Genomic DNA, 55,394 nt, shown 5'->3' with positions numbered 1-55,394 from the left:
CACTGCAACAAACCAAGTAGATTCGATAAATTAAGCAAAATGTTTTGATAGTTTTCGAGAAATCATTCAGATCCACAGAAGGCCCACCAAATTAAAGCCTCAGAGATAAGGCCTGCCATCGCGACACAAGAAGTTGCTAAGGGAAACGAATGAATTTTTGGTATGAAATTGATCTGTCGTAAAAAGCCCCTTTGCTGTCTGCATTCTTTCTACTGGAAATTTGTGATATTCTAACGTCTTGCTAAAAATTGAGCCTAGCAATTTCACAATTTACCCTACTACTAAAAAAGTTTTATCTCTTTATCTGTATCCTAAGAGTTTTCAATGCTTCATTAGCGCTTGAAGTGTAGAATTGTGAAAAGAAAGAAAATTACCGAAATTGTTAGTGTTGTAAATTTGCATAAATACACTGACTGATTTTATTGTAATACATTAGCATTTCACATTATAAGGCCAGTCACAGGTGATCGCTTGTTCGTTGAAGTACAGTTCGGTTGGACAATTGAAGGAATATTTGGTACCGGCGTAGCATCGGTAATATTTGTTGCAATCATATGGATCCCGGAAGTAACCATCGCGTGTGCAAACGAAAGTACCAGAGCCTGAAGTTACAGCTTTGGTGGATGTTGTTGTGGTTGGTTTAGTAGTTGCTGTGGTTAGTTTAGTAGTGGTTGTGGTCTTCGTTGTGGCTACTTGAGTAGTTGCAATGGTAGTGGTAACGGGTGCAGGACCATTATTGTTCACACATCCATTTAAGGCGTTTAGTAACGTAAACTTGGGACCACATGTGCCCTTGAAGTCATCCGTTTCGATGGACCATACCATGCCTCCACCAAGTCCATACTTGGCAATCAGGTTGCACTTTCGACTGATGCTTTCCACTGTATCATAACTGACCCACTCCCCGTTGCCTGAAGCGAAAGCCGCACCCTGTACCGAGTCGAACTGCTTCTTAGAAAATGAAGATTCACATATTTCGTTGTACCCCAAGAAGCCGGGTTGTTGAGTGTATGGACCTTTAGTACCAACACCACTGGTAGGCGCACCGACACCGTCCACTCCAGGATTCGCCAGTTTAAATGTGTGTCCATAGAAGGGAACTCCCAAAGTCAACTTGTTTGCCGATGCACCCTTGCTCAGCCAATACCTTATGACAGCATCCACATTGAGCTGCCGCTTGAAATCCGTATCATCAACCGATCCTTGGAAGATTGCGGCATGATGTCTTGTAACGCCGTAGTCGCCATCCATGTCGTACGTCATCAGGTTTATGTAGTTGACAATGCGCGAGATGGCGGGAATGTCGTACGATTCGTTAGCTCTCCACTCTGGAGCTCCCACCGCCACCGTAAGCAGATAGTTGTACGGTGCGAAAGCTTTAGCAAGTTCCTGGAGAAACAGCACAAAGTTTGCCTTGTCTTCGGCATCGGGATATTCCCAATCGATGTCCATACCGTCGAATCGATATTGCTGCAGGAATGATACGGCGTTCCTTGCGAACGTGGTACGCCGTTGGGAATCGCCGGCTACCGCTTTAAAGTTAGCTGTTCCAGCATTCCACCCACCGATGGCGGCAATTGTCTTTAGGGCGGGATTTTTCTGCTTCAGATTATTAAACTTGGCGATCGTGTTGAGACCGGACGGAAGGTCGAGATACGGATCTATTATCCTGATTGTGCCGTTCGAATTGATGTCGAAGAAGGCATAATTTAGCTGGGTGCATAACAATGGGTTGACGTCATCTACGGTGAACTTTCCGTTTCCCTGCCGATAAGTGGCCCACGTACCGTAGTAACATACAACTTCCTCTGTAAGTGGACATTTGAACGGTTAAAGTGCTTAAAGATTTGATTTGCGAAATTCTGTACGAAATTCTGTACGAAATTCTGTAATTGTACTTACTGCTTTGAACCGCTCCCATAAGCGAGCCCATGGTCACAAGTACCAAGCTCCACAAAGATATGGATTGAAGCATTTTAATAAAACTTACTGCACCAATTCGCACCCAGTGAATGCTCCTTTTCTTGATACCAATTGTACTGTGGTAATGGATCGAGATGAAGGCCTGTTTTATACTTCTCCGACAAGTGAAAAATTTCAACATTTCAGGAACACATATGGTATATTCGACACACCAAGTGTACCAACTGTACAAACGTTCATTTTACCCAATGCGTGTCTCTGGACACATGCGTCAGTTGCGTAGTGTAATAGGAAGTTAGAGAGCACAACAGAACTGATACAGATGAGTTAAATTGGAAATAGACAAGAAAATATGATATATCTATACAGATATGTTCATCTACGTGACAATACATTAACCATCCAACCAATACATCGTAAATAAGGGCAGGTGTAAGAAGCACATTGACATTGTACCACATTGTTGGTACAATTACATTTTCAGATAAGAGTGTAGTACCCAGAAGCATCCAGAGCAGTGTGAGCCTACATGAACTGCGTCTGTTTTTTTCGTATATCTGAAGACAATTATCTATGCCAGAGGGGTTTGCTACAAGGTGCTAACAAGATAAATTGCTAATTTAATTCTACGTTGCTTCAATTGGAAATTCTGGTCGAGCACTCCAGGGATAAGATGACCTTTCACTGTTTGGGAAGAAAATGTCTTCAAAAGAATGTGAATTGTATCTTAGATTATGCGATCTTTAGTTATAAGCAATATGGCCTGGCCTTTCTTCTTGAATAAAAAAAGGAATTCTACTTATTTGTATTTTCCCATGTTTAGAATTACGTCCTTTTTTCCCCGAATCGGATTAATCCCACTCCGAGACATGCCGGAGTCGAATCCGGAGTTACTCCGAAATACTTCATACTCGAGGGCTCGAGCGGAGCGTGGGGATTGAATCCGGATTCGCCTCAAAAACATCATCACAAGCGCTTTAGTTCACATTATTATTACACTGTACACAATACTTTTGCTTCACTTTACTTTCTCCGAGCCAATTTAGTTTCTACTGCATTTGCCCTGGTTGAAAAAATACCATTTTCGCTGTGGACATTCAGCAATGTGGCTTCCTTAATCTTTAGATTTTTTTCATTTAAATATAAATTTAGTGCTGTCTATGCATTTTTGCTCGGATTGCCTTTTTCTGTTTCCGTTTTTGTAGATCGTTTGAATACGTTCCAAAAGTTCAGGAGTCGATTTTTTCTGGAGTTGAATCCGGTTTTTTTGGCGTCGAGATCGGAGTGGATTCATGAATCCACGTCGGAGTACACATCACTGGTTTGGAGCTAATATTGCTTCGAGAAATCAAGAATTATACCTAATGTAAGTATTTAATAACTTATCTTAGAATCCCTTTTTGTGCACTCATTTTAGGCGCTTTTATTTTTGATTTTAAAGTTGTATTGAGTATTGCTACAGACATTTACATAGCATGATAATATATGATTTATAATTGAATAATGCTCAAAGTATACTTTTTGTAATGCAATTTTGTGTTAATCGGCAGCTCTTACGCAAATAATAAAAACCTCCTTCGTGTCATTTTTCGTTCATATTGTCGCAAATTATGTAAAAAAAACCTTATGTAAGATATATGTCTTTTTCATCTGAATCAACAGGACAAACATATGTAGTAAAGTGTCAACTACGAGGACTCTAGAATGTTCCATTGCCATTTTGCACATACATGGCAAATTATTTTTTACTGTTCCCATACTTCAAACATCTGTATATACCAACTGTGTTCCAATTAGAAGTGCACAAACATTTTGACTAGCAACGGATAAAATATGTTACGGTACTTGTGATCAAATCTGCATGCACAATTTGGGGTGTTAATGACCTACCTTTGCTTTCAAGGTGAAGCATGTGCTTAAGTATTGTTAGAAGTATTGGCGATGCGCGAATATTACTAACACAATGAAGATAGTAATAAAGTATAAGCTAGTTTGTGCGAAGCCGTCAAACGAGTAGGTTCAGTTTTTCCTTTCTTCCTCGCTATCAACAGATAACTTCACTTGATTTAACCAACAAGTGTAACGTCGCGAACACGTTATCGTAATTATTTTATTTCCAAACACCTGGAAATCTTTCAACACTTGCATATCATATTACCCATATTATTAAGGATAGATTCGTTATAGTTGTGATTATCATGATTTTATAGTCTTTTAAAACCTAATCTATCAATTGATATTTGTTAGTACTACAATTAGTAGCAATCAGACATTCGACTCGGCAACAACGATCGCACATCACAAGCAGGCCAAGCATCACAAGATGACGATGATCGTGATGTCCACCGGAATGATCATCGCAGCTTAATCATCTACTCCCTGGATCTGTGTTGGATTATCCTCGTCCTCGATATTCGTCAATAGTGCCGTTCCTGCAGTGGAGGTCCCTTCTGTCCCTTCTCGAAATGTAGTTATGATACATGTATAATAGCCCACCGTGTATACGTTATTATCAATCGACTGATTGATTGGATCACTAGTTTGTTCTGAATCTTGTTCTACTCAAAACAGATCGAATGTCCGAATCATATCCAAATCCGACAGGAAAGAAGCTCAGCAATGTGAAGCAATACCATTATGCTTCACAGCGCCATTTTGTCTTGTAGAAGATCGTGTACATTACTCTATTCTGCATGTGTGAATGGTTGGATGGTTTTGCGCACGGAAGTGGAAGTGCGTGCAGAGTGAAGACGAGTGTGACAGATATTTTTACATTCGCATGATTGCACGTATCAGCTGTAGAAAGATCGAGAACCGAACTTTTTTATTATACCATTTGAAAGCAATTTAACTCGACGGCGAATCCATGCTGCCCCGGAGTTCCAGTCTGTGGGAAAGCAAACGCATCGAGTTTTGTTTTATGATCAGAGCTCCAATCAATGCGTCGATATGCAACATTGCTTTGAATGCATTTCTTTCATTCGATATGCACTTGCAACAAACGAACCATACCATCTGTTGTGTAAATTATTACGCTTTGGATCGGTCATTGTAAACGCATACGTCAAACTCGTCGATCGCATGACGTAAACGGGTTTAGAGCCAAAGGGCTAACAGTTACAGGAAAAATAAAGGATCAGTTGCGAACAATCCAGAAGACCACGAGGTTTAAACTTTCTTCAAACATAGTGCTAGTTGAGAAAACCCGTGTTCTACACTACATTTGGTCCTTCGAACCGGATTTAGGCAACCATGAAGACGCTTTTATTGAAACGCGTGTTGTTAGACGAACGGGTGCAGCAGATAAAAGAAGCAACACAAGTACTAACAGCGACCGAGTACGACGGTGTGAAAGTGAGCGTCAACCTACAAAGGGTGGATGACCTCTGGGAGCGATATGAGCAGCTGCAGGAGCAGATCGTAGAAAAGTGTGCTACGGAAGATGAACGGAGCGATTTAATTTCGCACCAAGCGACGTTTGAAGAAACGATTGTGGCGGTAAAAACAGCTTTACTAACTGTTCAAAATCGTTTTAGCTCACCGCTACATGGTGCTCCAAACGGCGTACAAAATGGTGCGGACGCCATTCAATTATTGGCTGAGCAGCAAGCTGAGTTTTTACGCGTGGTTTCCACCACATTTCAACCACACGCAGAATCGACTTCTGTCGGCAACAGTCTTCCACGGATCGATTTAAAGCTGCCTCGAATGAACCTTCCGACGTTTGATGGAGATATACTGAAATGGGCTTCATTTCATGATCTGTTCGACAGTGCGATTCATCGAAACGTATCGCTACAAGATAGCCAGAAACTATACTTCCTCAAGACGAATTTATCAGGAGAAGCAGCTGCATTGATATCACACCTTAAGATCGAAGATGGTAATTACGAGCCTGCTTTAGAAAAGCTGAAACAACGGTATAATAAGCCACTGGAAGCTGCTGCTAAACATATCGATCGCTTCTTAAACCAGACGCCAATGAATAGACCATCCGCAGACGGCTTACGGCTGTTACATGATGTATCGGATGAGGTGATACGCGCATTGGGTGCATTGCAACAGGACAGTCGAGACATTTGGCTGATACACATACTAGTGAGCAAATTAGATTCGGAAACGAAGCAACTGTGGTGTCAAAAGCGAGCTGAGTGCAATGAGGATGAATTGACGCTAGTAAGATTTTTGAAATTCATCGATGATCAAAGCTCTGCTTTGTTAATGGCAAAGAGGGACCGTACTAATTCCCGATTTGAGAAGGAAGCACCAAGATCTAAAGGAGTAGCTCTTGTTACCAATGTGCACAACAATCTAGCCCGACGATGTGACATCTGTCAGGAAGCACATACCGTTTCTAACTGTGTTAAATTTGGATCTATGACCGTAGCAGATCGGGTTAATGTGGTGAAGTCGTTAGGTTTGTGCTTTAATTGTTTGTTGAAAGGACATCGCTTGTCAGACTGTAAGTCGATGTATAATTGCCGGTCATGTCGGAAAAGACACCATTCACTCTTGCATAAACCTGTTACTGATCCAATATCAACATTGATAACTGATACAGAACACCACGACATGTATATAGAAACAAAACCCCAAAGTGAGCTCAACCACACTAGTGGAATCGAGAAAGCGACTCTGCATGCATCTCAATCTGCTAATAATGTTAGGAATCAAGTGCTATTGTCTACTGCAATAGTCAAGATATGCGACAAAAACGGTAACTCGTATTTAAGTAGAGCGCTCTTAGATTCGGGATCACAGATGAGTTTCATGACAACGCGGTTAGCTGATCTCATGAGTCAACAGAGACAAAATGTCGATTTTGTTGTGAGTGGCTTTAACGGAACGCAAGTTAAGATTAACCAAGCAATGGACGTGAAGATAGCTTCTTGTGTTAAAAATTATGAGTTTGATGTCAACGTACTGATCACTCCAAAGATTTCTACCGACTTACCACAGAGTACATTTGATGTCACGAATTGGCACATTCCAGAGAATATCGAATTAGCGGATGCGACATTCAACATCAGAGGAAAGATAGATTTGCTGATCGGAGCGGAATGGTTTTGGCAGTTGATTGAACAAGATCAGTTGAAATTGGGAGACAATCTGCCAATGTTGACAAAAACTATGTTGGGGTGGACAGCAGGAGGAGTTATCAGCACTGGTGTCCAAGTAATTGCGAAGACATTTTGTGAAACTAATGATGATATACTAGCTGATTTACTATCGAAGTTTTACAAGATAGAAGCGTGTGATGCAGAGGTTCCAACACGAGATGACGATGAAACTATGGCCCATTTTCAAAGTACACACTATCGAGATACTGATGGTAGATTTTTGGTACATCTTCCATTTAAACCCAATCGTGAAACGTTAGGCGATTCAAAAGAGATGGCCACGAAGCGGCTAAACACCACAGAAAGACGCCTAACAAGACACCCAGAATTATACGATCAGTACTCCAGATTCATGCGTGAATACATTCAATTGGGTCATATGAGAAAAATTCCGCATTTGGAAGAAGATAACGGAAAGGAATCATACTACATACCACATCATTGTGTCTTGAAACCATCTAGCACAACCACCAAGCTACGAGTAGTGTTCGACGGATCAGCACCTACATCGAATGGCATAGCACTCAACGATATTTTACGAAAGGGTCCAACAGTACAACGTGAACTGTTTTCAATATTGTTAGACTCCAGAAGCTATAGATATGCCATCACTGCTGATATTCCAAAGATGTATCGCCAAATTCGAGTTGCACCATCAGACACACAATTTCAGAAGATTTTGTGGCGTTTTTCAACGGAATATCCGATCGACGTGTATGAGTTGCAAACGGTGACTTATGGTTTAACGTCTTCACCATTCCTTGCAACTGTATCGTTGATGCAAACCGCAATGGACCATAAGGATGAATTTCCGCAAGCAGCACATGTTCTTCAATATAATACCTACGTCGATGATATCATCACGGGCGCTAATGAGTTAGTGGAAGCCTGCAAATTACAAGCTGACATCCAAAAAATATTGAAAAGGGCTTGCTTTGGTGCGCACAAGTGGTGCTCGAACAACAGTGAAGTGTTAAAAAACATTCCGGAAAGGGATCGAGGTTGTGAATTAGACGTTAGTGATAAGACCATTGCAACAACGGTGAAATTACTTGGAGTAATTTGGAATCCTAGTCAGGATTGGTACTCGTTTTCGGTTTGTCCAAGTGATGAAGAAGTGAATACTCGACGGAAGCTAGTGAGTGAGGTTGCCAAACTGTACGACTTGCTTGGACTGGTTGGTCCAGTCATAACGTGTGCGAAAATAATATTGAGAGAGGTCAATGAACTAAAGGGAGGTTGGGATGATACAGTGCCAGCAGAGATAAGTAAAAAATGGAAACGTTTCAAAGGTGAACTTGCGTGCCTCAATAAGTTACAAATACCCAGATGGATTTTCACATCAGATGCTTACATCGTGGAGTTGCACGGATTTTCAGACGCTTCTGATGACGCATATGGCGCATGCATGTACAGTCGTTGTATTAGTGAAACAGGAAGTATAACAGTGAATCTCATATGCAGCAAATCGCGAATCCTTCCAAGCAAATCGGGAAAGAAAAAAGCAATTACTACTCCTCGTGCAGAATTGCTTGCAGCACGTCTTTTAGCTAGACTCACGGACAAGGTGGTGAGCGCAATAGATTGTCAGTTCAATCGTGTATGTCTATGGACTGATTCTCAGATTGTAGAGTGCTGGATACGCCGTTCACCCGAACAATTGCAATTGTATGTAGCAAATCGAGTTCGTGAAATACAAACGTTGACCCATGGATATATATGGCGATATATATCCACAAAGGAGAATCCAGCAGACATAATTTCACGAGGTGAAATACCGAAACGTCTTCTGCTAAATCAATTATGGTGGAGTGGGCCAGACTTCTTACGAAACAGTAGCGAAGAGGAAATTAGTGTTGTGTCATATGAAGAAGTGGACATTCCAGAACTGAAGATTGGAACAATGTTATCTGTGGTGAAAGGTGTGAAATTAGATTTTTCATCGATAAGCGACTTTAATAAGTTGGTAAGAGTGATGAGCTACGTAGCGCGTTTTGCAAAATTCGTTATATCTAAAAGGACAGTGATTGCGAAAGGACAATTATCGGTGAATGAGTTAGATGTTGGTTTGAAATTGGTAATACGGCACATTCAACAAGAGTCATTTCCTGACATTTTCAAAGCCGTAGATGAAGTATCCTCTAAACATAAATTGGCTAATTTAAAACCGTTTGTTGATTCTGTTGATGGTATAATAAGAGTCGGTGGCAGAATTAAAAGAGCGTGCATTCCGTATGATAGTCGCCATCAAATTTTGTTGCCAGCACATCATCCTGTGGTCGAAATGCTTGTGAGATATTTGCATAACACCAATTTGCATCTCGGACAAAGAGGACTTTTGGCAGTGATAAGACAGCGTTACTGGCCATTGAGAGTGAAATCAACAATTCGTAAGGTGATAGCTAAGTGTGTTACGTGTTTTAGAGCGAATCCAGTCAGCACTGCACAATTGATGGGTGATTTGCCATCATATCGGGTGCAACCTGCACCAACCTTTCATCACACTGGTATTGATTTTGCTGGGCCATTTGGGGTGAAATCATACACATCTGCAAGGAAACCGTTGATTACGAAGGCATATGTTAGCTTGTTTGTGTGCATGAGTACTCGTGCAATCCACATCGAACTCGTGTCCGATCTATCTACAGATGCATTTTTAGCGGCGTTGCGCCGATTCATCAGTCGAAGAGGGTTACCTGTTAGAATATTTTCAGATAACGCCACAAATTTTGTTGGAGCCAGGAACGAGTTGGAAGACTTGGCCAATATGTTTACCAATGAAGCCAACGCACAGGTGATCATCAACGAATGTAACAACCATGGGATCCAGTGGTCATTCATTCCTCCGAGGAGTCCTCATTTCGGTGGAATTTGGGAGGCAGGTGTCAAACAAGTGAAGCATCACTTGATTCGAGTTGTCGGTGGACATCAACTGTCTTACGAAGAACTGTACACCACTCTTACGCAGATTGAAGCGGTGCTTAATTCGAGACCTCTAGTACCGTGTTCAGATGACCCTAATGATTTCTCAACTATCACTCCAGCGCATTTTTTAATTGGTAGAGAAATACGTTCTATAGCAGAACCTTCGTTCTTAAATTTGAAATTATCCACGTTGTCTAGATGGCAGTTAGTTCAAAGTATGTTACAACAATTTTGGAAACAGTGGTCGTCAGAATATTTACCAGAACTTCAAAATAGATCAAAGTGGAACGGTAAAACCCAAATCAATGAAGGAGCATTGGTCTTAGTAAGAGAACAGAACTGCCCACCATTTCAATGGCCGTTAGGTAGAATTGTGCAAAAACACCCTGGGCAAGATAGAATTACCAGAGTAGTTACCGTCAGAACAAAGCGAGGAGAGTACAAACGAGCTATCTCAGAAATTTGTTTATTACCTATATCGTAAAAATTGAAATGATCATTTCAACGCGGGGAATATGTTGTGTAAATTATTACGCTTTGGATCGGTCATTGTAAACGCATACGTCAAACTCGTCGATCGCATGACGTAAACGGGTTTAGAGCCAAAGGGCTAACAGTTACAGGAAAAATAAAGGATCAGTTGCGAACAATCCAGAAGACCACGAGGTTTAAACTTTCTTCAAACATAGTGCTAGTTGAGAAAACCCGTGTTCTACACTACACCATCCTTATTGGGTTCAAAATGCAAAGGTAAAAGACTTAGTCCGATGCCTATTTTCTGTTATGGCAGGTGCTGTTGTATGCGTTCATATTGCAACTAACATTTACGCACAGCTGATTGGAGCATATACAGTATTGCAGTTCGGGAGTAAAAGTAATAACCAAATGACTTGCATCAGATGTTGCAAATACCTTGCACGATTTTGACTCGGCGTCGAAGGTGTTAACTTAAAATCGAGTATGTACTTGAAATATGCCAATTATTTTGTCTTGTTATTGTTCAAATTTTGTATAAAAAAATCCTCTTCTTATTCTTGGCGATGCGAAGAAACATCATTGAATGCATAATTAGATTGTCTTCATGCAGTTAGTTGCTGCATTTACATTATGTTGCAAAAAAGTAATATATTGATGATGGATGGAGATTACTGTTAAAACATAATTGAGGAAAGAGAGACTACTGTACTTTTAGCTCGTTCTTGCACTTTTGCTCCAAATGATAATGGACGACCGATCAGGTTGAAAATGTCATGTAATTTCACGAAAATAAAATAAGATGCTCGCAGCAATTTTCGTACCTATTAATCGCTATACATAGATCGTAGATCGTAGAGTATGTATGCATGTAATGTATGGGCATATACACGCATACACACGAAGATAACGGCACCGCATAAGCACACGGTACAATGTGGTACAGTACCGTACAAAATAGGTAAAAATGTCACATAGAGGAATTGTTCAGTAATACGATTAAGGTTATAATATTCGGTTGCCGATCAAAATTGCCAATATTGCTTTCATAGCGGCTAGTAGTGTTAAGGCAGTTAGTAATCGTTTGCTGTTCATAAGGTGTTGTGAAGCATAATAGTGAAGCTATAATTCATTCGATTGACATTAACGCACACGGGCATGCACGGTGGGCGGAGTAAGCGACCGCCTAGAGCCTCGTAGAAAATTTTGAGAATAAACTTGAAACAGACACTGTACGTGTTCACTCCTGAACGTTCCGTTTATTGCAATTTCAATATGTGTACCTCTCTGACAGATCACAGTGTCACACAGCTAGCTCCCACTGGTCATGCATAATGACACTTCTGATGTTGTACATGCCAACACTCCTCCTCAACATCAGTTACTTATTTTTCCAATCCACTTAGCTTTCTAAGATACTCAATGCGAATGCGCGCAATTGGTTTGGTAAGCATATCCGCCAACATATCTTCTGATGGACAATATTCGTACTTGATGCTTCCTTTTCTGTATAAATCTTTAACAAAGTTGTACTTTGTGTCTATATGCTTCGTTCTATTGCTGAATTTTTCCGCATTTAACATTTTCAAACACGATTGATTATCTTCTTTAAGCTTTATAACCTTAACATTCTCTCCTAAATCCGTAAACAAACGTTGAAGCCAAATTGCTTCTTGAGTAGCTTCTGCTAACGCTATAAACTCAGCCTCTGCTGTTGATAAGGAGACACATGTTTGTTTCCGACATGCCCATGATATTTTACCACCACAAAACTTGAATAGAAATCCGCTATTTGACTTACGATTCGCTGTACATTCAGCCCAATCAGCATCTGCATATCCTACTAATCCTGATTTGTCCAAACGATTACTTATTCTCAGTTTAAGATCTACCGAACCTTTCAAATAACGAACAATTCTTCGCAATTCATTCCAATCTCGCTGTGTAGGATTGACGAGTTTACGACTCAAAATTGATACTGATGCCGCAATATCAGGTCTACTATTACATGCAACATATAATAATTTTCCAATGAGCTTCTGATATTCGAAATTATTTGGAAGTGGTTTATCTTCTTCAGTTGGCTTCAAATATCCCACATCGATAGGAACTTGTGATATTTTCGCATCTTGTAATCCTGTTGATTTCAATATGTCCTCAATATATCTTCGTTGAGAAATATGATAATCTCCATTTCCATCACATTCTACTTCTATACCAACATAAGTTTTAACTTCCCCAAAGTTAACCACCTCAAAATGTCTATTTAGTGTCTTGCTATTATTAAATCATCTACATAGATTAATACATAGCACCATTTGCCATTTTCTTGCCTTCTGTATAAGCATTGATCCGCTTCGCACCTTTTGAACCTATCACCTTCCAAAACTTGATGCAATTTGATATTCCAAGAGCGAGCACTTTGTTTCAAACCATAGATGCTTCGTTTTAAACGACAGACCTTGTTTTCTTGATTCTTTATAATATAACCTGGCGGCTGTTTCATATATAACTCCTCCTCAAGGTCTCCGTTTAAAAATGCCGTCTTTATGTCATATTGTCGCACAATCATTTTATGTTTAGCTGCTACAGACATAAGTGCCCTAAACGTCGTTTGACGAACGACCGGTGCATATATTTCCTCATATTCAATGCCATATTTCTGATTAAATCCTTGAGCTACGAGACGAGCCTTGTACCTATAAATCTTATCTTTTGACGTTTTCTTTAATGAATACACCCATTTACAACCCAATACCTTCTTACCTTTTGGGACATCCACTAGTTCCCAGGTATCGTTACGTGTCATGGCCTCGAGCTCTTCTTGCATTGCCTTTCTCCAGTTGCAGCTATCAGGACTCGCCAGCGCTTCTGCTAGATTTTTCGGCTCCTCCTGAAGCGTAGTTTCAGCTAGACAGACATACCGCATCGGTAGTTTTCCTTGGGTAGCACGCGTTGATCTTCTCAGCATTTCCTCATCTGCTACAGGAGCATCTTCCCAATCGTCTTGATCATTAGTGTCTGTTGTTGCAGTATCTATTGACACATCAGTTGGATCTACATCTGAATCGACAGTTTGCTCTTCGTCTGTTGTTGACTCGAACAACGGGATGGAAATCTCGTTATCTTCCGACATTGCATTTGTATTATTATGCAGTTGTGTCTTTTCGTTGCGCTGCAAAAATTGTACATCTCGACTAATCGTTATTTTTGATGTCAACACGTCGATCAAGCGGTAGGCCTTAGAATTTTCACTGTATCCCATAAGCTTGAGTTTTCTTGCCTTTTGATCAAGCTTACCACGTTTTTCAGCTGGGATATGGCAATACACATCAGCACCGAAAGGATGTATATGACTCATATTTGGCTTAACTCCATGCCAAAGCTCATATGGTGTTGCAGATATAGTTCGAGATGGAAGACGATTTTGCAAATAATTTGCAGTAACTACGGCTTCACCCCAATATTCATCCTTTAATCCTGCCTGGAACAACATACAGCGAGCCATTTCAACCAAATATCTATTCTTTCGCTCCGCTGTCCCGTTCTGTTGCGGCGAATACGGTGCAGTGAATTGTCCAACAATGCCGTTCTGTTTCAGAAAATGTTTGAAATTTTCTCCAGTATACTCTCCTCCATTGTCGGATCTGAACACTTTCGGCTTCTTTCCAAATTTGGTTTTAACCATTTCGACATACTCTCGAAATTTATCTAGTACTTCCGATTTACGATGAATTACATGAACTACTGTGTACTTTGAAAAATCGTCTATAAACGTCAAGAAGTATCTTTTTCCTCCTAATGTCTCCGTACGCATGGGACCGCAGACATCCGAATGAATCAGTTCCATTACTTCTGTTGTCTTGCTGTTCGACACCTTTGGAAATGTCACGCGATGCATTTTTCCACGTATACACACTTCACATACATCTGAACATTTACATGGTCTGATGTTCATTCCCGGAACCGTAAAGTTCTTTAACGCAGCAATATCTCTATGACCAAGTTTGCGGTGCCAATCATGAATACATTCGGTAACAGCATATGATATACACTCATGCAGCTTCAATACAAACAGATTATTAATAGGTTGTGCAATCACACCAATCGCCCCATCTCGACCGATAGTTGCACCTTCCGAATTAAAATTAACTTCGTATCCTTTCGCTACTAACTGCCGTACCGATAGCAAATTCGCTCTCATTTCAGGAATTAGGTACACATTATCAATTGTTATCGTATGAAACTTATTGTTCTTATCGATTGCAATAAATTTGCCCGATCCTCTTCCAATTGAAGTTACTTTTCCACCATCCGCAACACAAATCACTTCCTTCACACTGCTGTCAAAAGTTTCGAGAAATTCTCTTCTGTTCGTTATATGACACGTTGCACCAGAATCCAAGATCCATACACCAGAACCTATTTCGTCTGTAGTAGTGAACGCCCAATTAGACTCTGTACCATGAACAGCACTATTCACTTTGTGATCGGATTTGCTGCTTTTCGTTTCTTGGCCATTATCTTTCCACTTTTTCCATTTCACACAATTTGCCTTTTTGTGTCCAGGACGCTTGCAAAAATAACATTTTTCATCCTTGCTTGGCTTTGATGCAGCATGTAAAGCAGTTTCCATTTTCACTTCTTGTCGGTTCGAGTGCTTTAACCACTCATCGATCAATTTCCCCGAAACCAGATCTATTGTTAAGTCCGCGTCGGGTCTCACTTCTAAAGCCGTTACCAACGTTTCGTATTCTTCCGTTAGGCTGTTAAACAAAATGGCGACGAGCCATTGTTCGTCAAGCACGGCGTTACCTTGCACATTGTTCAACTTTGCCACCAAGTCAGTCAGATTTGCAATGTGTGTTTCCATATTACCGTTTTGCCCTAACCTAGTCTGACATATTTTTCGCATTAGCGACACCTTTGTATTCAAAGTACGTTTCACATGCACTTTTTCCAAATTGTTCCATGCCTCTTTCGCTGAAGCAGCGTTTCTAATATACGATAGTTGGCTATCTTCAACCAATAAACCGATCGTGGCCATTGCTATTTGGTCTTTCTTTGTCCATTTTTCAGGTGCCCCCTCTGGCTTTGCTTCACTGATCACTTCCCAACAACCATCCTTTATGAGGAGCAGTTTCACCTTGAAACTCCAATTATCGTAGTTGGTAGCATTCAGTTTCACAATTTTGTGCTCTATTTTTTCACTCATTTTGACGATATTAAACAAAACTGTTTCCTGGAACCACTGCTGGGCCCATAACCTTTTGAGAATAAACTTGAAACAGACACTGTACGTGTTCACTCCTGAACGTTCCGTTTATTTCAATTTCAATATGTGTACCTCTCTGACAGATCACAGTGTCACACAGCTAGCTCCCACTGGTCATGCATAATGACACTTCTGATGTTGTACATGCCAACAGAAAATTGCTATGCTGGAAAGAGTATGTCCCTGTGGGCCAGATTGTACGAATAGGCTAGCTGTCAAAAAGATCAGCCTATGCTTTCCTTTTGTAGATATGTGCGTGGTCGCGAGCGTGTTTGTCATTCAGCTCGTCATCGTACATCGTATCGTAGGTACAATTTAGCACATGCCCCAAACGTTAAAAATCTGGAGATTGGGAACGATTTGCAATCGTTTTTGGTCCTCCCAAAGGAGGCCCTGAATTGTTCCACTTATTAGCAGCTTTTGGCCAACGATGAACAAAAATTTCATGGACTGATCATCCAATGAACAATTTTTGGGACTTCGCACCCAAATTTGGGAGCTGTGAGTGTTTCGGTTGGACCAGCACCTCTTAACATCTTCGCTTCCAAGTCGGAAAATATTTCCTTCGGAAAGTGGAGACGCCTGGTAGTTTACGCTTCGAAGCAATGTAGGAGCGTAGTACAAGATGTGCCGCTTGGAAAATCGATCGAATTCAAACAAAATTTACACACGAAGGTATGATTGATTGCAATACATTTATTTGTACACTATTTCTATACGCATAGCTTCATATTTACATTTAATACATAGTTTAAATCTTCATCTCGCCTATCCATAACCGTTTCCAGCACAGTAGGGCGATAAACCCATGTTGAGCACTCGGAGAGTTGGTAGAGAGTAACTCTTAATCATACTGTAACTTGTAGGTTTGACACCCTGGATTAATAACACATAACTATTTAAAGTAGCTAAAACACATTGTAATAAAGCCACAAGAAGTTTAGAACATCCTAGACACGAACTATTTATGATCAAGGCGAATTAATGCAGTCAGCATTACAACGAGATACCTTATGAGACAGCATGCGAAGTGGCGTACCCAATGCATACATATCAAGTTATTTTTCTGCTAATAAAAGTTTACATCAGAAGTTATCACAACGTAAATTATCACTAAAAGAGGCGTTCAATCCTATTGCACAGTAAAACAATAGGAATTAAACAACAACAGGGACAGACCAAGTCTAAAATGTAAAGCCAGTTGTAATAAAGTAAAAGTTTAAGTTGTAAGCAGAAACATTGCATTGTGTTTCTCCGAGATGCCACCGAAGATAAATCCACTACATTACCAAGAATAACTCTCCTAGCATCTTCTCGGAATTTGACCGTTTCATTTAAGTGCCTACTCGCTACATTTTAGTAAACATGTATCCCTTGTTTAATTTGTTCATAAATTTGCGCTCCAGTAAGGATAAATTCTTACTCCTTCGTCTTGGCCTGCACAGCAAACGAGACAGAATGTGACGCTTAGCTTCCGTCCCGAGAAGCGACGCGAGAGCGATAGCTCTGATCTCCTAGTTTATCTTAGTAGCGGGCTTAGTACGCTCCTAAACTAGCTACGATTTCGGAGCGTGGACAGCGGGCTTTTAAAGGACATAATTTCCGCCAGCAACAATAACACAGTGCGGAATTAAGCAGTTTATGTACATACAGCGAATGCCTGAAACATCGGCTTCCGTGAACATTTCGTTTACCGTCAGATAACACTATACACCGCCTGAAATTCGCACCTCTATGTGATTTTCGCGAACCTAAATCACACACATACACAGAGAACAAGCAACAATGTTCTCGGAACCGCAACTGCAACCGCAATCTGGCACAAAAACGTGATGCATAAAGAAACATCCATTAAAAACTACACCTCTTTTTTATTACACTCACAGAGCGTGATTGCACGACTCGGTCATATGAAGCGATGGTGAAGTGCTGGGGAATGAGTAATTTACAGATGAACACTAAAAATAATACACAATGCAACACATGCTCGCGGAACGAGTGTAATGATAAGTAGACGAGCTGGAACGTTGACGAATCTTTTCTCTTTTTCTTGAACTATTGAATGGGTGCCAAGTTGTCACCCCCATTCGATGTTCTCACTCGCCGTCTTTCCGTGTACTGCGACTTGTATCGAAACACCGGTCGGAAGAGATGCGTTTCAGCGGTCTCCAAATCTGTCGATTCTTCATTCATTGCTTCTCCGACGATCACCTGCTCTGCGAGTGGAGCCCCTCGCTTATGGCGTTGCGTTTGTTCCGAATGTTTTACATTTGATTCATCATAGTGCCCATGTCCATCACCATCTCCAGCTTCATCCTCTTCGTGTGAACCTGCTAGGATTCCGTCTTCATTGTCCACGGGATGCTCGTCGTTCTCATCATCCTCGTACTGATCATGGCCAGCTTTGAGCGATTCCTCGTAACGTCTATCATCCTCAACCATTTCAGTAATGCTCTCGTCATCCCACACATCCATGCAGTCGATGGCGTAGCTGCTGCAGGCAGTTCCGAACAGTATCAGTACCAGAGCTACCGATACCTAAGAAGATAAACACATTATGCAAAAGTAATGAGTAAAATCACTTTTAACAACCCATTTCACTATTCTTACCATCTTCATTTTTATACGATCTGATGATAACAAAACTCGAATTGGAACAACTCGCATCCACACTCACGGCAACGACACTTTCAACAATAAAGATCTCACACTTGGCACACCTTCCGTGCTGGTTCAAACTTCACACCTTTCTGTTGATCGGTGTTTGATATGCGCTGCCATTTATATGACTTCTCCCTTACCGCGACGAGTCTCCCGGCCACTACCCACCCCGTTGCAAATGGTGCAAATAAGTCTATCGCACACCATCATCGCTATCAACACTGATGGAAGGTGTACCTGAATCTATGACGTCGAACGACACCTCGAGATCGGGATCGTCCTCAATAGCAGAAAAACGTAAATGCGATGGTAAATATTGCACGAACCCAAAACCTGGCACCGCATACTGGTGTCCGTAGTAGGATCGATTGACGATGGTACATACTGGTTGGAACTGGTTTTTTCTTACTGGTGCGAACAGAATTTATTGAGGCACGAGCATTCCAAATGTCGTCACCAATGAAATAAAGTCCCAGAGTGTGTGGGAGTGTGAATAGAGTAAAGAACCCCGATGGCATAGGTCAGGCACATTAGAGGACATTGTGCGAAGGTAATAAGCGATTTGCGCATTCTGCTTTTGTAGGACCTATTTGCCAGAGCAATTGAAATATACTGAGTAATGAGCTTTTTCTCTGAATTTCAATCAGCTAAAACAACAAACTGGAGTTCACGTTAGCTGTTGTAAATATATTCATAAATATATTATTCATAAAACAAACTTAACTTTCTCATAGCACTGGAGAAGGAATGCCAGTTTACACTACACCTTATGGTATACTTTTCCCACATCAAGTTTATTATTTCTTTTTAGATAATGTTTAAATTAGGGAGCGCATTATTAATGTATTTCCTAAATACATTATACTTTCTTCTTAATTTCATTCAAACACTAGAAATTGCATATTATTTTGAAATTGTATGTACCTACGCTAGCGTCCGTACTCCGGTAGTACGTGAGTTACAAATTATGGTCATGTAAAATAAAACCATTTCCGGAAAAAAAATCATAGCTTTGTGTACCATGTGTAAGCGGCCGCTAGTAGGATGAGGCTCACTTGCGCAGAGCATTTGATAACCATTCGTCGCGGGTTGATGAGAAAAGGGTAAAGCAATTTTTAGAAGCCCATGATCCAACGTTTAGCATCAAAGTTCAAATAACTGAGCTAAACACGAGTTCTGCCGAACACGCGCCAGCCGTACACAAATAAATTTTATTTGCGCACCACCAAATTCTATCAAACGAGTGATGCAGACGCTAATAGCACCACAATCCAGGTGAGAATTCAGGTGACTGGCGTTACAAATGTTTACAAACATCAGATTTGGTTTAACAGCCGGCGTTTATTGACATGTTGAAATGTGAGAAGAGACCGACGAAACGATATCACTGTGTTCAAAAATACATCTATCAAGTTCTGCAAACAGTCGTGAATTTCAATGCGTAATAGAATCCCGCATACAACCACCGATATCCACAACCACTATCAAAATTATCACAGGGGCTAGGAATTTGGGGCAATTATTTCGTGAGTAATTAAACAGAAATATTCCAAAGGGGGTTTTCTCAATCTTGTAAGAACGGCCAGTGTCGTACTTGTTTCCAAAGCGTTTAACATGCGATTGATAAGAGACATTATCCTATATTACTGGGTAAAGCGAAACATACTATAAACATCCTTAATGATTCTATTATTCTTAAATTTTAATAGTCTGTCAAAAATATAATCTATTCAAAATATGACTTCGCATTTTATCACGTGCAGCGAACTTCAATGCAAAGTTCCATATTGTGTAAATAAAACTAATATTAAATAACTGCCATTTGAACGACATCTGTACAACGTTAAACAATCAATGATCGTATCGTGGAAAACCCCGCCCCAATAGTGGTTCGATGATTAATTCGCAGCTATGTTCTAACTGATTCGCCACGAGCGTCGTTCTTCCATCTGTTGGACAGTCACATGCTTGTACTTAAGCTCCGTTTTGCACGCGAATCCGTTTGCTAGACTGCTTCTTTTTATAACGAAACACCGGTATGAATATTTTGCGCCCGAGCGGATCAGTATCCGTTATGCGACTAAGCTTCTGCACGGTGCTGGTACTTTGAGCCACGTTCACCGCAGACAAGGACGATGGGAGCGTTTCTGTACGAGCAGCGGGGTAAAATAAGATTACCAGTACGTTGAGCAGTATTATGTGCGATAGCTAAAACAAAAACATGATTATAGGTGAAATTCAATATTACGTAAATTAATTATGATGAAAATGTACATAGCAGTGCAAATAACAAACAATTAACTTACCGTAATCATTTTCAACCACGACAGTAAAACGCTATGATAATTTAAACCGAGACTATAACTCTTCTCTATGGTATGTTTGACGAACGACTGATACAAATGGTACACTGGTCGCGAGTTTTATCTTAAATTTCGAACACACCCGTTACCCCTCCAATAACTCCAAACACACAACACACAATTAACTGGAGGGTGTTCACAATGTAGTGATGTGATTTCAAATGTTGCATTATGTAAATCTGATTGCATATCTTCAGTTGTGTTAATAGTGTTATGCGAAGAAACGTTATCATGCGAGTTGTTGCTGTACATTGTGCACTTCTAGCGGTTGGTGGTTTTGGGAAATATGGCCCTGAACAAGTTAAGTTGGCAAATTGTTGATCTATTTCACAGAAGGGGCACATTTTGTATTTCAGACACACACACATACAGGAAGTTTTTCACAGGAAGTATAAATTGCATAAACTTTACGATTAACTATTTCGAAATTGCAAACAAGATAAGCGTGATGCAAAAGTTGGAATGTAGGAAATATCAGTGGGTTTTAAATACAGAATAATAAGCGATTTCCAACATGCATTGTTATATGTAATACACACACACACATACACACGATAATTATTTATTTCCGCTTCAATACAAATAGATTAAATCGAAACGGCAGAACAGGCAATTCATTGAGTGAAACGCAGAAAACTAAATATGACCAAATGTAACCAAAATCCTAAAATATATATATATATATATATATATATATATATATATATATATATATATATATATATATATATATATATATATATATAAAATATATATAAAAAAATGTGCAACACGATAAGAACCATAAAATCATAACACCCATAATAAGACGAATCATAATACATTTGAGCATTAGCTTATGGAAATGTAACAAGTAAACAAATATATCAAAAAGGACCCAAATATCTGCAGATGTTTAATCAACCCAAATAAAAAGAAAATGGAGTAAAAACGGATATGTTACACACTGGTAACTGGTAACGGGAGAACTGGAAAGTAAGAAATAATGGATATATAACAGTAATGTACAATTTATGGCAAGCATCAATAGTTTCAATCCGAAATAAACTAAAAAAATATTTAGTTTTTTCCAATTTTTTTCCAATATGACATGTTTCCAATATGAAAATTTCTAATATGATATGATTTTGACCTACCAATCGACCAACAATTTTCCGATCCAAGTCCGATCTACTTAAGATTACGACAGCAACCAAACTTTCCAGACTAATGTAAATGAGAACGATCAATGCCAGGTGCTATGCCAATGATCATGTCATGAAAATGTCACCGGACGAGCTAGCTCCGTTGCTGTCAAAGATCGAGTTTTTGTGAACTTTTCATGAAACAGTATAAATAATTGTTGCTTGATCGATAATATTTGGTATACTTACCATTTTAAATTTTCAAATCCTAGATTAATCTTACAATAATCCTAACGAGCACTTTTCTTCGAAGAAGGATTTGACAACTGCGCGTGTATTCACAACACCCCAAGTCTCAAAAGAGCAGGAAGACACAAGAAGCAGCGCAATGTACCAAAGGGATAGAATGATACCTTATCAGTTCAGTTTGTTCAGTTCAGTTCAGTTTGTGGAGTCCGCCGGTGTGAAAGGCAATGAAACTGGTAGTTGCGGGGTAATTGCTCCCTGGAAATAAAGCTAACCCGGCGAAGAAGATTGTGTTTTTTTCTGAGGCAATCATCTTAGCAAATAAATATTGCTAAAGTAAGTCCTTTTTCTGTGTTTTATTATGTTTGTGCAGTTTGTGATTTATGTAAAGGAAAGTACACTGTTGCTTGTCGCAACAGTAGTATAAATAGTATAAACACTGTTGATTGTCGCAACAGTAGAATAAAATGTATAATCATATAAAACTAGCAATAATAAAGTCATCGAGCTTATTTTAGCAGCAAGTAAGTCGGCTATACCTTGTTTATATTATACCTTGTATATTAAATACGTTTATTTTACTTGAGAGCAACAGATTTGTGACTTTTTTGTTTTGTTTTGTATGACTTTGTTACCTCAGATTACACATACAGTTTACATATATAGATAGCTATATGCCTGATGTCTGCAAAGATATATTTCGGTGCTTGCTTTTTGAGGGCGCAAATGAAAATTTTATCTGTCACAAGCATGAAACAATGGCTGACTATCTTTCGTTGTTACGCGCTCTATCTTTCAAGAATGCAATTGCATTCGATTTAAATACTGTCAAACAAGGTGCATATTTTATACATCCACAAACAAGAAACTGAGGTGTACAACTGTGTAAAACAGCTACAGCCACCATGACATGATTGTGAAACGAAAACTAGCACTAACTTTGCATAAAATGCACAAAAAGGTGGTATTTTCTCATGCGCACCGCATTTTTCCTTGCTCTCTTGTGAACCATTTCGGTTTATCGCGCCATCGTGTGCGTTTATGTAACTAACAATTCTTTTTTGTCAATTTTTTTCATTCATTACAGCCGTCAATAAAGCTCTCTTTCAGCTCAATACCGAAGAGTGTGTCAAAGCCAAGCAAAAGCTCGCGCATATGTTTTAGTAAGATAAATATTGTTTTCAACCATGGAAACGAATCATACTTAAACAAATCATTTTACACATTATGCTTACGAATATAATAGTTCTAACAATGCATTCTCACACTATCCTGTTTTCGATGAGCGTGTATGCTTTTTGTTGTATGTTCCATGTTAACGTAGCTTACGACTAATGGTAATTAACAACTAAGATTGACAGCCATTCGCAAGGATTTTATCTCCTAATCCCTATCTCATTCGATCATTTCGATCATTACTGTCTTGCAAGCACTTGTATGTATTGGTATCGTAAAACCATTTTGCCACTGTACTTTGGTCTATTTCAACTGAAAAACTTGCACTATTTACTTTTTCACTTATTTGTAGCATTATTAATCTTCGTCCACCTTACCCCCTGTTCCAGTCACCTTTTTACCAGCCCCGGTAGCCTCACAATCGCATTATAATTTTATAGTTTGTACATCCCGAAGATACCGCCAGTAGTAGTTGAAAACAAGTGTAGCGTAGATATTTACTTACAGGGTACATCGAATCAATCGAGGAATGTTGTTGCTTGTGTTCCTTTAAGGACTCACTTGCTGTACTATGCGGAAACACTGCCGACAAACTGGCACCGGATTGCCACTCTCGTGACCCGGTAGCGATAACGTTTTGTCGATGCATCGACTGCAGAATACTTCTCCACATTTCCAACAATGATTCTGAAGAGGTAAATAAAACATAATAAACAGAACAAAAAGACAAAATATTGTATTGTAAAAAATACACACCTTTTTCGTGATTTGATCGAAAGGTATAGAGCATGTGGGACAGTTTACGACCGATCGGAGAGATTTCCACTCGACAGCAACAGTGTTGATGTCTTCGTTCACTTTGTCCACTTCATTGTTGTATTCTGAAATCTGAAAAGAAAACAGAATCATCAGATCGGTGTTAGCAGTTGCGCTTAAAAAAACAATTAAAAATCAATGTAGTTGTTTACTTATATGTTGCTTCCTAGTATCATGTAAATAAAATTATAGTACATGCTCCCATAATACGTACCGATAGATTGGAAAAAGAAAAATCGCTCGTCTTCAGCGGATGATCATCGTCCGCCGCCGACAGTTCGCTTAGCTTCCGATCGTAATTGTACCGATTATCATTCACTTCAATAGGACCCCTAGTGTCCGTGTTGTATCTTGACTGTAACGCCGCACTACCACCCTGCAATCGTTTGGCTGACTTGGAAAGCATATTTTTAAAGCTGTTGATACGCTTCGTCAGATGTTGCACGTGATCTTCCAGCGAAGTACAATGGTCCTTACTAGCGATCAACAAATCTTCCAACGGTTCCCTCGGATGAACGCCACTCTCGAACCGGCTGTACATACCGCGCCAAAACTTTATGTTTTGCGGGGCAAGATTAGGTTTTATCGTTTCATCCATTTCCGGTCGATAGAGCGGGTTTATATACTCGTTAAGATGGTTCGACATGTAACCCCATAAGGAGAAGGTTTTTTCCGATAGCCGTAGGTCCAATCGATCCTTCTCACAGTTGCCCACGAACGTGCCGTACTGGCAGGACATGACGTGATCGTGCAGGATAAGCAAGAATCTTTCGTTAAACTCAAACGCATCGTTACGCTGCTGCATCAGCTGCCAGGTACACTCAAGCAACTGAGTAAACACGGGAGATACTTCCTTCGGATCGTTTTGAATGTGTCCGCACCGATCGCTGAATTTGTGACCGAATGCAAGCCAATCCTTTTCAATCAGTCCCTGTTAGGGTTTTAACGTATGAAAACTATAATTCTGGCCGAGAAGGAAGTCGATTAAGCACAATTACCTGGAATCCTTTAATTGTCCTGTAGTACGGATCCAGCATAAGCGCAGCAAGCGAACATACTTGCGCCGTACGATCCCAACCGTCCGAACAGTGTACGACAACGGAAATGCCCTTATCCACAGCGTTTGCGATAAAACTGTAAGTGAAAGAAAAACGAACATACACAATAACATGCTGCTACTGTGATAATTTTACCCAAAAATGCTCGTTAAAAAGACCATGTAAAATTTTAGAGAGTGCATTATGCTAGCAAATAATCCGGTAATATGTCAATAAGTATGATATTCACATTCTTGCCGTCCCCCTAACGTTAATCGTCAATTAATTACTGATGGCTTTCGCCGACACCGCATAATGTTTTCGGAAGCTAATGATAATAGCTGCTATACAAGTACCCCAAAGCGATATGTACTCTCCCCACGTTTGTGTGATAATCGTGTGAATCGAAAGCGCTTCAGTCAACTTCCCCACGTTAATTACATTGCTGCCGCTTAATCCTCCCACACTTACCAGGATGTATCCAGTATCGATCGAATGTGTTTCAACCAGCCGGAAGATTCCAGGGCACTTAAGAATCCACTCATGGTGGGCGACTTTTGCTCGCAGCCTAAAACGAACGCAAACAGGGAAACCATTATTTCTTGCCTACAATACAGCAGACTACAAGACTACAAGCCAAGACGTGAAACTTCATGGTACGTCGACTCACAAACCAATAAATCACGCCCGGCAAGTAACTAATGCTTTACCGAATCTTATTCGGTTTCAGTGTCTGGGCTTGTGCACGGGTTTAAAAGTGAATCCGCAAGATTCACTGCGGAGCAAGCGGTTCGTTTGCAGGGTAAGCAGATTCTACCACAATTTGTGATTGAAATCGAAAAATACTTACACTCAATCAGCTTCTGCAGACTGGCACGCATCGTGTGAATGTTTTCGATACCGAGAAACTGGAATTTGATATTTTCATAGTTGGCCTCGTTCTCGTAGCCCTTGCCGGCCGCCCTGTTTGCCATGGCGTTAATCTGCAGTGAGGAAAATCATGGTAAAATGAAATAAAACTGGGTAACGAAAAAAAACACTATTTGCACACTCTTACCCTTGGCCGCGTGTCAACGACGTACATAAAGTTGCAGTTGGGGTTAGTCTTGCGTATCGTTTCCAGCATTTGTTCGTCCTCGAGACAGCGAGCACTGAAGCCCGACAGTGGTTGGCTACAACGGCAAATTGACGCCTTGTTCGAATGCAAATAGGTAAGCGCAGGTAAGCGACCCTTCGACCGGAACCGCGAGCTTCCGAGCAAGATTTGCGTGTTTGCGTCGGCGGGCACGTAGATCTGCCGCGGGTACGTGTCGCACAGTTCATAGTTTTGATTGAGCGCACAGACACTCCACTGGTCGTTCGGGACCCGCATCCGCTTGAATTCGTGCTCCAGCTTGAAGTAGTCCCAGCCGGTAGCCTTGGGCAGCTCCTTTGCCGCGGTAGTATACTGAAAGCAATACAGATTCTTGATGTGCACTGGCTGGTACAGCTTCGTCAGTGTGGTGTAGACGTCGTGACACTCGCGTTCCTTCGGTATGACGAACGTGATGGAGAGGAACGTTTTGCAGCGTATCAGCAACGGTGAGCCGGTTGTGCTCAGGGGCAACTTTTCCACGTTCGCAATGTGCATGTACAGTACCTGGTGTTTGGACGAGATTTCATTAGATACAAACAACTCAAAACACCTATTCGTACCAGATGCACGCTATGATAGTGAACGAGTGGACGAGCATCCTTAGAAATTTGTTTCATTACATAGACAGAATAAAAAGCGTAAAAAAGAAAACAAACGTCAGCAATCATGCTTTTCCAATGCAATCATGAAAGCTCAACTAAAAGATCTACTTGCCAACATGAAAAGTAATCCTCATTACAAAGTACGAATAATAGGTAAAACTGAAGTGTACTATTTATGATTGTATTATTTTGGATGAAATCAATCTAGTCTCATACATATTCTAAATTATCTTTATGCATTTTTGGTAAGTTTAAACAATAATTACTTCCCGCTCATGAATTCGTGTGAGGGATATAACAAACATCATATACTATTGCTTATCTTTAACTTACAACATAACTGTCGTCTAATTTAAGCATACAATAAAATTGCGTTTTGCTGCAGTAAATTCTAGGGCACACAAAAATGGAATGACCATTACTCATACACATTCCAATTTGAAAGGCATCCGACAGCCAATATGATCAGGAATGTATACGGGCTATCTTATCGAGCAGCATTACCGACGATGCCATCATTGCCTTACAGCACAAGCACAAGTGATATGCAAATATGATTCTAGCAAAGGTGGAAGGATGGCTAAGGCCGTGCCGGGAAGGAAACACTTACCCATGTCTCTTTGTTGGCATCCGGATCGACGAATATGAGATGCGTGGCCGTAAGATACAGCACACCGACGGTTGGGTTTTTGCTGTTATATCTGTCAATCATCCGGACATTTTCAATCTGAAAGTGAATGAAAACAGTTGATAGGTTGAACGGCGATACAATGTAAATGGTAAAAATAGATACCAATGGTACACGCGTACGTGGTGATAGTGGTAGAAGTGATAATAATAGAAACGTTAAATCTAATCAATAATCAAACATCAAGCCACCGGTTATCATCTATTTACTACAATTACCCCTTTTCAACCACTCGTCGATTAAATTCAATTTTTTTAGGCCTTGAGTTTGGACATCTGTCTTGCTTTAAATTGAAACTCGATTAGGGGAAATATACATACAGATACTTTAAATTATTTTTTTTAATTTTTTAAAATCATCATTTTAAAATAAAACCACCTCAAATATTGGATTAGGACGTGTCTATTTGGGGCGGCCTATTTTGAAGCATTACACATTTTGAAGTATTAAAATAGTAATAAAAAATACACACACACAACATCCAAAATCAATTCCATAAAATAACGTTCCAAAAAGGAATTCTAGTGCCGGACTAGTTTGCCGTAACCACCCCCCCGTGCTGTTCAAAACCTTCCGAATACAAATAAATAAAAATATTTAAAACAAATTACTAGTTCTTGTCAATCGGAATTTGAATTTTATAACATATGACTAAATTGTCAAAGTTGGTTAAAGATAAAATTGTGATCTTAGCTGAATATTTTTCAGTTTTCTACCTACAAACAGGCCTACAGCGACTTAACAGCAAGATGATTGATATGTGTAGTAATGATTGATGTGGGAATAATACATATCAAACAAATTGAAATGGTGCTGGTAAAGACCTTATTCCTTGATCATAATGACTGTAAGATTGTTATTTGTAAGTGTATTGAAAATTTTTGACTTTTAGTAGTAGGTCCTTAGTAATTCCTGAAAAGTCAACCTCCAGAAAAATGCAATAAATAAATATTGTATCCTTTATTCCTAAAATGTATTTCCTTCTTACATGATTATGACTATGCAACTCAAATAAAGTGATACAAATAAGGACAAGTTAATAATTCTTATGATTTTTATTACAAATTTACAAATCCTCTTGGATCGTTGGATCCGTCCTTACATGGAGTATTTTGCACAACGCACACGTACAATAAAAATCGCCATATATTGAGCTTTAATAGTTAATGTTGTTGTGTGCAGAAGGGCATCAATCCTCTTTAGCACCGATGTGGCGACGCTCAGGAGTAACGTGTCTAAAGTGTACCATTTCCCGGTACACAACAAACCCCCTGGCAAATTCCGCTCGAGTTTATTTGCACACTGCGAATATCGTGGAAAAACGTTTGAAGGAAACACATTCGAGTATCGTAACGCTAATGGCAATTGCACGTAAACACGTACGGGCGGCGCGTTTACCTCCAATTGTGTGAATGTCGCTACAGAATGAATGTTATTACATACGTATTGTGAATGGGGACTCTGCCATCTTTCGTTTTCGGCAAGTTATATTAAACAGTGCTTTTATTACAGCGGCATGTGCGAGTACCTGCGAACATGCAATCGCAAGAAAACGTAGCCGCACGCAAGAATTGTGCGGTTTTTCGAAGGGATATTAATTTATCAGCTACTAACGACTATTAATCGCACACGTAAAATTTCCTGTTTCTTGCAAATATGGTAAAAAAATGCAACCAAGCTAGATTAGGTTCCATTTCATCGGACCTGTTCAAGGATGCAACTTAATTGAAATTCGAACTTAATGAATTCAACGATTGGCATGTTAAATAGGCTAACACTCGCGGAACAACCCATCCTAAAATGGAAGCTGCTCTATCCACCAACCAGACCCATTAAGATCAGAGCTTTACGAGAAGGATCAACAAGCAATGCTATTAACGCAGAAACCCAATCCGAAGCTTCCGACACACATGAGGTGAATTTTTCATGACGCAAGCCTAACAAGCGAAAGTAAGTTTTTCTTTCTGTGACCGAAGCGGGATGAATCCCCATCCCCAAAGCAAGTTGGTCAAAATATGAAAGCAAAAAACAACGTAGCAAAATCGCTTTGGTTTGGCGCTTATCCGCGAAGCCAAACACAGCCGCGGGTTTCATTTCGGGCTGTTATTAGTCCGTAAAAAAAGTTTTTTTTTTTCTCTGCGTCCGGCAACTTCACCGGTAGCGCAACATAAAACTGAAACTACACCATAGACAGCATTATGTGCCGTTCGCATCATACATCATACAATCCGCTTGGACATTGCACAAGCATAAACTTTTATTAAAATGGCAAAATCTGTACAGTGCACAAAAAAGTATGAACCATTTTTCTAATCACCTTGTCCCAAACCGCAGCTCCTTGGGAATATAAAATGTCAAAAAAATGAGTACCCTGTTTGAACTGTTCCTCGGTGTGCGATGTACTGGAAAAAGGTAACCCAAACGTGTGAACAAAAGAAATGGCTGGAATGTAAACATAAACCGCACGGCAAAAGCTAAATATAATTCGGGCACAGATGCAGCAAAACGGTCGGCTTGTTCTTTTCATTCCCGGATGAACCCAAGATTTCGCCTCCGTGTACTTGAACAGAAGACGTAGCGTAAAACGAAAAAAAAATCTCTTACTAAACACGAATGAAAAACCGCCCGTTTAGACAATGGCACTTTGCGGTAACGCAGCCCACTTTTCATCCACATAATCCTTACGAGTGTAGACAGCCGACAAGATATGTATGAGCAGCCACATATCAAGCGCTTGATCCCACCTGAAAGAGGATGGATTTTTAAACGTCATCCTTCACAAAATACGATTTAAGCTCCATTTTCGACATCCGCCCGAAAGCCTGTAAAAGATGATCTAAATTACTCAGTACTTTGTTTAAATTTGGGCTCGAAAAAAAGATGTTTCTTTCTTTCGGCAAGATGATCCCTACGATTGCGTAATTACGCTGGCAATACGACGAATTCCAAGATAAAACGACTAACCCAACCTAACGACAAATATTGCAGTTTTTTTTTTTTTAAACAGTTCGTTTTTCTCTGACGGCTTATTTTACGCAAATCCAAAGCAAATAAAAGAAGAACGTATCGCAATAATACTTTCCCAGCTGTTTTTTTCATGCCACAGGAGAAGCTTAGTGATACGAAATCCAATACATTGAAGGGTTCTTTGCAGAAGATACAAATAAATACCACACCATTTCCAAATTTGTACAGTCATCCCTTGGAAAATGGGCTTCCATTATCGTCAGCCGTTTTCTTTCGGACAACCTGCAGTATCAAAGGAAATTATTTCATTTATGGGAATGTTAAACATGCCACAGCAATTTGACGACCAGACATTACGAGACCACCTTTAAACAATGGCTTCAGACAAATGTTCAATGTAAATGACTGAACCCATCCTTAAATATATTTTTTATTCACTAAAATATTATAAAATTTCGAATAAAACATAGATATCCCTTATTAGTATTTATGATTTAATTTCAGACGTAGCATATATTTTCCAAGATAGATAAATCTACCTGCTTGTGCGAAGACTTAGTGCTATTACAACACAAATTGTTATTATAACAACTAACTTATTCAATCTAGCAATAAAAACTAAATGACAAACGCAGCAAGACTTATAATTTTATTAATGACCTAAGAAGAACTAAGCGTAGTCCGTTATGTCGCATATCATATATGATTAAATATAATATATGATCAAATAAATATCATTAAATTGCTTAAATTCTGATACTTATGTAAACAAGTGTTGGAATACTAATAACAAAACTCCCACTCTACTTCAAACTAAAGTACCATAAATTATAACTTATTTTTTATCCTTTTATACATCGCGCGCAAATGCCCTTGGGAATGCTATTACATCATTCCATTTAGAAATAGAATGCAATACCCGTCATATGTCTCGCTGCACGACTACTCACGCTCCAATGGGAATGTCACCGACGGCAATGATTTATGCAACTTCCACTTTGCACTTCCAGCGAAAAGCACACATTGGTTACTGCATTAACCAATGTGTCGTTCGCACCATACTTTACGCTGATAAAGTTTCGTTTGTTTCGGGGAAACCAAATAGAAATGCGACAGAAAGTGGTGCGAGTTATGGCGTTATCAGTAGCTGTGAGTAATTCAATTTACACAAGACATGGCATAGCCATTGTTATTTGGAATAATATTTTCATTCAATTGTGGTTTGCTGTTCGCAATATAAGATCCTTTTCACAATATTATGTCACTCATATTGTGTGCGTTACTTAAATAGGCCTGTTACGAAAAGATGTGTTACTTTAAACCATTTCCCGTCCGAAAACAAATGTATACAAAACTGTGCATAGACACATATCTTAGAGATACTAAAAGGGGTTTAATGGTGCGGAATTTCAAATGGCACCTCATAAACTTGCTGCCAACCATTTGTGGCCGTAAAAACAACCGATAAAACTCTATGTATGTCCTTCTTTCGACGTTTGAAATAGGGCAGTATCAAGCAATGTTTCATCCACTTTAGTAATCTTTTCCTTTTTTTTTTTAAAGGTTTCCTTCTCCATTCCCTGACAGTGGTATTTACGACACAACCCCGTGTGAGGTTTTGCAACCGAAGCTAGAATATTCTGTATACATATCCGTTCCACCTTAAAGGACTTCACCTTTAAATTCACAATTCACAAACCTATTTGTAAATCCTTTTCTTCGAACAAAGCTTGCTATTCATTCGATCGGTTAGATGCTTATTTCTCAACCGGGCCTCCATTCGCAGCAAACCTTTTCAAAATTCGTTGGTACGGACTCTGTTATTTACCTTCTTCAGAACATGCTGCCCGCGAAACTCGACCGCTGGCGGTGGCTGATGGGGAAAGTTTTCCTCTACCCATGTAACCACCTTGTCCGAGACGAACGGCGGTACCGGTACGCTGCCCCACAACAGCTTCGGATCCTCCTCGAATTCGGGCGTCACCAGATCAAAGTTCTGCTTGAATGAGGATGCCGACGGTGACAGTGGTTCTGCGTCCGTCATGGCGACCACGGTAACCGACCAGCGCGCACCGGTACCAAGGGTTGGAGATTGCAAGTTTGGTTGGGTTTGTTTATTTGTTCAACTTTAGCCAAAAACTTTGCTTGTTATTTTCGGGTGTTTTGGTACGCTAATGCCACAAGGATGTCGACAACAAGGCATGGTTACGATAAGTTACCACTTGCCTCTTCACCCAGTTTCATGTTTTAATCAACTTTTAATACGTCCGTTACACTATTTCTCTTTTCACACTGCCAGTGTCACCAGGAATGTAGTATGGCGCATTATAATGAAGGAAGAATTCATTATCTACAGCAACAACAGCTCACTGGTTTAATCCGTCAGGAAAATCGATTTTTCTGTATGTAAACACTGTACCTCGGTTCGAACGGCGTATCGACGCGAACGATCTCTGTGCTACTGTCCTAGGACAAATAATGATGTGCGCGTGAGTGATTCAGCGGACGCTCGATGCTATACTCATGAATGAACTCGGTAACCTTCACCAACAAACCGTCGAGGTTTTAGAAGTCAATTCCATTTTGCTTACAACCACGGGCAATGCTTAAACAAACGATAAATTTGTTTCCACCAAAATCGTACACAAATAGACGCTTCGGGTGTGCCTCACATTACACGTGTTATAATGATTAGTGCTACGTGTTCGGCCTTTCTTTCCTAATCGTAACTTGATTCTGGGTCCACTAAGTGTATCCGCCCGTAGCAATCCGCGTCAACCGTACGCTGGAAAACTCTACACTGAAAAGCTTTCATTCGAGGAAAGGCCGCAGGACCTCCAAATTGTCAGTTGCAGTACATTGACGGGTATTCTTTCTTGCAGTGGATTCTCTCGCGCTCACGCAATAGCTTCCTGTGTTTGCAATTCAATCCACTCTCATGCTCATTCGCGAACGCATAAGGATATGTTGGGATGTGCTGTTCCTGCAGGATGTGCTGAGCACTCTTCAACCCGTGTTCGGTGTTTTTTTTCACGTGTTTCGCTCTGTGTTTATACACACATGTTTATTATGAAAAATATGCATAAAATAGCATTTTTATACATGATTAAAGTTTACTTATAGGCTTACTAGAGAGTTTCATAATCTGTACATGGAGAGGAATACAGCGCAGCAAAGTTTATGTTATTGTAGAAAAAAAAACATTTGAATTGTAGTCCTTTTTTAAAGATTCTTATACAACATGACACTTCATTTTACTCACTGGAATTAGAAATTACTATCTGATTAATTTAATTTATTGACATATCCCATAATCAGGAATATAAAGTTCACATACGGCTAATGAACTTTTTAAGATACATTTCAATCCTTTTTCATGTCACAAGTCCTGCAACAAGTTTCTTAAACATGCAACTTTATCTGATTCATATCTTATAATTTATTATCTTATTTAGTTTTCATAACATTTCCTCAGGCTTCATTAATATGCTAGATGTTGGAAGTCATTTGTAGTTGATGTAGCTCTTGGTAGCAATGGTGTACAACGTTCCCAGAAATGGCGCATGCTTTTCCCGCACAGCAATCAAAGCGCGAGAGAGCGACTGAGAACTGGAGCGACCACGTGCAGTCACGTGCTGAATTCCTGGCTAGTGCTATACCGAGGGAAACGTTTACTGAATACAACCCAACATCAGTGATTCGATTTCTCCTTGCCGATGTTCGATTCTATCAGGACCACCTCAATCAGATATGGGTCAACGGATTTATAGCCGCATTGGGCATAACTAAAAGCAATCTAGTCCAAAACATCACCCTCTTCCATTTTTCATTTGTAACTCAGAAAGCAATTGCTTTAGCAGAAATGTATTCCCGCTTGTGAGTACACAACTAGACACTACATGCGAATGGAGTGTGCCATAAACTTCGTTTCATTTTAGAAGGTCAAGGTCGGACATATTTTCTCTTCGCGTATTGCATCTGAAGACTCTCTTGCACATGCACGGCTGCACGTCATGACACGAAATGCATCTCTCGGTGCATTCGAAATCGGGCAAAGCAGTGGAAAAGCTCCAAAGGAAAACAAAATCAACTGTACTAGGGGTTAACCATTGCCCAATGGTGTTTAAGTATTGTAGCATTCCAGCCGCAATGTTTGCGGTACATGGTTTCTATACAGAAGTAGCCGCTTACGTAATTGAATTTCTTTTTATGATGGTGATATTGTGTGGTTTTGAGCTAGTTTTACTTTTGCTAGTTAAACCCTGCATTGAAATCCGTTTCAATAAAACCACGTGCATTTGTGGTTATTACTTCAAATTTCAAAGATTGCAGGATTCCATCCAAATTTACGGTAAAGGCAGCCATAACCTGTTCCAGAGGTTATTCGCATACAAACAACAACCGGGCCACCTCGTATTGACGAAATGATAAATATTTTCCATCTCTTAGCAATCTACAACATCTTCAAAAAAATATAGAAACATCCTCTACCACGCATTGAAAACTACTCTAACAGACCATAAAATGTGGCGTTAAATCAAAGCATTGCTGATAAAAAAAAACATTGCTGGTAGACTGTACAAATCTACAAGAAATTGAAAGAAAATACCAAAGAAAAGTTCTAAAAAAACAATGGGAAATTGTAAGAAACTTCGAAGAAACCCCAATATTTTATTGGATTATTATGGAAAACCCCAATATTGTATACGAAAAATTATAAAGAAAATTAGTCTAAAAATTATGGATAACTCGTTGGAAAGCTATGCAAAAGCCTAAGCAAAAATGTTATCAAATCTTTGGACAACTGAGAACAACTATCTTGAAAACTGTTTGACAACCTGTGGAACATTCCGGTATCAAATCCACTGCTGACTTCAGCGTTAATTGCGCTATTATCTCCAGATTTGACTTCAGAGTTTAAACCGGAGGAAAACAGTGAACTCTGGATTTTTTCGAAGTTGAATCCCATTTGTTGGCTTACATGTTCATGAATTTACTCCGGACTTCCCACTACTAATACATAGACTACCAGAGTCTGGTCAGTTTAATTCGTCCTTTATAATTATTTATATTATAATTATCATTCTGATTTTCTCCTGCTTGAATTCTCGATTTCTCCGTTTTTGGAAAAAGTTCATGTACTAAAGACGTATGTATGTACCGGAATTATACAAAGAAGCAGCTTCCGAACAGCTCCAAACAATGTTCATAATCTTAAACACGTTTGTTCTGGAATGAGCAAATCTGGCATCCAGCATGGAAATTGTAAAAAAAAATTATATCGACTAATTAAATAAATATAAATATTTATAGACTAAATATTTTAGATCATTAATTACCATTTAGTGCTTTTGTCTATTATTCCCGAAACAATGATCCATACTTTGATGGTCGAATAACTTCAGAAGTGCGATCAACGGGTAGCGAAACTGCTCTTTATAATTTACGGCATCAAGTGCGAGATACTGGAATGCCCTGAGAATCGACCGTCTACGATCATCGTGAATATGGCGTTTGTCATTGTCATGTAAAAAGCCTGGTTCTTAAGAAGCTCTTTGCATCGTAAAGTTTTGCCCTGGTTAAGCAAATGCAGTTTTTGACTGTCTGTATTAAAATTGGACATCACATTATTACAGGTACATACTGTCTGAAAATATCAATTATTCAATTATGGACGATAATTCAAATATAGCATTCTTCAATACGCATCAAAAGCAAATTAAATGAATTTAAGGAAAAAATCAAAGATTATAATTTTGTCTACTTTCTCGGAAATTTTCCTCCGTCCGATTGTGGGATCCAGTTTAGGCTTGAAACCGGTCCAGTCATGTGTCATGTGTCATGAAAGACGCCACTGTCACTAAACCAAGACTACTTTAATTCTGAAGGGACTCAAACAACATGAATAGCGGAGCAACCACTAAGCCACGACTAAATCATATTTTTGTTTCGCCATGTAAACCTCAAGATTTGCTTAACGCATCGGATGTAACAAGCATTATGAAACACGTAAATCAACACAGTAGTAGTGATGAGAAGTTGGAGTTGGATCGATCGATCGATGGATCCGATCCAGGCTTGAAAAATCTGATCCAATCCTATAATATGGGATCGAATGATCCGGGATCACTGTTGAATAGCGCTGTTGATCCCTAACGATCCGGGATCACCATTGCTTTGAAATAATGATCCCTTGTATGGGGATTGTGATCCCTATCGATCCGGGATCACCGTTATGTGGAAAAAGTGATCCCTTGTACGGGGATTGTGATGCCTAGTGATCCGGGATCATCGTTGCATGGAAATAGTGATCCCTTGTATGGGGATTGTGATCCCTATCGATCCGGGATCACCGTTATGTGGAAAAAGTGATCCCTTGTACGGGGATTGTGATGCCTAGTGATCCGGGATCATCGTTGTATGGAAATAGTGATCCCTTGTATGGGGATTGTGATCCCTATCGATCCGGGATCACCGTTATGTGGAAAAAGTTATCCCTTGTACGGGGATTGTGATGCCTAGTGATCCAGGATCATCGTTGCAAGGAAATAGTGATCCCTTGTATGGGGATTGTGATCCCTATCGATCCGGGATCATCGTTATATGGAAAAAGTGATCCCTTGTATGGGGATTGTGATCCCTAGGATCATCGACAAACATCCAACAAAGATCAGGGATCATTCGATCCCATCCGTTCTCGGTATCGTGTAAATTCACACGATCCGATCCCAACTTTGGGATCATTTCCCATCAATACATAGTAGCTTAAATATTTCGTATGATGATAAATTATGACTATTTTTGTAAATATATTTTGTAGAGATATTCGCCTCTATCTAAACAGTAATGACTAAAAAAATGAAACAATTAAAGAATACTGTTCGTAATAATAAACGAAAGGGTATGGGTATAGTTTGTATTCCCAACTCAAGTCATAATTCGATGCCAATCTCCATAACCCGCGCTAAACAAGAATATCAACATGCCATTAAATGTTATCTTCCCTATCAGGAAATGTGCAACAAAAAAACGCTGGCATCCCTAATGCGATTATTGCTGTTTGGTTTATTTAATCTTCTCAGATAAGAATCAAATGCACAGTCTAGCTCATTCATAAATTGCATACTCATCATTTCTTGATCCTCGTAGTTTTAGTATTACATGTTGCCATACAAATTTAGAAATGTTTTAAGGAATAAATACCATTATCACATATTATAATTGCGTTTTAGATGCTTCCCACATCACTTCTCTTGGAATGTTCGTAAACAAATTGTTTCGTACGTTTCTATCCACAAAACCGATAGAGCACGAAGAAACAGGAGACCACATGCATAGAATGAAATAAAATTCGCTTTTCAACGGAACCACAAATGTATCTTCACGAAGGAAATATATTTTCAAAATGATTTATTTTCTCCATGCGTGCAACAGTTGTCAGGATTGACTAGAATTAAAACATTCTAGAAACATTCACAACAACAATAGGAAAAGTAATAAATAAGCTCCTTGCAGTAAGATTAACACTTGTCGTAACTCCATATGTTAGCCAATCACATGCAATGAAATCGATAAAGAAAAGGTAAACAGCCAAGGGTTTTTTTGCTTGTGGTTTGCTGCAGGAAAATATGCACCACAAACTGGGCTCGGCCATGCAACAAAAGTGCAGCAGTACCGTTTAAACAGGTTTTCGACAGCTGTACGTACGCACACGAGTTTGCATGCGTTGTGTGTTCCGCCTCTCCTGCCAATTAGCACGTCAGCAAAGGCTGCTGTACATATCGATCGATCGAGTCTATTTTTATTTCATCTCGCAACAATTTGGAGTGCACCGGATTGTTATCTAGACGTTGTATCAAGCAAACTTTGCTAAATGCCCAATGCAAGGACGCATCACGGTTCGCCACCTACAGTTGATAAAGCGATGGTTTCTTACCTTTGGCGTGTTGATGTGCTCCATTTTCTTGCGTTGAAACAGTCAATAGCAGTGTGATGATAAGACCTACAGGCTTTTCAAGCACCAGTATCGAAACGGAGCTACTTGCGATGGAGAAAGTTAGGCACAGCGTTTATCCACTTCCTGCGTACAATCAAACAACACACAACAAAGCGATCACCGACCTATGGAACATCCATGTATGAGCGCGTTAATTGTAACGCTATATTTAGCCTCTGTACGCAAATTAAACACTGAAATATCACATCCACGATTACATGTACAACGAGCGTCCAGAACGCACGAAAAATTCACCCCTGATAGCACAAAAAATGGCAAACACCTGCGACGGCACGGCAAATTTCCAACCCACACACGAAAGAAAATAGAAAAATAATAACTTTTCAACTCCAGGGGTGTAGTTTTGACGCTTGTAGGTGACGTTTGCTATCGGAGGACGCACATAAACAAATATCGGCCATACGATTTGACAACTTGTGCAATTGTGCGTTGCTTTGTTTTGATTTTTGAATACTCATTTGTCGCCTCTCAACAGCTCGCTTGAAATGTTCCAATTTGTTGTACGATTGGTTCCGTGTTCATAACTTAGCCATCAGACCGTCGTTTTTATTGTGCAGTGTTCGAAATTTGTGACTATCGTTAAGGTGCGTCGTGATATATTCGATGTAGTGTCGCGAAGAAATAATGTCCAGCAGCATGTATTTCGCGGAAAGCAATCGTTTACGATCGGGAGGCGTAATGCACCATGCACGGTAAGCTGCTGAGATAATTTTATCCATCATTTGATAAACTAACATACGCGTGACGATAGTGTTTCCTCGGTCCTCCAAAACGGCTCCCATGCGGATCCACTGCCACAGCTGCGATCGTGAAATTTCCGCTGTCGCTGAATCTTCTACTGATCCATTCATAAAGAAAACACCACTGCCCGTTAGCCAATGGTAAATGAATAGAAGTGCCACCGTAATATTATTGCTGCAAAACAAAAATATCTCGATTGGTAATCGGCAATAAGCAATGGACATTCATGTAGACTTACTTCAAACCATCGATCGTTACACCTCCCTGCGGAATCTGTAGCAAACTATCGGCTGTGATGTGATTGATGATGGGCAAAATATTAAGCTGGTTCTCGCAGTCAAGTTTACTGTCCCATAGATCATTGATAGCATCAACCATCCGTAAATCGTAAATCATGAACCCGTCTACACCGGAATCAATTTCAACCGATTTGGCCAATTTAACGCTTTCTATTATATCTTCATCAGTTCTGAAAATGCAAAAATCAAAACATGCTGACTACATTCTTTACCCTTCACTTTCAGTTTGGTACTCACAACATAGATTTTTCCTTTCCTCTTGGTAAAATTTTTGCAGCCATACCACCAGTTGCCAATGCACCTCTTTTATGGCATATGTTGATCAGTAATCGCATGTAATTTCTTAAAAACGGTTGACCCAAGTTGACATATTTGTTGCGATCGGGAAGAAGAAATTCGGTTTTCCAACCAAACTTAGCAATAATGCTCGCACAGTAGTCCCAAATCCCACAGTTCAGCCCGATCGCATGATCCCTGATCGAGTAAAGGATGTCCTCCATACAGAAGGCTGCGAGGATATTTTCAATCAATACGCAAGCTTTGATCGTTCCCTTTGGCAGGCTTAGTTGATTCTCGGTCCACGTAAAGATTTTGTTCCACAGCATCGTTTCACTCGGATCTTCTATCTATATGGAAGTTTTAAACAATCAATGTAAATAAAGGCATATTGCCATCGCGAGTAAATCTTCCTTTTCTACTTCTGTTACCTTTGAAAGGTATAAGTAAGGCCCTATACCAAGGCTTGCCATCTGACGAGCATTGTGGTACATGAGCATAGCAAAGTCAAACAGTGGACCAATCACTTCCTTCCCATTTACAATGCAGTGATGCTCGATCATGTTGAATGCCCTTGGGCGCAACATGAGCAAAGGGTACGACTGCACATCTGCTGGGGCACCCTGTAACTTGCCGTGTATCGCTCGCGTTACATTAAATAGGCCTTGCACCGTATTACGCCAGGTAGGACAGTGGCCATCGTCGAAATCAACCTAAGAATAATATTTCCATATTACTAACATTTATGTTTAGCGCGCAATGGTTTTAGTCCTTCTTACCTGTAGTCCCTGAACGTTCGCATACAAACAATCGGTAAAGTGGACCGTGTTGGCTGGACTCACATCACCAAGATCTAGTTTTCTATTGCGCAATCGTTCCGGCAAAGCATCGATTGTCCATTCTCTAGCCTCACTGTGGTTGCAGAACTCCGGAGTCCATTTGCCTTCTTGAATCAATAATTTACGTTTCACTCGATTGTGTAACAACTGTAGGATTAAAATATGAAATATGATACAGCATTTCTGGTTAGTATTTGACGTGTTTACCTTTTGTAGAATTACGCACAACTCAACTCACCTGCTCAACTTCTGGGTCAAATTGCGATACTAGCTGCGCCACAAATTGCAATGCTTCGTCAGTAAATATTTCCTTATAAACAGTTTCTAAACGTTGTGGAGCGGCTTCTATTAGAATTTCTCTGCCTTTACTGTTCGTCATTGCACGTTCGTAGTTTCGCGGTAATGCTCGACTGAAGACCACTTTGCGACTGTCGAGTGACCGATTACCGTGTAGTGCGTTAACAGCAGGTTCATTATCTTTCACCGTTTTGTTATGTATGCGTGTCTTCTTGATTTCGGCTCCACATATTGTGACCTTTGCACGAGGGCCGGCATAGTTTGCATCTTGTTTGTTTACGGTTGTAAGCATGGCTCTGTTCGAGTTAGGATCGTTGTATTAATCTTTTTATTTGTTCCAGAATTTTTTGTTTTTTGTTTCAATATACCTCTTGTTGTAGTAGTATGTACAATCCGTAACTGTAACTCTATCTGATCTGTAACTTACAATAATGTTTTCCAGCTGGTTGTTCAAGTTCTTTCTTTTCGATTTCAATGAATATACAAAGACCATTCATTCAATTGTTTTTTTTTTTATATCAAATGTTACAGAGTTTTACACTTTAGATTTGACTGGCAGCACACATTTTTTGTCGCCGGCGTACATTTTTGATTGCAAGCACCGAATTTTTGAACGGGAGCCTTTAATTTCATCAACCCGATTCTTGACAGCTTTTCGACCGCATGTTTATAGCCCCCCTTGTGAAAGATTGGTTTCAGTTTGAAGCACTTGTTTATAAACAAGGTACGTAATTGTTCGTCCGAAGTTCTGCTCATCCACGATCTTGTTTACAGGTATCACAACGTGTTACACATTTGGAACACATTTGAAGCTAAGCATTCCAAAGAAGTACTGTATATTTTATCCTTGCAGTACAACAAGGAGATAATTCTGTTTACATGATAATCCTACAGCAAACATGGATACATCGGAGGCTGTACCTCGACGCCGTAACAAAACTACGTCTGACGAAGATCGAAACCGTGTTGTTACAGCGTACGAAAATGGTGCATCCGGCAAAGATATAGCAGAAATGCTAAATATGAATCAAGGAACAGTTTACAGCATTATTAAGAAGTATCAAAAGACATGGGAGGTTGTGGCTGCAAAACGTGGAGGTAACCGTCCTAAGCTCTTGCCAGATGATGCAGTAAATAGCATTCGCTTGTGGATAGATGACGACAGTACATTGACATTGAAGGCGTTGGCAGAGAAGGTGTATAACCAATACGGCGTGCGTGTCAGCACGACAACAATTGCACGACAAATACAAAACAAAGAATAAAATAAAATTTGTAACGATCTGGTATCAGTTCAATAAACTTAATTACAACGTAAATCGTAATAAACATAAATCAAAAGTAACCAAGCTTTTCAAAAGGTGTCATGGATAACACATCTTTCACAAGGGAGGTTTTGAACATGCGACCGAAAAGCTGACAAGAATCGAGCTGATGAAATTAAATGCTCCCGTTCAAAAATCCAGTGCTTGCAATCAAAATAGTGTGCCGGCGATAAGAAATGCGCGGCGCGTCAAAAATGTGTGCTGCCAGTCAAAACTAAAGTGTAAAACCCTGTAACAAGGCAAGGATACAAACCGAATATTTAATTAACAGCATATTTAAAAGAAATAAAAAACGGGGATTTTGCTTACATGATAAAAAAAACACATGTTTTTCTAGGCATTCCTCAAGTTTCAATCGGGTAGCTCTAGGCTATCAAATGTTATTTATGTTATGTTATTTTATTAAAAGTACAAAACATACCATTGGTGGGTAGGTGGTCATTGAAATGGAGGTTAAAAACAATGCGTATGCGTCTCATTTTAGTCGTCTCAAAGTGATGAATTTAGTCAATGTTTTGGGTTGTTGAAAATACGGTTGTTTTTTACAGCATATCAGCGCATCTATCAGGCAATCTGCGTAGTCGTTTGGCAGCGACGCAATACCGTACAAATGATGGAAAAATTCGTAAACCTATCAAATTAAAAGAACGGTACCATTGAATATTGAATAAGTCATACTTTTGAATTACTGTCACTTACCTTTATCTCGATTTCACGCCAAGCATTTTGTTCGAATACGGTACTCAGTGCTAGTGGGAATTGTGTCAAACGCAACAATTTATCGTTCGCCAACATTTTTGCTCCATACAATCCACCATAACCAGAGAAACTAATCACTGCAGTCATCATTGCATCCAGCATAAAAAGAGAGCCATGTTCCATACAATCTTCCGTATTCGTCAGAGTGCATTGGATCAGACCAATCAGTTCAGCGATAAACTCGATCAGAGCTTTTCCGTCGGGTTGATCCTCGTCGTTGCAGGCGAACTGTTCGACGAAGGTAAACCATTCTTGCAAAAAGAATGCACCTATTGAACTATCCTCACGGGAATGTTTTGCAACCGTAGCTATTATGTCGGATAGACTTGAAAAATGTAACGACTTGGCGGTGGGATTATGCTGGTAGAAGGCCAACTGCAGATAAACAGATTTTTCCAACTTCTTTACATTCATATCTCCGGTCCAGGTACTCGGTTTAAGCAAGCCGGTAAGATGTTGTTCGGGAAGGTATACAACTACCTCGATATATTTTTTGAACACCTAAAACGAAACGTTTGATGAAACGTGTTAAATGAGTCGTAACAATCAAATATAAGGTTTGATATTCATGGAATGTGCGCCTACCTCCGATCTCAGATCGAAACGCATGAAAAAATTTTCCAATGTCATGCATAGATGATAAAAATTGTCCTCATTTTCATACTTCTTCCTCTGCAATGCATTTGCAATCAGTACCATCGTTTGTATGAAAGGTGCATTGTCCGCAAACTCTTTGTCCTCTGCACGTTCAGCCAGATACTGTAGCGAGAGATGCACAAATCGCTTATAGATGTCTGTGTCTACACCCTCGGTGATTTCCGCGATCGATGTATAGATTTTTAAAAGATCATCTTCCAGCATGATCGTTTCACACAATTCATTCAGATAATTTTCCACCAGCCTCTTCGCAGTTCCGGAGAGGGGCATCTGTTTGATCGCTATATGCAGACAGGCATCACGCATTTCGAAGCAATGGTGGAAATAGTCATGCAAAAAACACCAATTTAAGGGCGGAATGGGCTTGGGATATGGTTTTGCAACAATCCGAAGCATCTGAACCAACACTAGTTCGGCAGTGCTGTCGCATTTGGCAAATTTTGTGCTCTGTAATATCAGGTGGTTTACGATCGTCGATAAAATGCTCGCCCTCGGCAGATACTTTAAGTTGGATGGTTCTGGACGGCCTGCAGGCGTTTGATAGATGCCACCACGGTAGCTTTCTATTTCGAGTGTGATATAATGGCCTAAAAGATCACCCACCGCTTCGATGGCACAGTGATTCGTATACTGAAGCAACTGAACCCAACATTCCGGCGGAACTGAACCCGCTGTATCGGCTACAGAATTGCAATCCTCATTCGGTTCCGACAGTTCTATACCTTGCCGAAATACTTCAGGAATCTGACGAAACGTTAGCGTTTCCGGGTGGAAGTGTTTCAATGTACCCAAGGCTGCTTCTATGATTTCACGATCTTCGTAATCGATAACGTAGTGCCAGAGTGTACCAATGATGTGATTTACCAATCGTTCCTGTTCTGGTGTGGTAATTTTTATGAGCGGAACATTCGCAAAAAACTGACACAAGCTTTTAACGACCTTCGGGCGCCGTTCGTTTGCGAAACGGAATCCTAAAACCTTCCAGGTCGACACAATGTCGACGACATGGTTTTCGCACAAACTTGAGATTGCATCAAGCGATAGACAAATAGCCACTTCATTTTCGCTGTTGTTGGGATTGCTAAGGACCTCCGAAAAGAGGTTTACCAAATCTTCTCCGTGCTGCTGAGGGCTGGAAGACGATATAAACAACAAATGTAGTATTACATTTGATTAAAAGGAGCAACTTAAATTGTCTACTTACTTTATAAGGCACACTTCACGAATTGTATACGCACGAGCAACCGTGTGTTCCCAACGGTCTTCATTAGCCCGACGGCTAGTATCCTTCAGCAGATCGTACAACAGTGGATATGTTCGCGGCTCCGCTTTCCACAGCCTTAGATACAAATCTAAACAAAAAGCACGATCCAGATCCTTTGTAAGAGCTTTCAGTATGCCGATCAAATTTTCCTTTGCACCCATAGATGCGACAGTTTGCAGCACATGCAATCCTCGCCGAGCGCCTTTGTGTTGAGCTAGTGCGTATAGAAGCGGAACCTTACTTTGTGCGACCTGCAGTTCACTTTGTTTCATCAGTTTAACCAAATGCGCAAAATTCGTTTTCCAAACGTCCTCTTCGTGAGAAGTTGAAATAAAAATCGACCTGTGGAGTTGACTCAAAATGTGCGAGAATCTAATGCTGGATGGTCTGTTCCGTTGAAGATAGTCATCGATGGCTGAATCGGAAGAATTCCACCAATTGCAAAGAATCGTAAACTTAGCTAATTCGGCATGAAAGAACATCGTTCCCGTGACGTCGCATTCCAAATTCGTTACCTCTTTGGATTCTTCTGCCGAATGCTCTTGTTCAATATATTTTAGTATTTTGTCACAGAGTGACAGATGTGTCGTTGTGTACGATGGCTGGCCTAATAATTGAATCATGGCCTCTCTGGTCAGCATTCTGCTAATTTTTCCGCAAACCGGAAGGATGGTTTGGATTAATTTTAACAGTTCGTACAATTTTAGTGGAGATACGATCGATAGCATATCAGCGGCGATCGTGAGCAGTACGTCAAGTTTTGGAGGATTAGCACATGCCACTGCAGCATTACTGACTTTTTGTAACAAATCGAAGCATCCGCTTGGGTCATAATTGTATTGTATATAATCCTTAAGAACCGCCGCTAAGTATAAAACGAATGCTAGCTGAAGCTTCATATCACCTCGATTTTCACGTAGAATTATTTCCATGGCATCCGTCAGAAGACTAACCGTGAAACGTGTTTGTTGTGCTGTTGTATGCCTACTCCATGCTAGAATCTCGAAAACGATCGACTTTGCTTCGGAATCTTGCAAAGATTTTTCAATAAGAAGTTTCCACAAGGTTTGGAATTCAGCGTAATGGCACACGTTGATAAAAATGTGCAATAGCACGGGGCGCAAAAATTCGATGCTATTAGCATGAATCACATCCTCCTGATGGTTCAATGTTTGTACAATAAGATCGGTAATGGTTCCTGTACATCCCACGTTGGATTTATCGATGAGAAGAATAACCGGATGCTGAGGTGGTCTTATGTCGAATTGACAAACATAATTACGATTGGTTCCTGAATTCAAGCATCGTCGGCGTAGATCCAGCAACAGCAATTCGTAAATTGTTCCACTGAGTACGGTAAATTGTCCAGCATTGGTGTTTGGGAGCAGCGTCATCATTATTCCTAGTACTTGACCAAGTTCCACATAACCGTTCGAAGTAAGATGCAATATTGCTTCATTCGCCAGCTGGCATATTCGTATGTTGTTCGATTTGCAGAGTTGTTTTAAAAGTTCAATTTCACCATCACTCACTGTCCGATTGTTCGTTTTTGATATTTGAGATATTTTTAAAACCTTCTCGAGTTGCACCGCCGCTGATTGCAGCGTTAGTTTGGAATTAATCGCTTGCAAACCATCCATGTTTGCCGACCGCACCAAGATCGCGTACTGAACAAAATGTAAACACTCCCGGTGTCATGCTGGGTGTTTGACAGCCCTACAAAAACGAAACGTCAAACCGCCGTCATGGTGACAGCAGGATGAGTCAATGCGAACCATAAACAAACTTCGCGATTTCAATGCAAAAATTTCGCCGCAGTGCTGTGAAAATCACTAATTTTGTTCATTGTTCTTAAGTTAATAGTGCATATATTTGTTGTGCTGTACTGTTTACGATCGCAGACAAACCGAACTATATTTGCCATTGACCCTTCCGTCGCGTATGGGGCATAATCCAGTTGTGATTGAAGGCTAACCAGCAGGTGCAAAGAAAACACAAGGACAAAGAGAGAAAATTATCTTCACCAAATATGCAGGATAATCGGCCTGAACTCTACGAAGAGGTAAAACTCTACCGCCAGGCAAGGGAGCGCGAAAAGTATGACAATATGGCTGATCTGTTTGCCCTTGTGTCCACGCTGCAAAACCTCGAGAAAGCTTACATCCGGGATTGCATTACGCCTCAGGAGTACACTGCTGCCTGCTCGAAGCTGCTGGTCCAATATAAGGTAGCATTCAAGATCGTGCAAGGCGATGAGTTTCCTACGATCGATTCGTTTGTTAAAAAGTTTCGACTCGACTGTCCAGCTGCACTGGAACGTATAAGGGAGGATCGTCCAATTACCATCCGGGACGACAAGGGCAACACGAGCAAATGTATTGCCGACATAGTGTCAATGTTCATTACACTAATGGATAAGCTGCGACTCGAGATCCGCGCGATGGATGATTTGCAACCGGAGCTACGCGATTTGCTGGACACAATGAACCGGCTCTCACTGATTCCGGACAATTTTGAGGGCAAGGAGAAGGTCTCCAATTGGCTTGCAACGTTGAACACGATGCAGGCATCCGACGATCTAACAGAGTCCCAGGTCCGTCAGCTTCTTTTTGACCTGGAATCATCCTATTCGGCATTTAACAATCTGCTTCACACCACCTAAACATCAGATCCGGAGAATCGTTTTTCTTTGGGACCGTATGTAGGAGCATAAGTCATTGATAATAAGGGTAACGAACAAATGCTTCGTATGAACAAACAGGGCTTCGTAGGGATTTGAATCAGGTTTACCAGAATCTAGCGGAATGGCGCTTAGCGAAAGAAAACGACAAACATGAAGTGAACGGGAACGAGCAAAAGTGTAGGAATGAACATATTTTTACTCAAACGTGAGAAATATATATACATATTGTTTAACCAAAAAATGAATTCATTTTTTTTTAGATTTATAACTCTGTTTGCATCTAACAACTTAATATTTCAGTACCAATATTGATAAAAGGTCAAGATGATCTAATTAATCCCCTCTGAGCATTGTATGTACCATATTTTCGACCCCCGTGCTGGATTATACAATGTTCATGGAAGAATGTTATTCTCTTCTAATTAAACTCAATGTTAAACATTTTATGTTAACAATTCATTATAAACTTTACAATCCACAATGTTATTCCATTTTGAATGTTGTTTCCTATCACATGATGAATGTCAACCTCGTCGTAGATATCTACATAAGCATCTGCATAAGTTGCAACATTCGTAGTATCAGAATCGAAAAGTTACTATATAACGACTCCCTTAATCTGACTTTGGTCGTTTTTGAACTAAAAGGGATGGATACATTTTCCAGCGTTTCAAAACATCTTCAATACATACTATTAGTAGTACAGTAAATATACTATATCGATTTTCCATGACACATAGTTCTACTTTTAGTTTCTCTTTAGTTATAAAAAAAATGTGGAAATACATTGGGCCTGTAATTCATTGACTCCTATTACATGGTTGCGCCTTTAGTTGCCGGGCGGCCGAGTGGCATGGTGGTAGCGCCGCCGGTCTTCACACGAACGGACCGGACAAATCCCCCCACGCAGGAATGACTATCCAGCCGCGGGTAAATAAAGTCACAGAAAGCTAAGAATGGCAGCCCTAGACCATTTGAGGTTGCAGGAGTGCACAGGGAGTGCAATTGAGGCGTTGTACCGAATAAAAAAAAAAACATGGTTGTTTAAATGGCATTTTAATAGTATTTTTTTTACTTCTGTGAGAACGGCAAGGCCATATACCTCACGAAAACAGTTTATATCGAAACAGAAGTAAATAAAACCCATTTTTCTAAAACAAAACATGCAATTTTTAGATCAGACTATCGAGTGACTATTATGTATTTTCGTTAGAATTTATTAAACAATTTATTAATTTTTGCCAAGAACTTTTGTCATTGATTTAATTTTGTATTATAGCACTTTTTTATAACACTTTTTTTATTGAATCTTCTTTGTTTCTCGATTCCGATTACTTTTAATAGTGCATATTACAAATTCACTTTTTATAGCGCTTATATAGCAAAGGCCTGTGGAAAGGTAAATTTTGGTAGTAAGAAAATACTTACAATGATTACGTTAAATGCATCATTAAGAGCCGCAAAACAGAGCATCATTTTGAGCTTTTGAGTATTTCTTCTGATTGATAAAACTTGTCTAGAATACAATCATATTTTGTTATTAACAGATTCAGCTACTTTAATGCAGCTAATGCTTAATGCTTTACATGTTGCTTCTATGCTGAAACTGAAATGTGAAATATATTCTTAATTCCATTAGCTTTCTACATTTGCGTAAAGTGTACAGAATTCTGGAATAAACTATTGTGCCTTGTCTGATGCAATATGTTACTATGCTTTGATTCTTGAAGGACGTAATAAAATTATCCGGATGTAGAATGCACGCACGCACGGCGCTGACGTCAGCAATGAACTCATTTTTAATACGATTAGGGATATTGTGTGAAGTATGCGAACCCAATGCACCCGAAAAAGTGTAACACTAGAAGCCGTCTAGTAGAAAGTGCAATCTCTACTCGATTTCGTTGAATGAAAACGTGAAAGTACCGAAGGATGAGACAGTCGTTTGGTTTCATACTCAGGAGTTACCTGCACGGTCACAGTTCTCGGTTAAGAATTATGAATGAATATTGCAGTATCGTGTAGCGAATGGCCAATTATGTATGGTATGGCATATTAGAATTTTAGGGCCTATTTAAATATTAGTATTTCCATATTATTAAATTAGTTTTGTAAGGTGACCGATAAATAATGTAAAGTCATCAAAGGCTTAGCGTTAATGCGTTGGCTATAATATGTGAAATCGCCAACACAGTGAAAGAATTTAAGACTTAAGAAATATTGGTTAACATATTAGATAATATGACTCAAAATTTCCAATATGGATAAATGACTCTAATGAGAATTTATTATTTTGCTTAAATCCTAGACTTCACAGACCAAGCTCATGCTAAACGACCAACTAGAAACATAAACCTCAAACATTATATTATCTATTGCACCATTCCAACGCATTCTCCGGCTGCATGTACACTTCCTTCACATCACCCTAATGCCAATACCCTAGCTCCGTAAACTATTTGCCTTTTAAAACGCACATTTGGAAACTAAACGTTTGGGGTGGAGGTTGAAACAGTACGACCTGTTTTCATCATCTCTGCGTAAATGCGTTTGTGGCGTGTAAGTCCGCACCGATGAACGGTCGATGATGACGGGTGGTCAACAGGGGGCCAATCTGCCGCATACCACGTTCGGCATATGCGGGGGGCATTTACACACTGCCCGTATGTGGTGGCGCTTGGAAAATGCAAAAACTTTCGCGTAGGACGCAATGCGCTAATGCACTACAGCCATCGTTCCTCCCTTTTTGTTGAACGTTCGTGCAGCGTCCGTTCGGAAACAGGATCGCGGCCACTACACGGGTATCGGTTTTAAATTAGCGAGCGAACTTCTTTCGAGAGCGAGAGAGTTCTTTTAGTGCGTAAGGGTTTAAATTTTACTATCAATGTAGCGCATATTATCATTCAGCAACGGTTCAGAGTAACGCCAATGCAGCTTTGATATCGGTAACGTCTGGCTTGCAACCATGGTTGAGTTTTGGTAGTGGTTTGGGTAAATAAAATTGAAAGTAAATGTTTGTACAATTCACATAAAAGTAGAATTTTGCCCAATTGCTCAAAGTTCGTTCTGTCGATAGTCCACAGCTCTGCGTATTGCGATCCGAATGAGATTTGATATCATTCCTGTCGTGCGAAGACCGGTATTACTAGCACTAAACCAATGGGTCGCTCCAGTACTAGAACAACTATTGCATATTGCATTAAATCCCGTATTTTTCTCCATATTCTATACTCTATAAATTTTTAAAAATCCCTTTCAACCACCACGAATCGGTTATTTTTCATGCTTGAGAACGGAAGAAATGTACGGTAGGTTCTCATCACGAAGTCAAGGACGTGTGTCACTGATCCGAAACGCTGTTGTCCAAGGTGGCACAAAATCTGGATGTTTTCTGCTATAATATTGGCCCTCCCTGGGCCTGCTTCTTTAGATTTATGCAATCAATTAGAGAGGAACGGTTGTCTCAGGTCTTCAGCTACCGTCTGAGTAGCAAGAAAGCAATAAAAAAAAATTTCGTATGATTCCGCAAATATAAAGGAAAAGGTCTGTCACGAGAGTAGACTTGTGCTGATCCTCGTGAAGGTCTTTCGCCGACTACAGCAGTGTGAAATGGTCAGAAGTAGTAGCCGATAGTGTGGAAGCAGTGTTCTCCTCATCCCAACCGGAAAGACGAGTATCGTAGATTAACGAATGGGTAAGAGAAAGGAAGCGAATACGAGCGAGACCGAGTTATACGATGCACTTCCTAACCCTCGGGGCGACACTGACAACGCGAATGGCGGTGTTCGAAGGAAGTTCACCTTCAGCAAGTCCCATGCACCCAAGCGGTATGGTTGCGGATCGCCGGTTGCGTCGCGCCGGGCAGACCGCTGTGGGTCGGTAGGTCGGTAGGTTGGTGTGTCGCTTGGATCGCACGTCTCGGCGTTGGGGTATGTATGCGGTTACAGCACTTTATAAGGCGTGTTCCATTCGTCGGGTTTGGTGAAGTACAGGCAGGAACCTTGTGCTGATACACCAAGACGACAGTGACCGCCACGACTCGACGCGAGATAGCCCTTTGCAGCTTCCGCCATTTCCGGTCGCGAGAGCAAGTCAAACCAACCTTGACTGCGGGGACCCTGTGCTCACTTCGCCCAATAGATGGACATGCGTATACCCTTTCTCTCCCTTTCACAGCCGATCGGGAGCATTTCTGGGAGGGTTGCATTGAAGTGATAAGTATGATTGGCATCTGCACTGTCAATGTAAACCCCACATCACAGTGCATCGAAGGTTCCTGCCCTTGCTATGAGATCTTTGTGGAATGTATTTTATTGTATGTCTGCTAATTATCTGTTGTTGCTTGATTTTTCAAGTTCATTTTAGCGAATTACAAAAATTGATTCGTTAATAGAAAATCTACAAAGAACAAAGCATTCAATTGAACTTACCACATTGTTGCATTTTTACTAGAGTGTGTAAAATTACCTTCGAAAATTAGTTGAGTGTAAAATTATCCTTCGAAATTTATCGAATTCACCAGCTTGATGATCGGTGATACGTTAAATGCATTAGTTGCACTCTCCTGAACCAGGAGAAACCTTTGCTGCAGATCTGAAACTTCCCCGAGGAGAAAGGGAGGGGGGGGGGGGGGGGGGGTGAGTGGGATTGGATTTATTGAGAATCACTATAACCTCTGCTGACACGACCTGACACTAAGCCGGTTCATTGAGTCAGCACGTACGGTGATCGGACAGTTTGTCGATTGTTCACATTAAATCACGCTGCCTTCTGCTGGCGCCATAAATACGAGTGCTCTGTAGGTATTCTGACCGTGTGGTTAAGCTTGCAGATAACAAGCAGCGATAAGTCGTTGGTTATTTATGATTCCTGCTTCATACACCAACAGACAATTGCTACCATCGTTGGGGTGTCTCCCTATGCAGTTGAATATTTTCACTCACTTTCATTCTACTTTTAAGGGGTTTAAAAATTGTTTTCAAAGAAGAAAATGGTGGTTAAATTAATAATATTAGATACATTCCCAATGTACTAAATTGCTGAAAAAGATATAATTACGGATAATAAGCCGTAATAATGCAAATTAATTATTTTTTACAAGCATCGGAAAAGGAATTATTCATCCACATAACGAGGCACACTTTTCCTCTATGCTGTTTGATTTCCATTTCATTAATTCTGGCAATGTCAACATGAATTAAAATAATCGTCCTTAATTATAAATGCCACCGAAATAAACACATTCATTCGCACCAACCGGCTCATCTTTCAGTATTTATTTATAATGTCTCCTTTTGACACGAGCCGTTCAGAGGCGTTCAGCGAAAATTGAAAAAGGTATCATCCATTCGCCAACGTATATTTCGAGAGTAGCGTTTACTGTTGGGCTGAGGAGGAATGGTAGGCGAATGGGTGGTGTAGGGCAAATTATGGAGTGTGAATGAAAAAATTAGGTCACAAAATTAATCGCGACACCGTCCGCCGGTAGACCCTTTTTATGATCAAAAACCACACTTGTTGGCGTAGTAGGCGATGATGGGAAGAGATGCAAGGGAAACCATACGGTTACACCTCCCCCACATGGTAATTCTAACCGCAGCCATACTCAGGGACATTGAAAGTAGTTCAAGTTTGAATTACCTTGACAAAAAAGTGAGCTCGCATTCGCCAATCTCAGCTGGCAACCACGCAATCGCATCATGGTTAGAACATGGCACAGTATCGGTATCTTCTAAACAATTAGTACTGTACGCTATTACCGCTGTGTAGAAAGAATTTGAAAATAAAAAAAAGAATAGAAATTTTGAAAATGTCTCTAGAAAATAATGATAACTTTAAAATAATGCTAGAGTTTTGCAATATATTCTAAATACCCTCCCGCCGAGTCTACATAGAGCAAGCTACAATATATTGCTCTCAGGAAAACAGGAAATCATGTTTAGCTGAATTGACATGTAAATGTGATTTGTTTGTTTTAATTAATGACATACATTAATTGTTAAAACTCGTGCAAAAGATACTTGAACATACATTTGAACAGTATTAATGAGCTGTAACTATTTTTGTAATACGACTGTTTGTTGCATAAACCTCTTCTGACGCATTTGTATTAAAACATTTCTCTTTTAAAGCGTTTTGCAATTAATCTATTAGTGAAATTTTTCCCATAGTGCGACGAATAGATACTAAACCTACTGACAGCAGCAACCAAACATGAAACACGACTAAAAATGTGACCCACCACCACCCACTAACAATTTTGGCATCGTGCCCAAAACATTCGTACGCTGCACAGCATTGACACATCGATCCCGACGTCGAGGTGTGAAAGATGGAAGAGTCGCAAGATGCGGAATGGTATTGCACGTTACATCCGCTACAAAAAGCAGAAACACCGACTGTGTTTAAAACTATTGTATCAGGTGTCTGCATCATTGGCAACAAGTTGGAGCGTACCTTAGAACGCACCAATCTGACACGCTGGCTTCGTTTTGCAGATTCCTCAGCATCACGTGACCGCAAAGATTTCGGTCCATATTGAACGTTTCCTCCGGTCTGTCAAACTAGTTTCAAATTCGCGTGACTGACGAACGGATACAAAATTTGATGTTTTTTTTTTATAATCCCTGACACAACAAGGCCATACACGTCCGTATGAAATGGGTGCGTGACGTACCTTGTGTGGTTTTAGCATTGTTTTTTTGGGTTTGTTATTTTTTTCCGGGGAAGCAGTTTAGTGATCGTTGCGATTATGATACTTTAAGCAACGTGATTTTGCAACACCGAAGGACATCTATACGTTCTCCACTGTTGTTGGCGTTGTGCGATAGTTGTTTTTTGTATGCACGTTGCATTTATAACTATAATTTACTGTGGGAGACAAGAAATCATAAATCTTCTGCAAAGCTACTGCTGTTTTTTTTCTATTTTGAGTTATTAGAAGCGTCCTTGCTTTATGTTAACTTGTTATTTCAGCCAGCTTGTTTTTTATCCTCCCTCCTTAAAATGCTTCAAATTTTCAGTTTATTTATTTAAACGTGTTAAGATTACGTACCGAATGACTCTGTGTTAAACATGCCTGTCAATATGAGGGTGTCACTACGAAAAAGGGGTTGTAAATGGGAGTATCAACCCTTACGTACCATTATACCGTTAAACTGAAATAAAGTATCAACAACCTATCTACTATATGATCCCGTATGCTCTGTTTGTGAATGCATCGTTGCTTAAATGTTGCTGTCGTTTGCAACTTGCCATTGCGCAAGTAATGTCGCACTCAACCCATATTACAACTATAACCATCATCAGGTGGTTTGTTTGCGTGCGCCAAACAGTATGTGTTTGATAAATGTGGGATAAATCCATCATCCGCTCAAATGGCGACTGATGATCATTAACTTTGATGCAGCAGTTCTGGCTGGCGGTTGCATAACACAACTGGTAGCGAAAGTTAAACATAAAAGGCAAACATTAGGCCAACCGTCGACATAAAGCGCCACGTTGCGAGCATCAGAAGCGACGAACCGTTTCCTGCGACCATTCGGTTTTTGCTTCCTTTTTGTGTGCTAGTTTGTACATAACTTTCTTCCTCTCACAACTTTACTGCCAATACCGTTCGTCGAATAGTGCGAAACAAACATCAATTCGGTCGATTCATTCAACAACGCGAGCCGCCTGATCACTCTCATGATATAGCATAGTGTTT

The 55,394-nt window shown here is 40.0% G+C and overlaps 6 protein-coding genes across 7 annotated transcripts; 1 reads left to right on the top strand and 5 right to left on the bottom strand.

The window, feature by feature from the left end:
- Positions 1-432: 432 nt before the first annotated feature.
- LOC128711864 (chitinase-3-like protein 1) lies at positions 433-1,975 on the bottom strand. The gene is made up of 2 exons (XM_053806751.1): positions 1,903-1,975; positions 433-1,808 (listed from the first exon to the last, which is right to left on the bottom strand). The coding sequence occupies exons 1-2, from the start codon at positions 1,973-1,975 to the stop codon at positions 433-435; spliced, it is 1,449 nt and encodes a 482-aa protein (XP_053662726.1).
- Positions 1,976-17,772: 15,797 nt separating this feature from the next.
- LOC128715247 (uncharacterized) lies at positions 17,773-18,336 on the bottom strand. Its single transcript, XM_053810128.1, has 2 exons — positions 18,328-18,336; positions 17,773-18,255 (listed from the first exon to the last, which is right to left on the bottom strand). The coding sequence occupies exons 1-2, from the start codon at positions 18,334-18,336 to the stop codon at positions 17,773-17,775; spliced, it is 492 nt and encodes a 163-aa protein (XP_053666103.1).
- Positions 18,337-23,836: 5,500 nt separating this feature from the next.
- LOC128711464 (myotubularin-related protein 8) lies at positions 23,837-33,073 on the bottom strand. Of its 2 annotated transcripts, XM_053806341.1 has the most exons (10): positions 33,040-33,073; positions 32,361-32,563; positions 27,488-27,604; positions 26,198-26,779; positions 25,991-26,123; positions 25,612-25,708; positions 25,102-25,237; positions 24,318-25,034; positions 24,044-24,175; positions 23,837-23,974 (listed from the first exon to the last, which is right to left on the bottom strand). In XM_053806341.1, the coding sequence occupies exons 3-10, from the start codon at positions 27,587-27,589 to the stop codon at positions 23,837-23,839; spliced, it is 2,037 nt and encodes a 678-aa protein (XP_053662316.1). In that variant the 5' UTR covers positions 27,590-27,604; positions 32,361-32,563; positions 33,040-33,073. The 2 variants fall into 2 exon arrangements, with proteins under 2 accessions (XP_053662316.1, XP_053662315.1); XM_053806340.1 differs by lacking the exon at positions 33,040-33,073 and having other exon boundaries at positions 32,361-32,576.
- A 5,994-nt stretch (positions 33,074-39,067) lies between these two features.
- LOC128714439 (malate synthase-like) lies at positions 39,068-41,083 on the bottom strand. Its single transcript, XM_053809314.1, has 6 exons — positions 40,943-41,083; positions 40,645-40,851; positions 40,297-40,578; positions 39,827-40,215; positions 39,529-39,759; positions 39,068-39,464 (listed from the first exon to the last, which is right to left on the bottom strand). Exons 1-6 carry the CDS (start codon positions 41,081-41,083, stop codon positions 39,068-39,070), a joined length of 1,647 nt encoding a protein of 548 aa, XP_053665289.1.
- A 1,718-nt stretch (positions 41,084-42,801) lies between these two features.
- LOC128712661 (focadhesin) lies at positions 42,802-46,704 on the bottom strand. Its single transcript, XM_053807549.1, is given in 5 exon segments — positions 42,802-42,957; positions 43,026-43,586; positions 43,671-44,874; positions 44,947-46,653; positions 46,655-46,704. Coding segments are annotated over 5 exon segments (3,678 nt in total).
- A 331-nt stretch (positions 46,705-47,035) lies between these two features.
- LOC128716004 (vacuolar protein sorting-associated protein 28 homolog) lies at positions 47,036-47,668 on the top strand. Its single transcript, XM_053810926.1, has one exon. It carries the CDS (start codon positions 47,036-47,038, stop codon positions 47,666-47,668), a length of 633 nt encoding a protein of 210 aa, XP_053666901.1.
- The last annotated feature ends 7,726 nt before the right edge of the window (positions 47,669-55,394 follow it).

The sequence above is a fragment of the Anopheles marshallii genome, chromosome 3 (assembly GCF_943734725.1).
Source record: "Anopheles marshallii chromosome 3, idAnoMarsDA_429_01, whole genome shotgun sequence".
Classification (NCBI taxonomy): domain Eukaryota; kingdom Metazoa; phylum Arthropoda; class Insecta; order Diptera; family Culicidae; genus Anopheles; species Anopheles marshallii.
This window is presented reverse-complemented; position numbering and strand designations above follow the sequence as displayed.

Coding starts and splice junctions, on each gene's coding strand:
- LOC128711864 (XM_053806751.1), bottom strand. CDS start 1,975: ATGCTTCAATCCATATCTTTGTGGAGCTTGGTACTTGTGACCATGGGC. Junction 1,809..1,902: donor TATGGGAGCGGTTCAAAGCA/GTAAGTACAATT, acceptor GTCCACTTACAG/AGGAAGTTGTATGTTACTAC.
- LOC128711464 (XM_053806340.1), bottom strand. CDS start 32,576: ATGACGGACGCAGAACCACTGTCACCGTCGGCATCCTCATTCAAGCAG. Junction 26,780..27,487: donor ATGCCAACAAAGAGACATGG/GTAAGTGTTTCC, acceptor TCCAAACACCAG/GTACTGTACATGCACATTGC. Junction 24,176..24,317: donor TTTCTTTTTCCAATCTATCG/GTACGTATTATG, acceptor TTTTCTTTTCAG/ATTTCAGAATACAACAATGA.
- LOC128716004 (XM_053810926.1), top strand. CDS start 47,036: ATGCAGGATAATCGGCCTGAACTCTACGAAGAGGTAAAACTCTACCGC.
- LOC128714439 (XM_053809314.1), bottom strand. CDS start 41,083: ATGACGAACAGTAAAGGCAGAGAAATTCTAATAGAAGCCGCTCCACAA. Junction 40,852..40,942: donor TTGACCCAGAAGTTGAGCAG/GTGAGTTGAGTT, acceptor TTAATCCTACAG/TTGTTACACAATCGAGTGAA. Junction 39,465..39,528: donor GTAACGATCGATGGTTTGAA/GTAAGTCTACAT, acceptor TTTGTTTTGCAG/CAATAATATTACGGTGGCAC.